This window comes from Lutjanus erythropterus, chromosome 9 (assembly GCF_056507025.1).
Source record: "Lutjanus erythropterus isolate fLutEry1 chromosome 9, fLutEry1.hap2, whole genome shotgun sequence".
NCBI classification, from domain to species: Eukaryota; Metazoa; Chordata; class Actinopteri; order Lutjaniformes; family Lutjanidae; genus Lutjanus; species Lutjanus erythropterus.
Genome location: NC_139325.1, coordinates 42,494,382 through 42,553,757, shown reverse-complemented (window position 1 = coordinate 42,553,757; position 59,376 = coordinate 42,494,382). Strand labels below are relative to the sequence as shown.

Below are 59,376 nucleotides of genomic sequence, written 5' to 3'. Positions count from 1 at the left end.
ATTGATGATGTGGGCGGGGATGTAAAGTTAATACAGGCACCTGCTCTGTGGTCAGTGAGAGAGACAGGGTGAAGCTGGGTCGCTGTATTTTTTGTTGATCGATGTTTCCTTTGATCACTTTGATTATGATATCAGAAGTTGGTCGTTCTATTTTGTTATTAAAAAGTTAAATGTAATTTTTGTGTGTCAGTGACCTCAGCGGCTCTTTTGTTGTCTGAAGTCACTACACATATAGAATAAGTTTTATTTTAAGATATTTACCAGCCTGACTTTGAACCAGTTCTGTAGAACGGCTCCTGTTCTAAATGACACACATATATATATATACATATATATATATACATATATATATATATATATATATATATATATATATATATATATATATATATATATATATATATGTGTGTGTGTGTGTATAATATTCAAAGCATCCGCAGGATCCAGAGGTGTTGGTCAGATTATTGTGATTTTTCAGTTTCAGATCTCTTGGAACTAAAAAATGAGCTGACAGACTCCTTCTTTCTAAACCTCATCAGTATTTTGAGGCCATTTCAGCCTCCTGCTCCACTTTGAGCTCATTGGTTGATTCTCCCTGATTGATGCAAATGAAGCAGCTCAGCTGCGCCTCCCTGCGTCCACCGTGTGCTGCTGCTGCTGCTGCTGCTGTGTGGAGGAAGAGGAGGAAGAGGAGGAGGAGGAGGAGAGACACGACGGGAGAAACCATCGACAGCGACTCAGACGCACACAGACGGAGCAACGACATGAAAGTAGCGCTTTGTTTACGTCCCTCACGTGCCTGCAGATGGTGATGATGATGATGATGAAGAGGGTGCATCCTTTTCATTCGCATATTTAAAAACGTGGCGTGGGAGGGGGGTGGCGCAGGATTTGCGCTGTTGATTTGTCCTGAATTTAAAGAGAGACTCAGCGGTGTCGCGTTTTTCTAAAATATGACGCTCGCCAGAAAGCAGGTCGCAGAAATCTGGATGTTACCATGAGAGGAACCGGCATGGACCTGCTGTGGAGGATCCTCGCAGCTCTCAGCTTCGACTGCTTCAAAGATTCATCGTCGTCAAGGTGAGCACTGATCGATCAACCTCGATTTCGTCTGATATCATCTTTAAATTACCAATATTCTTAAAATTAATCCAATGACACCATAACCTGTTTTCCAGTCTTCAGTGAATCTACCTGCGCATTTTTCTGTCATATTTCCTTCTGTTTATTATTTTTTTTAAATTCACCACTCTGGTTAATCATCACTGCAGAGGACACGAACTCATTTCTTTTTGAAATGTGTTGTCAGATCTTTACATGTGATAAATCGGTCAGAAATAGATTTTCTATGAAATATCCTCCCTCACTTCCCGGTTGTTATGACAACAGGTTTTTCTGAGTCATTATTTGCGCTCATTTTATCCAGCCTTGTCTCAGTAAAGACCAGCTCATGTTACACAATTTAAACACGGCTGATCTGAAATCAGTCTGCCTCGTTTGCTGCGGATTCTGCATTTAAAAGAAAATATGTCAAATTATGACAAAATGTGCAAATGTTCAATTTCTCAGAACCCCACGTTCTTTTTTTAATCCAACCAGCAGCCTGAACCCAAAGACTCGTCATTTACTGTCAGAAATGACAAAGAAAGGCAGCAAATTCTGACAGTAATGAAACTGGAACCAGCAAATGTTTGACAACTAATATACACAACTTCCAGACAGTGGATCTGAAATCAGTTTGTCTTGTAAAGTGAATCTTCTTTAAAGGGACAGTCCAGACAGATAAACAGATCTACAGGTTAAATACAGATTGTTTTGATTTTGGGGTGAACTGTTCCTTTTAAAGAGGTAAAGACTGTGAAACAGTTTAGGGTCCAACCGATACTGGACTGGAGGCTGATGCTGATATTAGGGAGTAAAAACTTAATAATATTGATTATATCTGATATTCTTTATGCAGAATGTAGAATCTATACATAAACACTTTTTTTGCAATGATCTCTTCACAGTAGTTAATTCTTACAACGAGGAGGCGAAACGTTTTACTGCTGAACGATAAACTTTATCAGGTCACAGAAACAGTGAACTCTTACTGGTATTTAAAATAATTCTAACTACAGAAACACAGTTAAATATATACTCTGTGTATTAAATCTGGTTTATTATTTCCTGTTTAATTTCACTGTAAACTGAAGATATTTTGGTTTTGGATTGTTTCTCAAAACACGCAGTTTAAAGACATGAACTCTGGTTATTGATTAATCTGCTGATTATTTTCACGAATAACTGATCAGTTGTTTGTTTATAGAATGTCAAACAAATTGTGTAAAATTGTGAAATGCTGAATTTCCCAGAGCCCAAAGTGACGTCAACAGTCTGAACCCCACGACTCTTCATTCACCGTCATAAATGAAACAGAAAAGCAGCAAATCCTCACATTTAAGAAGCTGCAACCAGTAAATGTTTGACAGTTTTGCTTGAAAAACGACTTAAACAATTAATATATTTTCAAAATAGTTGGCAACTAATTTGTTTTGATCAACTTATCGATTGTTGCAGCTCTATGTGGAACATTGTGTAGCTTTTCAAATGTTTTGTGAAAGTTTAACTGACCGATCATTTTACAGTGAAAGTCACTGTTAATTGCTCTCGAGTGTTAAAGAAAACAAAAGTGGATACAGGTGAGACGTGTCAGCAGGGATAACGTGCGTAACTTTATGCTCAGATTACTAATTTGACCAGATAACCTATAGAAATTTAAGATAACTGCTTTTAATCTTTGTTAGGTTAAATGATCTTACCTGTTGATGCGATCAAATATTTCTTCATATCAAAGTATTTGACCCCTGTGATTCAGTCGGATCATTTCTCACACAAAAACAAGGCACGGAGACGAGACACTGATTAATTGGAAAAATTAGGTTTGTCATCTTGAGTTTTCCTCTTTGGTGCACAGAGGCTGAACCAGTCTTATACACTGAGAAACGGTGAATCTGAAATCTTATCAAGTCCAGGAGTATTAACATAAATGATTGTCCTGCACCTGAAAATGACCCAGAGGAAGACAGAACCATTAATTTATACAACTGAATCTGTGATCAGGCTCCAGACATGATGAGGTTCAGTTGGCAGAGTTACAGACCCACTGCACATATTAATGAGGAAATCACAGCTCCAACGCCCAAATAACAGACTGTACCTGAGTCCAAGTCTGAGACAGAACAGACCGTCTCAATCTAAAGGAAAAGATAAATGTCAGCAGACTCACACCTCCACAGTTTGAAGTATGGAGCAATCGCTCAGCTCCTCCCTACCTGCCATCATTCCAGGTCTAGTTTGACCAGTTATTGATTCCCTGGAACAAAAGGCTGATCTGTTTCAGTTTGTCTAAAGTGCATCGTGTTTTTAAGAAGGCGTGGTTTAAAGTGTCACAAAAATCTCCTCGTCTGTCTTTTTCCATCAAACGTTCTCTTGTTCCAGTCTTTCTAATGTGAAGCTTTTCCGTTTGTGTCCTTGAATAAATTGAGTATATTTGGGTTTTGACACTCAGTTGGACAAAAAAAGACATCTTAAGACGTCAGCTTGTTCCTAACTGGACGTTGTCACTGTTTTCTGGCACTTCACAGACCCACTGATGAATCCATTAATCAAGAAAAGAATTGGCAGATTAATCAATGATGAATCATCATTAGTTTGCAGCCCTGATTTGATTTGTTTGCTGAAAACTTTAAGCAAATCTGTTTTAAAGAGGAGCAGCGTGGAATAAAATGATTCTGTATAATAGAGCTGAAACAATAAGTCACATATTTCCATTTCCCTTCAAATTAATGTGCCCAGTTTAAAATATTACATTTCTTTGTTCCTCGTCGTCTCAAAAGTGAGTTTTTCTCTGTTTTGTTTAATGGTATATTGAATATGTTTTGGGTTGTTTTTCAGACAGAATATTTAAAGAGACATTGAAATGACATTTTCAATATTTTGTGACAGTTTACAGGCTAAACATTAACATCAACACTAATTCTTGAGAACTGGGACAAATCATGTCCTCCAAAAAAAAAAACCTTTAAAAATGATTAATGCAACACTCATTAATTCCATGTTTTTGGGTGAAAATGTTGTCTTTAAGAATTCTAAAATGTTTTGGTTTGCTTTTTTTAATTTCTAAACTTAGAATCTGTGCCAGACTTAACCCCCACAAAAGAATCCACAACTTAAAAATGTGTTAAAAGTCTTCAGAATCTAAAACCAACACCTACAAATGACATAAAGATGATTATAATTGCAGTTTTATACTTGTTTTAAAATCTTTTTTTAAATGAAATGTAAAATGTGTCTCAGATTTCTGTCAGCTTCATCAGATTTTTACATAAATATGATTTAATCTGGTATAAAACGGTTAGCTTCACCCCAACGACCTCTGTGTCAAGTTTTCCTTATTTGACAAATTCATTAAATAATATCTCAACCATAACATGTCGACTCTGTAGTTCTTTTAAATCGAAGCTAAATCATTACGGTTTAAAATGTGTATTTTGATTCACATTAAGAAAAACTGAGCAGCAAACTTCTAAAAGTGAAGCTTAAAAATACTTAAGGCTAAGAAAACACAGCAGCTCCTGTTTTCAGGTGATTATACATTAATGTTCTATCTAATAAAATCTCCAGACATCTGGACCTTTAAGAACAGTGAAGGGAAAAAAAGGTTTTTGACGGGATAATCTTTCTAAGTTCCTTAAGAACAAGACGTGGCAGTAATGTTAGATAACTTGCTAACACAGTGTGTATCTTGTGTTTAGAGCGCATCAACAATCTACTGATTATTGAGTCTCGTTCCAAGTTCATCAGGCAACTTTCTTTTTTTGGGTCGACCACAGATATCCAACCAAAGTGCTGTTAGTTATTTTTCTCCAGAATCACTTGTAGCACCTTAAAACTCACCTGGAAGAAAACAGAAATGTTTTTAATCTCATGTACAACATGAGGTTTGCTGTACTTATGCCTCTTGTGGCTAAAATGAGCATTACAGCAACAAACACAAAATTATCCTGACGAGTTCACCTGTTTCACACATGGTAAAAAGCGTAACTTAGAAAAATTATTGTGGCAAAATCTTTCCTATCTCAAGTCATAACAATAGTTTTAAAAAAAATAATTAAATGGACTTCTGCTGTATCTTACCTCTCAGGGCTTCCATATTGAGTCTATAAAATGTCAAAGTTTAAAAATATCCATCAAAATCTCGCAGAGCCAGTCTTAAAGTGGACTGTTGTTGATTCAAAACTCAAAGATATTAAATTTACAATCGTATAAAACAGAGAAAGAGCAGAAATGCTTGGAATCATATTTGGCATTATTGCTTGAAAAGTTCTTTAATCAACCGTTCCTTAAGTTGACTGTTCTTTTCATCTCTTCTGGCTCTCTGACTCTCTGTGATCCCTCCCTCCCTCAGGTCTCCCACCAAACAGAGCTCCAGCCAGGCCGGCAGCCTGGAGAGCAGCTCCCTGACCGGCTCCCTGTCTCTGGGCCCCGACCTGCCGCACTGCCAGTGTTGCATCTCCTACGAGGCCCGCCTGAAGCGCCTCTCCTGCAGACACCTCTACTGCGACCCCTGCTGCGACCAGATCGTCAACCTGGCCTTCGAGGACATCGAGGGCCTGTCCGACTACCCCTGCCCCATGTGCAAGTCCATCCGGCAGCTCGGAGGCCTCGGCCCGTCCTCCTCCGGGTATTTCTACGGGCCCTACGGCATCCTGCAGCAGCAGCAGTGCACGGGGAAGGAGCACGGGAGTCGGTGGGGGTGAAGTTGTAGACTCTCAAATCTTTTCTGCAGCCGTGAGCTGGTGAGTTTTTAAAGCACTGCCTCTGCCATGATTCCTCTGTGGTGACATGGACTACAACTATGGCCGTCCTACTTTACTCTCTGTCGTCTGTGGTTATCAGGTGAAACGTGAGAATGCATGACACTAACATCCATTGGTTTAGAGTGCCAAACTGCATCTCAGTAGATGGTTGAAAACTTGCATGTCATAATAACAAATGTAGAAGAGAGGAATCTTTATATTTCGGTCCATTTTTTTCCCCCAAAATGTGGTGAAACAACATGAAGATCATTCATATATTTTTTCAACAGCATGCAGGTTTTCTACCTACTTCTGTCTAAAAACACTGATATGTTAAATAAAATGCGAGACCATGAGACCAAACCGGAGCTTTACATGAGTTTAACTGTGCAGTAGATATTTTGTAACATTTCCTGTCAGGCGACTTCTTACTTTGTACATTTCCTGTGAAAGTTTTGAGCATTTTGCACATGATTCTCAAAGTGTTTTATTCTGACTGTACATATCATGCAGGACGGTTGGATTTTAATTCTGTTGTACAGTGCCATGCTACTTTTTAAGTGTTCCAGATCATATGTAAATATTTATTTTGTTAAAAAATAAAGTTTGTGAGCTGTGTACGAGAATGGGTTCCTTTGTTTTTGTTCATGAACACGCAGCTGAGAGTTTACGAACTGATAACACTTTTTTTATTTAACAGGATCAAAACATGCTGATACAAAAAAATATTTACATCTGGCAAAATTTATGATGTTCGTACCAAAAGAAAAAAAAATTAAATTACACAATGATACAGACCAACAGGTGGAGCAGGAGATCTAATGTTCCCTGCAGGAGGACAAAGATGACCTTTAGTTCAGCCATGAATACACAAACTGCAACAGAAACTCTTCCAACTGATCTGGTCTCATAAATATGTCATTTACAACACAGAAGTCTTAAAAATCAGAGACGGGAAAAGTATTGAAAAATACTTAAATCAGTGAAGCTACAACTGTCCGTTGCTGCGCATGTTAAAATACTGATTTATACATGTCTTCTTGTCTGATGTCCACAATCAACCAGAAACTGTTTCACATTTTACTGAATCAAACTTCATGAGTTAGATTCAGTACAGTGAACGTGCAAAAGGAAATACGTGGATCAAAATGACAGAGTGGGTTTGTTTTCTCGAAATATCTTTGTAATAAAAGCAAATTTATTTGAAATTGTACTTAAAAGCTAACATGTTTAAATGTAAGTTCATTATTGTCAACATTTATGTTGATTTGTTACAGTTTGGCAGTCGTGAATATTTAGACAGTAATATAAAATAGCAATTTTATGTGATATTTAAATAATTATTTTTAATTTTATGTTAATCTGTGCTTATATACAACAGTATTACAGTATAAACGGCTTGTAGTGATCACAGTTACAGGGATCAACGGCGTTCGGGACAGAATCATTCCTTTTAAAATACTGTTTAAATAAGTTTTTAAAAGTAATCAAGTAGTCTTTGCATACATGAAAGCATGAAACTGAAAATCCTTTCAAAAATGGTTATTCCATTTTCTCTTTTACTCGAAAAAGAAAAGTCATTTTCTCTCAGTGAATAACTTGGTCTCCAAGAACTTAATAAAAATGACCGAGTCAATAAGGTGCAGCAGCAAAAAACCAGTCAGCTCTATTTTATATACTGTACTATAGTGTATTTAAATTATACACCGTTCAGTAATTTGAAACAGCTGTGGGCCTACAGTCAATGAAACTCAGTAAATAGGGAATCATTACTTTATATTCATGTTTTAAATATACAAATGTTAATTAGTAACGAGTTTAATCCACTTCTGATGATCAGTTTGACCCGAACAGAAGTCGTCACTGTACAAAGTTTGAGAGGAAATATAGTGATGTTAACTGAAATGATTATTTTAGGAACCAAACAAGTAGCAGCACATGAATAAAAACCTGTGAACCACCACTAACATCTCTGAGAACTTTTTATATGTTACAGAGGAGACTTTTATGAGGAATAAACATTTTCTGTTCCTTTTTTCTCACAAGAATTGATTATTTTCAACACTTTCCCTTCGTATGATTCTTTAAGACTTTCTCCCTCCCATTCAGAACATATTAAGGACAGAAAATCAGTAGAGTTTGTTCATGTTGCAGTTTGTGAGAGGTTGACCCACACTTTTTGGTTAAAATGTCTTAACTACTTGTGTTTTTTCTCCATGGAAGAGAAGTAAATGCATTGGCATCACACCTGGAAAAGCTCTGAAATTGTAGCTGATATCAACGTGCTTTGATATTGATGTGATGAATATTTACAACAATTTAATAATTCATAGTGCTATCAAGTGAGGTACCTTTTGACATGAGAGAAGGTCCGCATCAGTCATTCGTCGGACAACTGTTAATCCTGCCTAAAACACGCTTTTCAGATACGTAGCGGTGCGTTTTCATTCGTCCGTGGGAGTGACGCCAGTGCATCTACTTGACACCCACATCATGCGAACGACAGCCTGTTTGGATTTAAAGGCGCAGGACCAGTTATCTCCCTTTGTGCTTTTAAATACAGTCACACACTTCCAAGTCCTTGACCTGAATGCTGGCTGCATACTGATTCACCAGCAGGCAGGAGAGAAAGATCAAATGAAAAGTAAACAGGAAGAAAAAAAACTTCCCTTCAACACTGGTACCTTTTCAAGGTACGACGATCAAAAGGCAGAACAGAACAGGGATGCACGATACACAGCAGGACTGATGAATCATACATTTCTATTATTATTTATTATTCTGATAATAATATCTGATTTGTCAGAGAATTTAATTTGAATTCTTAGTCAAAATGCTCTCAAACACTAAGTATATTTGTAAAGAAAGAGTCAGATCTGTCCTCTGCAGAGCTACAGCCATTAATAAATCATGTAATAGGCAACTATTTTGAAAACTGATTAATCAGTTGAGTAATTTTCTAAGAGAAAATTTCAGCTTCTTAAATGTGAATATTTTCTGGTTTCTTTACTCCATTATGACAGTAAACTGAGTATCTTATGAGCAAAACAAGACATTTGAGGACGTCACCTGAGGCTTTAGGAAATGTTTTTCACCATTTACTGACATTTTATAGACCAAACAACTAATCGATAAATCAAAAAACTAATTGATTAGATTCATCACCACTGAAAATAATCGTTAGCTGAAGCCATAGTTCTTTGTTTTTGTTGGAATAGTGAGCCTTTCTTACCCTCAGGTGTGCAAAAACAACAGGTTATATGAACTTTTTAAAATGTGAAATGATCAGTTATTGGTATTGGCTGAAAAAAATCTATATCGTGCATCCCTAAGAAGTTTGTATTTTTCCATCCCACCAAAAAATAATGAAGAATTCTCAAAGTAATACTACATTTTGGTAAGAAATTGCACTCATCTACGTCTGACATCAAAAAATGGACCGATAATGGTCAACAATACATGAAAAGATGAAAGTTTAGATGCGATTATATCAATAAAGCCCTGAAATTATGTCAGTCATGCAGGAACTGGATTATACTGCCGTAATATGCAGTGACACATACAGGCTAACGTAACACTCTGAACTGAATATAGGCCTCTCGCTGCTCCTGTGCATGCAAGTGGAGAGATATGAGAGCAGATACCAAAATAGCTCTCATGCCCTAAATTCCACATTAAAGTCACTGGTCACAGCACCTGCAGTTAAAAAAATGACAGTTCTCAAAAATGATCATTTTCCAGACGATATTCTACTTTTCTGTTTGAAGCAGAAATACAAAAAAGACTAGGAATCTGATGTCTTTTTGCACATTAGCATGACATAATAAGACTTAAAGGGCTAGTTGTAAAAAAAAACAGTCTTGTTCATGCAGACGTGTAGCCTGACAGTCCCAGGGGTCACAGGTCAAATCCAGCGAGGAGCACTGAAGAACCACCTCATCCCACCACTCCGTCCGTCCCGCCCAGTCACTGTAACCCAGTCTGGATAAAAAGCTAAAAAAAGAAACTGCAAGCTTCCTTATCTTCTTGAAGGGTGACATTATTAAAATGTCCACTGCATGTTAAGATACTGCAAGATGTGCTTCTCACGCTCTGTCGGTCAAGAATCTTCAGCCCTTATTCTTTTTGTCTTTGTATTCATCAGCGGAATATTGAATACTAAGATTTTCTTTACAAATATACAAAACGGTTGTCACATTTTTTGAATACAGTACAGATGATAAGTAGCAGAGTGGAGAGCTCCTGCACTGATTATTTCATTCTACTGCAGTTCACTGTGGTCCAACTAAATCTGGTTTACACCTTGTAGTCAAGCAAATATGGCGTGACAGGACACACACGCCTGGATCTCCTCAGTACAGCGAGGGAGTCATCAGTGACTTGGTAGTACCCGGCTGAGATGAGGAGCAGATCTCAGGAGGCTATCGAGGACCCGTTGCTCTTAGGCAGCTTGGCGTTATTGGGTGGTGGGTAATAGCGCTGGTCAGGACGGGCCTCTGTGTGCCCAAACAGGAAGGTGTGCTTGTTGCTGCCGCTGCCATTGTCTTTGTGGGCGGGCCTGGATGGCGGAGCTGAAGCGGGCGGAGGGCCCCTGGAGGTCTGGTGGTTGGTAGAGGTAGGAGCGGGCGCTGCTCTGGGCACCGCCGTGCCCTGAGGCCTCAGCGCCGGGAAGAGGAAGGTGCCGTTGTTGGTGTTTTGGTTCAGGTTGGCGTCGGTCCGCCGGGGCTCGGCCATCTTGGTGGGTGGGTTCGGATCCGCGCCGGCGGACGCTTGTGCCAGTTTGTCTTTGAGCTGCTGCACCTCCTGGGCTAGCCGCTCCACAGGGTGGGGGTGGTTTGCGGAGACGGGGTGGGAGAACGCCTGAGGATGGAAAGCAAACATGGTCAACTTCTCCCGCAGCAGGTGGTCGATAATTTAACTTCTTCAACCTCAACTAACCCAACAGAAGATTTATCACTCAAATCATCATTAAAGAATAAGTCTTTTATTATATTATTATTATTTATTATATATTGTTCAAATCCCACAAGAAGACGAGAACAAACAGTTAATTTATCCTACTAATTATTGTTTGTGCAGCCTGATGTTTTGAAGCTTCATCCGTAACACGGGTCAACATTCAATGCTGCTCAGCTTTTTCTCTTTTTTTGCATGTTACGTTTCAAACAAAAAATTACTGTACACAGCAGATATATCATTTTATAAAGAACATTTTTTAAAGTCATCATTTTGATTTTGTTTATTTTTTTAAAAATATGGCAAATATTGTATCGTGGACTTTTTATCGCGGTATCATATCGTACCTTTAGTTTTTAGTAACGTTACATCCCTACAATCTAATCCAACCTAATCCAAACTGCCCTGCAACAAATGCTGCGTCCAACCTGAAGATTAGAATATTCAGTGTTTGTAAATGCTTTTGTCATATCAAACTCTTGACATGACACGAAACAACTGTTATGTATAATACATATAAAAAAAAGCAACAAACTGACATTAAATAAGAGGTAGACTGGTTCTTGCCTAAGACCTCCAGATAATGAAACAGGCAGGGATCAGACTGTTGTTTTAGATCTAAGCTCTAATGTTCACTGGTTTCTGAATGAACAGATATCTTGTGTCAGTGCCACTAAGGGATTTTCTTGACCTGGAGTTTAATTGTGTGTGAAATCGAAGGGAAAACAATTACACAAAAGTACAGATTTTATCCTAATCTCCTCTGTAGGCTGTGAACCTGAGCTGAAGTTTTAGCGGTTTGATAGGTTTTACTTGTTTTTCTACAGCTCCCTTTAAATAGACGAGTGCACCCACCCACACAGCCCTCGACTATTCTTAACATCACCATGGGGACTGATAGACGAGGCAGACATCACAGAGGCTGCAACACGTCCATATTGGGAGATCAACAGCTCCGACTAATCTGCACATCAAAGAGACGACGTTAGAGGATTCAGACGACATGATGAGGCTGAACGCAGCAGAGACGTGAAGCCTCCCGGAAGTGTTATTGGCTAAATTTAATAAAACATTTGTGGAGGATGTTGCCCACATGTACAACCCAGCGACACACATCCGCACTTACACACTTAACCCTGTTATATTTAAAATAGATAGCCTATGATTAGCGCTGCCTGTTCTGTACGCTGATGCATCTTTTCCTTTGTCTGCCCTGAGACTGATGAACAGCAGTTTCCTGTCAGAAAAGGCTGACAGCAAGGGAAATAAATGAAGATATTCTAAAAGTAACATACACTTGATACAGATGTTTTTAGGTGGACTTTCTTTTTTTAAGAGGCTAAAATACATTGTGCTGCTGAACCTCTCCACAACACTTCATAGCTCAGCGTCTGTACTGGTACTATCGATCGATAAGCACCTCATACAATCCCCACTTCAAATCATCTGAACTATCCCTTTAAATGTGGACGTGTTTTTGTTTTTATCATCTGGAGACCCTTAGGTTGTGAAAAACAGCTTTAAGCAAAGAGGGCATCTTGAAATCATCCTTATGGAGCCACTAAGAAAAAGTGAACGTGATCCTGATTGTCAGCACAATCCAGTCAGTGGAGATATTGGAGAATATTTTTGTTGAGTGTCTTCAGTAGTGATTCACTATCATTCTTAAGTAAGTGTCCATGGCACATTTCCAACATACCTGTGCATGGAGCGCCCCCCGGAGGTAGCACTCCCTCCACAGACCCATGCAGGGCCCCATGAGGAGGGGCAGTAAAGGCTCGTAGGGGTCAAGTGGTCCTTGAGGTCCGGAGGTGGAAGTGAGGCCATGTGGGAACTCGGTCAGGGCCCAAGCTTTCAGCAGCCTCTCCAGGCCAGGCACGTTCTCGGAGGACGCCGCCCTCCGGTGGCTCTTCTTGTAAACGCCTGAACTGCTGCTGCGCCAGGGAAGCAGGTTAGCGGGGCAGGAGAAGGTGCCTCGAGAGAGGAGGAAGACTGAGCCTGGGATGGTGTCAGCCAGCTGGAGGACAGATGTGGCAGGAAAAAATACCGTCAGTCAAAATTTTAAGTCGCAAACATCTGGAAAAGTGACCTAACAACTGAATTTCACAGTAATAAGCTAATGTCTTGTACCATGAGCCACGAAGTGTAGACAGTATACGCTGTAGGTATTTATTTTAAAATAATTACTAATCTCCACCACTCAATGTTTTGCAATAAATCAGTGAAATTCAGAAGAAGATGGTTTGAACTGGATGCATGTGTTGGAACTACCACAAAAGGGTGCAGTGGCTTGATGCAAACAGTCTGACAGATCAGTCAGGAGATGAGACAGTTTTAATGCCATCATTTAAATTCATTTAAGGCCAAGTTTGCAATAAAATTAAGCAACAATTGTGACAACACATGCAGACTCTTCTGAGTAAGTTAATATTGTAAGGTCAAAATTATAAATAGGGAAAAATTACAGTAACAGGTTGAGTTAAAGAACATTTGTCAAAATATCAAACTGTTTATCAGTGTGGAAAAATATGCAGTTACAAATGAGGCTATAGTAAGGTAGACTTCCCAGTTTCTATGCTGAGGGTTAAAACTAGGTAGAAAATAAATCCACAGAAACTGGAGTGGTAGCAGGTTAGCTAACTAGAGAGCTCCTCCATACAGTCCAGACAGATGCTCAGTCACTCAGGGACAAAGTTTGCAAACACAAATAGAAAAAACGTAAAAGACTAACAGGTTATCAGAAGCGTTCAAATTCAACTCTTGTTGATTTAGCCAAAGATTAAGTGTACAGGGATTTTGTGCTTAGGAGTTAATTTTAGATCATAGATCGTTCCAGCATTCAATAAATAAATATTTCAGAATTTAAGACTACTTCATAGTCTTTAATGCCTTTTATTATTTAATGTGGATTTAAGACATCTTAAGGACATGAAGCCACCCTGAAAATCTGTAACAGTCTCATCTTCTCTGATACTGAAAAGCCCTTACATTTAGGGTCCATTTACATTTTCAAAATTCCATACTTTTCCAGACTCAAATTTCTAGATTTCTCTGTAGATTTTTCAGCCTCATTTGACATCCAGATTTCTTTTGCCTTGTCTTTTCACAGCATCTGTGCAGCCTTGTTTATTCACTGTGTCCATGGAAACAACGATGAATGCAGCCATAAAGGTAGGGATTCTTTACACAGAAAAAAAAAAACGGTTTATTTTTTGATAACTTAATCACTGCATAACTCATAAACAGGCTTTTCCACGGGGATATGGAGGAATGATTCTCCGGTGAAAAAAATTGCCCATAAAAGCCAAAATGTAGTGACCTCTGGCACATTATTGTCCCACTATTCCATCATTTACACTCATCCTACTTATTGCATATTATAATGGGTTTGTCCACCTGATTGTAAACATGCAGTGAATTATTATAAAGTAGAATGAAGCTTCTTGTGTGTTTTAGCTCACACAGCTTTTTAAAACCACACCTATTCTTGACTGATCAGAAGCTCTGTAATTAAGAATCATTAAATCATGACTTGGAGCATCTGACATTAGTTTGCATATTGGGTTAACAGCAAAAAACAAAACAAAAGAGTTTTAGGATATTTTAGAATATAAATTACAGTGTGAGGCAGAGGCCTGTCACTTTGACGCTCTGCTGTAAAAATGCAATGTAAAGATAATTCATTTGTTGGAAAACACAGTGCTCCAAGTGCTTTTTCTACTGCCATGAGAAACTTTTTTTTTTTTTTTTTTACATAAAACATAAAACAAATTCTATTGCTTCTCCATACTGCAAAGGAATCCTGTACAATGTAGTGACTTAAGTTTTTGGTTGTTGTTCTTTAGTAAAGATTGTCTGTGGAAAAGCTGCAAAGACATTAACATCTCAACATGAGATGAGTTGACATGGGTGTCAACCACTGTTAAACCTGCAGCTCCCACCACGGCCACTAGAGGGTGTGTCGCACCATGAAGGAGTTGGCAGCCGTACCCTGTGAGAGTCTGGGTTGGTGTTGAGGTTGCCGTTGAGCAGCGGTTGGAGCGGAGGGACTGGGGGCACGGGTTGGGTGAAGCGGTCTCGTCTGTGCTTGCTGTACTGCAGGGCCCAGTCCCACACCGGGGGCAGAGGAGGGTCGGAGGGGTCTGAGGAAGAATCTGGATGAAGCATATCTCTCCAGCCGTTGACGGGTGTGTAGGACTGCCCGAGGTTCTGGGAACAGCACAATACAGATTTTAATGGTATATGTTGTTATTCATTTTCTGTTAAATTTCTATTTTTCTTTTCTTAGTCAGTTTTTGTTCTTATGATAAACAACAAAAATAGATTATCACATGTTTATTAGTTACTTTCTCAATATCTACAGACCTAACAACACTTCTACAGTGTATGTCTGTAGAAAGTTGTAATGACTAAGATGATTAAAATGTCTGCAGCCCTTCTAGAAAGATGATATACTAGAGTTACATGATAATCATTCTAATCAATATATATGACAGGAGAAGCCTTTTAGACCATTTCAGTCCTGTGAACAGGCAGAAGAGGCCAAAGCCCCTCTCAGGTGTCGGGTACCTGGGAGCGTTTGCATCTCTCTCGCTGGCAGTTGGCCAGGAAGCTGGAGAAGAGTGGCAGGTGGATGCTGTCGTGCAAGGCCAACAGGAAGTCATCTGTCAGCTGGAAGCGAGAGGGGTACTGGGACAGCAGCTGCCAAACACAGTCCAGGAAGAGCAGGAAGACCGGAGCCTGCAGGGACAGAGGGAACCGAAGAGAACTTAGCAGGTGAGTGAACTTTATTTCTATAGCGTCTTTCAAAACGGACACCCCGTTTGACCTCTCACCTCCTCCTTGTCGTTGTCGCGGTGATAGTTGATGCGGCTGTAGAAGCGGTGGCCGGCCATCACCCACTCCTTCTGCACCAGGCTCTGGAAGCCGTGCTGGGTCCGAAAGTGGGGGTCACACATCACCTGCACCAGGCTGGACACCACACAGCTCATGTCCCGGTCGTCCGCTTCTGTAGTGTCAGATCAGGGGGAGCAGACGAGAAAAGGTCATCAGACTTCTGTGATATTACCTGACGTTTACTTTACATCAACCTGCTGGAGGTGTGGCAAATATGATAGTAGTGGCCGAGGTGCAGTGGTGAAATCTAACTACGTATGTTTACTTATGTTCTGTACTTAAATACAAATATGAGGTACTTTACTTGAGTATTTTCTTTTCATGCCACTTTCTACTTCTGCTCCACTACATGTCAGTGAGAAATATTAGTATATAAATATACTTAATAGTTACTTTGCAAATTAGAGAGTCTGGATCTGGAAGGTTTCTGCCTGTTAAAAGGAAGATTTTCCTCATAGTGGCCTCTTGTCTGGAACTATTCAGTTTATGACGACTACGGTCTAAACCGGCTCTATATGAAAAGTTCCCTGAGATTTGCTGCTTTTCCTTTTAAATATTATAATAATTTTAATGTATATTTTAATCCTTTTAAGGCTTTGACTGTTAGACAAATCAAACATCCTGAATGTGTCAATTTTGTCTCTGGGTAATTATGATAGCAATTCTCACTATTTACAGCATTCATGAAAACCCAATAATCAGTTGATTGATGGAGAAAATAATCAACAGATTAATGCATAATGAAAATAATCTTTAGTTTCAGCCTTATACAAAATAGTTCAAAATGAGATCAAGCTCAACCAACTACAACAATAAAATCCTGCCTTTTCCTGTTAGTATAACAGTCAGGGAACGTTTTTCTGCATTGAGTGCTTTTATTTTCACACTTAAAAGTACATTTTCCTAATTATGCACACGTACTTTTACTTAAGTGACATTTTCAGTGCAGAACTTTTACTCCTCCGTTGCTAAAAACACCACAGGCTTCACTGTGTCTTTTTGAGTGTCTGTCTAAAATGTGATGAGTAACTTAATAGACTTGTACTTTATTTGTACACTCAGCTCAAACACTATTTAATTTTAGAGCACCACTCGGGACACATCGCCCTTAAATTTACAACAACCATTTAATTCAGCTCTTATTCCTCTTAAGGGCTTATTGGATTTGACAATAAACAGGCAGAGAGAAAGTAAGAGACAAAGATAATAATAATACGACAGACCTGCAGATAAAAATGATGACAAAGACCCAGCGTCAGACACAACAAGAGAACAGTGAGAGACAAAGTTTTCTCGGGCCAGTAGAGTGAGTCATTTCTGCAGTGGGATATTTACTGCTGATCCAGCCGATGTCAGATCTGCCGCAATACGGAGACTTACAGCGCGACTGATACACAAACCTCTCAGCTAAACAGGCGTTTTAAAGGCCGGCCTCCTGTTAGTCACTTACTGCTACAGAGTGGTAAACATCCTGAAAACAGCCACTGTCTGGGGTATGCAGAGTCGGGTCTGTCTCTCTGGGTGTTTCTGAAGACACCGCAGGCAGACAGACCCCATGATTAGAAATCAACAACAGCCTTCTGTCTGTAAAATGGACTTCAGTAGTCTTTTTAAATAATCATTCTTTTGTATACTTCTGTCCCATTTCCTTCACTGGCTGACACATATAAATGAATTTTGGAAGCAAAAAATTTATGTTACTGTCAGGTATCTGTACTTTTTTTAGTATTTATTTTTCTAACAACTTTTTAGTCTTACACAAATATCTGTATTTTCTAATCCTGGCATTTTAAAAACAGTCTTGTTACTTTAGTTTTAATGCATCTGAGGGAAGTTATTGATTATTCTTATAATCTCTAACATTGAGACCAATGTCAACTGAAATGGACAGGACAATAGAAAAGACAATTCCTTGGTGTATCCAACTTTTTAACTTTTATACTCTGAGTACATTTCAGGTCCTGTCATGTTTTACTTGAGTAAAGAAAGTCATTCAGTACGTGTACTGTGTACTTTGCTGCCTCTGCTGTGTCTTGGTAGCCCAACAAAGACATAAGACAGAACAACAATATCAAACTAATCAGTTGGCAATAAGTTGAGGAGGTGAAAGCTGAGGACCTTGTTGATACGAGCCGCAGCCAGACACTCTGAGGTCACCCTCACTGCGTGTTTGGGTTTACCTTGTCTGTCCTGCAGCATTCCCCGTCACTTGATCCAACTCACTGCCAGGTGGTGATCAGTTGACACCTCTACTCCATAACAAAACAACAGCCAACATCTTCCTGTTTGCACCACGCACAGTCACACAGAGGTGACTCTAACTCTAACAGCTTGTGAGTATCTCCTGCCTGGTTAGTGCCTCTCATCCTATCCACCTCCTGAAATATCCAGTCCTATAAGTTTGGTCCAAGAGCCAGAGCTGTGTGAGGAGATGATCTATAGTTGGTACCACTCTGCCTTCCACAGCAGCGATGTCTCCGTCCCTACTGGAGATGTGACATTTCATGTCTAAAGAGCCAGTTTATGCAGCCAGGTTCATCAAAGCTCCTGCCTTCACCTGATGCTGGAACTGAAATGCACCAGACAGCTAAACCTAGTCTCATAATAGTAACTGACCTGGGGCCAAATTACAGAAAATTCTTAAGTCTCAAACTAACATAGGAAGAGTCTAAGATTGGATTTGTCCAAATTTGGTGTCACAGAAGCAAATCCTGACTAACTTTAGGAATCTCACTTTATCTTACTTCATCCCATCTTATCTCAGGTTAGGAAATCCTAAATACTCAATAAAACATCACTTAACAACTTCTACGTTACCTAGCAACCACAAAGCTAAAAAACTTGTTTTTTCTTACTGAAGCATACAGAAAAAGACAAAAGACAGGCATTTCACTTCAGGCTAGATGAGTTACAGGTGTTGGTCACATCTGAGGAGAAATCCATCGAAATGTACGACAACACTAAGCTGGGAGATAAAAGAAAGACAAAGGGCTAAGATAGTCTCCACCTTATACAGCATCACATGGATGCAGTCACATGGATTAAACAAGTTAGCTAACACTAGAGTTACCTAGTTAGGATGTAAGCTACAAGGTGGAAAAGTGAAAGTTGGGACAACTTAATTGTTATCCTAAAGGTAGGACTGTTTATGTAAAACTTTTGAACATCAGGGTGCTTGTGTGAAATCTTAAGTTAGGATATAACCATTGACTTCTTCATCTTTAATGGCGTTTATTCCTACATCAGGTGCTAACCCTAATTACCATGGTTACCAAACAGTTAAGATAGGATCTGCAAATCAGGAACTGGGTCGGTCTATATGAACCTACATTACATTTTGTCTTAAAGTTTGAAATTTACTTTGCGTTTGAAGGTTTTGAGACCAGAGTATATCTTCAAAAACACGTTTCAACTTCATGTTATCAAGCATTTCCATGAGACAGACGTGTTATCTTGGATGCAAACACAGCAGCAGCCGTCTGGTGTACATGTGTGGAGGCCTATTGACAGTGTGCATGTAGGCTCAGTGGAGTGTGCTTGTTGCTGGTATATAGCTACTTCAAGGCAAGCCCTAATGTGGGATTAATGAGAGGGAGGCGCTGTGAATAATGAATGGATTGAATAATATGAGCCGGGGGCTGGGTCACGTGATTCACCTTGCAGCGCCACAGTCAGGTGACCGCCACGAAGCAGGCAGGCAACCTCTGAAGCTTTCTTTAGACAGGACCTGAAGACAGAGAGACCGGTTGATAATATCAAATCAGAATAATCTCATTATGGTTTCAAACACAATGATCACATTACAAACACCTCTAAAAACTTGTAATTACTTAAAAACATGGTAATAATTTTGCACACTATAATGCTATAACTTTGCTTTCTCAGTGACTGTGTTATAACCTATTACCTTCAGCTGTGCATGAACTACAGGTTATAAACACTTATTTTTGGAATACAAAAATATGAAATGATTGCCTGTCTTATCAGTATTGGCCATAAAAAGCAGGTTATTAAAAATAAAAAAATATCTATCTATCAATATCATGCATCCCCCTAACTGTCAGTTTCCTATCAGTATGATGTGTTTAACAAATATAGACTGCATTGAATCACCACAGAGATAATTCTGTATGCAAATAGAAACCTAGTTTTTATTAGCATCCCTTTAGTTCAACGTTGGCCAATCAGGGCAGTTACCTGATGTAGTCTAGCCAGTGGGTGCTTTCCAGGGTAGATAACCATTTGTCATCAGGCACTGAGACAGATGTGGAGATATCTACAAGTCAAAACAGGAAAACACAGACTGTGTTCAGCCATTATTTCACTACAAACACATCAAAGTCTTAAGAGGATTCAGTGGAAATCTGCACATCAGCTGAAAATTCAAACCAGTACACAACAGCAGACACAACAATGAGATGAAATACAGACGGATCTGGAGCACACGGTTCAAAATAAACCTTTCTTAAAACATGCAGCAACTACGACCAGGTTTTCAGCTTGTAGAAAAACTGGTGTAATGAAAACTTGTCTTATTCTCTATTATTTAGTGAAAATTAGAAAAAGCCTGAATTATATCTGTGTCTTCCAGACCGTAAAGAGTTCCTTTTAAAAAAATGCTGCTTTTGCAAATAATGTCCTCATGTTTAAACTTAAACCTCTAAAGGCCTCTTTTGCAGGTTCACGTGTGTTTTACACAAAAATCCATATTGAAAGACTGTCAATTAAACAATGTTATATTTACTGATAGAACAGTATTCATTATTTACAACATTAGAATGGAGAACTATTTCACACCACAAGAAATCTACCACCTCTAAATAAATCATCCACATCTTTAATGGGCCCTAAGTGCAAAATCCACTTAATCTCAGCAGGATTAGCCTTTAATACAATCCCCAAAGTCTTTTTTGATTTTCTGTGTAGTTGTTGTGAAGACTCAGAGCCCACTGCCAGTAATCCAACCAAACACATGTGAGTGGCTGTTTTTACAGGACAATCCTCTGAGCTGTGAGGCGCTCACCCACAAAAGACAAAACACTGAGCTGACAAACGTGTGAACCGTGATAATCGGTGACCTTTACACATTGTTTGTGTGCAGGAGAGAGAGTGGGAGAGGGTATATATGAGTGTGTTGGAGTGCGTGAGATAGGTCAGCATTTCAGTTCCAGGGCCGGTGGTTGTAGACGTCTCTCTGTTTACCCAACCATGGAATGTGCTGTGTGTGTCTACATGACAAAAACAACAATAAAGACCAACACACTGGGCCTGTTTTCAGCTGATGACCCAAACAACTCCACAGAACAGTGGTGTAATTATACATGTTGAAATATACATTATATGTGATAAAGAAAGCAGGCATTTTGTAGAAAATTCAGAAAGCCTTGGTGGTTTCAATGATTATGTTTACATGCACAAAATATTCAGGTTTTTTTGCCCTTTTTACCGAAAACGGCAATGTTTCTTCTAAGCTGTTTATATGGCTACTGAAAAATAAAATTCCACTAATATTGCAATTAACACACAAACATGTACACTCAATTAATGTAATGACATTTGTCCTACAGCTTATATCACACATTTTATCCAAAACATACAAAAGTATGTCCATAAACCTGCTGATAGTCTTTCATAATGTATATGTTACACAGCTGTTAGCTAGTGGGTTTGTTTACTACACAGAGCTGGTCCAAATAATATCAGCATATCCCACAAGTCTTACTAGGAAAATGCAACATACAGCATAAGGAATATCCAATTAGGATATGTGTTTACATGACCTTTATCAAAGTCACAATATTGTAATATTCAGAATGATTGTGTGCACATGAACAGTCACTGACACATCGAGCCTTTCTACTAGCTGCACTGGGACATTTAAGTATCCAGCAGTCATGACTGTGGCTTAAACTTGGTTTAGTTAGTCAGACTTTAGGGTTCTGGAATAACTAACGGTGCTCACATAAAAGTGGAATGGAACAGAAAACACCATGACTGGTGTGGATTTTGAGATAAAAACAATGGCAGAGGCAAAAAGAATTTGTTAAAAAAAAACAAAAAAAAACTAGTGAGTATGAAGAAACACTACCAAAACAAATCGTGTCAAACAATCCAGTTACTGAAAGTAAAAACCAGACTCATCTGCTGTTGCATGTTGGTATTCATTTAGATTAAGGCTGCCTGAAGTAAGGCCTGTGGACCAAAGTTGGCCCACCAGATGTTTCTAGCTAAAAAAAAAAAAAAAAGAAAGAAAAGTAAACAAACTCTAAAAAATTAGAATATAAATCATTACTTATGCGGTTTTATTTTTGTGAGGTAAAAATTCTTCTTCTGTTCTTTAATGCTCTGGTGGCTCACTTGGTAGAGCGTGCGCTCCAATACAGGTTTATACAACCATTGAAGGACGTGGGTGCTTCATTTCTCTCTATTGTCTATATGCATCAGTAGTCTCTGCTCTGTGTAAATACATATTTGCTCAGGTGTGTTGTGCCGATGTGTGTGTTCATGTCTTATCATCACCTCCCAGACAGAGGGCACGCAGGCGGCTGTGTGCCAGCTGGATATCGGCAGGTGAGGGCAGCTCCTCGCCCAGCTCCACCACCACACACAGAGAGGACTGACAACCAAACAGGATCATCTCCAGGTTCCTGCAGAACAGCACAGAACTGCTGTTAACACACTGATACACCTGCTGCAACAAGCCTGGATTAAATTTATAATCAAGTCGCCTTGTACGTCTCGTGGAAGCGCTTAAGTCATATTTTGATAAATAGTGAATTTCATTTTCAAAGATTTCAAAGTTTGTCGTCAAATGCCTTAAAAATCTATCAGAGCACACTGCAGTGTTTTCACCAGAAGTTAGAGATTACTGGTTACATGCCCCTGATACGTACTGATGCATTCTGGAAGCTTAATCTTGTCAAAAATCCTCCTTTCCTGACCTACTCTTCTCTTCCCTGTCTTTATCTTCTTCTCACTACTCATTTAAAAGCACCGTGCTGTCAGCTTTAAAAATCTGGATTCAGTTTCAACGCCACTTTGAGTTCTCTTCACTACACCGTCCACCCTCGACTCAACATTTACTAAATGGCACAGTACAGGACTCAGGTGTTTTAAAGATCTCTATGAGGATGATGTATTCCATAGTTTTCCTTTCTTTAGCCAAATTCAGTCTACCCTGTAATATTTTTTTCAGATACCCCCAAATCTGTCAGTTTGTAAAGAAAAAACATCTCATTCTTTTCCACGTCTCCCTAATGATCTTGAGTGGGAAAAAGTCTTGGAATGACGTTTTGAACTGAGTTAGCTCATCTTCCTTGTATGTGTGGTTCATTTTAATCCAGTTCAAAGTCTTACACAACATCCGTCTTAGTAGAGCCAGACTGGCAGAAATATACTTGTCTGACCATTGTGTTGATCCCCAAGCAAATCTTACACTAACCCTAACCACGATGGCAACGATTCTAATCCTGTGTTCGACCATACTATCTTTTGTCTTACATATACTGTTACAGCCGTGCCCACTGCTGCACATATCTGGCGTACCATCAGAACCCTGCACTGCACAGCGCTGAAATAGAGATGTAACTGCCTTCACAACACGCTTACCAAGAAGAACGCTATTATTATCCTGGAAATCCCCAAAACCACCTTCCTTTTCAATCTGGTTAAATGATGCATTTAGAAAAAAAATAAAATTCCCTCTTCAAGTCATGGAGACCTTTTGTTGAGTATTTTAACAGCCAGTCAACCATTCCACCTGTCTCACAACCACTTTTCTGGTACCTTAGCAAACTTGCTATTTGTGCAATCTGTCCTGCTAAATTTGTACAAGTTCCTCTATAATCTGCAACCCAGTAAATAACATAGTTTAACTCCCTGTGTTGTTCTTCTTTTAGGATGTTGTTTGGGTTTACAGTATGTTTATTTGTGTTTTTCTCTTTTTTTCCTTTAAAAAATTATCTTACTGAGATATGCAAATGACTGCTGTATCTATTCCGCTTTCTCCAATAAAAATAGTTGTTTTAAAAAAAAAGTAATATTTGTTTAAATGTTACTTGACAGCTGTGAATTGGACAGATTTTACACAGAGTGTATCTAAGTTTCTCATCCCACATTAAAAAGTAGAAAGTCAGTGTGATTTGAGTCTGTTATGATTTCATGCTGTATTTGGCTGCTTTTAAGTTTCAGTCTCACGCTTCTGTAACAAGATGCAGTATTTAAGCTGTGACCAGCTGCTGCTTTAGTGACAGCTATTTCAGAAGTTTGGTTTCCTGTGTTCGGACATCTATCAAACACATTACTGTACTGTCTGCAGTGACAGTAAAGTATACTGATGTGAACTGTAGAAGGTTGTTCAGTTGTAGAGAGAGAGGGGTATGGCTCTCTCTTTCTCACACACACAGTATCAGAAAAATCGCTGTCCTCAAACAGCAGGTGAGCTGAATGAGCTGAACAGTGGTAGCTTCAATTAAAAAGTTGACTGTTTGGAAAACATGAGTTTAAATATCCAGAAATGTAAACTGATTTATTTAACTGTATGCAGACAACTCCACGGGCTTGAGGACACTCTCTGCTAAAGCATACCAAAGAGACAGTAATCATACATTGATGATTCCTGCTTTCCCTCGACAGGCCACTCATGCACTGCTGTTTGACATTTTACATGTAATTAGGAGGGATGTGATCGTCTATTTGTAGCAGCCCTTCATTTTGATTTAGACAGACCTAATGGCTCTATTTTCATATTTTAAAAAAACAGCAGCTTTAAGGCATAAAATCAAACCTATAATTAATTTACTGAAACGCAGAGATGTCATACATACATACAGCCTGTGCACCAGCACGCCAAAAGGTCCGATCTGGAAAATTCAAATTATTTCTACATCTTGACAAGTTGCTGGAATTATAAATAAATAAAATGCTATATTGTTCTTTTCCAGAATACATAAATGTTTTGTGCAGTTGCAGACTCGACTCAGCGGAGTGGGCAGATTCTAAGGTCTGGGTCCAGTCTAGACAGTAGACTGACTGAATGTGGAAGAACTGAGACGTTCTTCGTAAGACGTCCCAGGCTGTTCATCACCAGTTTTGAAAATGGACGGTTCATTAACTGTGGACATTTTCAGACTGTGCTTATACTTCATAACAGTAAAAAGGGAGATATTTGGATATTTGTTATTTATAGGTTATTATTCAGTAGTTTTACTGGTCCAGCCCACTTGACACCCCTGCTGTAACCCAGGCTTTGCCTTGTGATAGTTACTCATGACAGTACAGCTAAATCATCTTAAAACACACTTGGACTCCATTTGTAAAACATCAGAGACACACACACACACACACACACACACAGATACCTGATGTCATCTTTCTCGTGGTAGATGTTGTTCTGGAAGCTGGCCATTCGCAGTAGATCACTGCCTCGGGGGTGTCGCCAACACCAGCGCTGCAACACAAAAACACAATTTCACCTCCTTTAATAACACATTCCACATTGTGCAAATTCTCTGGAGGCTCAAAGTGCGTCTGTGTTCATCTTGTAATTTGTGTCAGAGGAATGTTAATAAGAAGTGAAAACATGTCTAAAAGACGGGACAGGATGGTGCAGGGTCTTCAATCATTCTGAAGGGGTTTATTTCACAATAATGACCTGCTCACTGTACATTTTCCTGCTTGTTACATACGGAGAAAAAATAAAGAATTTGACACAAAATATTAATTTCTAAATTATTTTAGTGATTTAACAATGATTTTATTGTTCTTCAGGACTCTATGATCAGAACTGTGTCCATAGCAATGATCTGTCCTCCATGAAAATAACAGATTGAATGCTGTATTGACCAATCAGAATCAAGAATGTAACAAAGCCATGTGATCATCTATTACGTGGGAAGGAAAAATAGTTATTTGAAGAACTTCTACTTTTCTATTTTCTTCAAGTTCCAATGTTAGTTCTGAAGCACCTCTTTGTTAAAGCATGAAAATGAAGACTTGGATCTTTTGAACCTTTAGTGGGCTTATTCAAGCTTTTATTGCAAATGTGGTTTATTGTATGGCAGCAGCCTCGGGTCTGAACTGGGAAATTTGTTTTTATCTCCAGAAGAATCAACTGAGGCACCTTCCTTTATAGCAAATGACATTAAAGACACAAGTTTGCTTCTGTGTTCTTTGGTTTTGGAGTTACAAATACAGGACTTACAAATATCTGACGCCAAAGTCCTTCAGAATAATACTATACATAAAGTCTGTAGAAAAATGTACACCAATGTAAAATGCCCTGAAAGAAAATCAAAAAATATTTTGTATAATTGAGGCTGTATCATTTTCTTAACACGTGGATTTGTGATCTAACCATTAAAAGATTGGTAGGTGAAATCAAAATGTTTCTCAGTACTCGGTGAACTCACAGGGATGCGTCCTTCATTGAAATGGGCGAAGCTTTTCTTCAGCTCTGTGTCTAAAACCTTCTGTGGAACCACGATGAACCTCGAAAGGCTGAAAGGAAACAAAGAATGACTGTCGGAGTGATCACAGCAATAGAGGATGAGATTTTCTGTTCTCAAAACACACCTTCAACCTTTAAAACACATGAATTGAGTGTACTGAGTGTCCTTCTTTGTGTCTTTTACAGGAGTTTAGCCTTGGCTTTGCCTGACATTCTCACTTTCCTTCATGTTGCCTACAAAATGTTCTCGTCAACAATTTTCATGCTGATTTATTCACACATTCCTTAAAAAACACTGTGTTGATGGTAGATTTAATTTGGCACTGCATTTCATGTTCTTCTGGTTAGGAGATAACACTGAGGAGAGGATACTCAGAAAAACTGATGTACTGTAGTAAACCACATTTAAAAAAACACTGTTAATGATGGATATAATTTGGCACAGGATTTCATGATTTTCTGTACTGTTCATTCATTCATTCAACCTTTATTTTGACTTGGAAATACATCGAGGTAGAGACTTAATTTACAATGTAGCTGAGTAAAACAATAAAATAAAAGCTCCAAGACACAGAAAAACCAAAGTAAAAAGCAATAAAATCCACAATGAATATTTAAATAGAAATAAAAATGTTAATAATAAAAAAACTGTTCAAATATGGGATGCATTAATCAGCTAAAACAGGAACAGCTGGAAGTAAAATGTGATAGAATTAAAGCTTTAAATTGTTCTGTATGTCGGTTAGGAGGATAGCTGGGAAACTGATACAGTAAAATGTTCAGGTGTGAATTTACCTGGTGGACATCTCGAAGCGGTCGTTGACTGAGCTGACTCTCCAGCTCGTGGCCCCACACCTCTCCAGCTCCTGCTCCCAGTCTGAGGCAGACTCATACCAGTTCATGTGGGTGTTTCGGCGACGGTTGCTTAGAAACTGCTTCATTTCTGGAGGAAGAAAGTGATTCAAACACTTCATATTTTAAATATTTTGTGTCAGAGTGCAAATACTGTTTTGATGCAAATGACACGTTACTGTATGATATATGATATTATAGCTTTTTAATTATTATGGTTATGTTACCAGTGATGATATAAAGTTACAGTAGAAGGCGGATCAGGGAGTAACTATTAGTCTTGTGTAACACAGTTAGAGCTGATTAACTGTTAATTGATTTTTGCTTTTCCAGCTTTTCTTTCATTGTTAACTTAATATATTGGGGCTTTGGACAGTTGGCTGGACAAAACAAGCTAAAGATGTGACTTGGGACTTTCAGAGCTGTGTTGTACTGTACATGTACTGAAACAGGATGAAAAACAGTTCATGCTGACTCTCCACTGGACTTTTCAGCAGGCACAGCTGACTATGAGATGCTTCTCAACAAATCCAGTCTGAGCTCTTGCTTTCCTTTTCCACTAAACTAAATTTAGAGGAGCTCAGAAGAGGTCAAATCAAGCAAATCATGCACAGCTGGAATCATTTTCAATAGTGTATACAAAAATGAAAGAAAAATATACCAGGGAAATGCAACTTACTGAGCTTGGTGAATTTTGGATTATTTTCAAATTAGAAATTACAATTACACTAATTATAAATAATGTTATTAAATGATTTGGCCCCTCTTCCACTGTGTCCGTTTATACCGAGGTGTCTACATCTATCAGCAAGGTAAATATGAGACTTTTCAAGACTTTCTAATGTTCCAGTTCAAGAACATCTGAAGGCCAATTTTGCAGTAAAACAAAACAGAAATGTGAAATTACAGGTGTAGTCTTAAAATACAAAATGACAATAACTGGCTGAATTAAAGAACGTTTGTCCAAATATGTTTATTTGCAAAAAATTAAAAGACCGTAACATGATAACAGGGCATAGATTGGAGTGAATTGGAGACCATTACAGCATTCGATAAAAACATTTAAGATGGTCCCAAACAGACTACTTCATACTTTTTAAGGCCTTTCATTAGTAAATGTGAATTTAAGACATTTTAGGACTTCTTCAAAGGGCCTGTAGCCAGCCTGTACACATCATATTACACTGTCAGGCTCATCCTCTGTATGAAACTGTCACAAACCATTTCGCCACACTGCATTTGGGGCAATCGTCTTTTTCTGTAAAAGCCACAAATCAGCGGCTTGATGACGTGAAGAGCTGCAGCTCTTTCAGCACTTTCAAAATCAACTGCTGCTCAGCTCTGTACTCACTGACCTTGAATTCTGGTCTTCATGACTTGCTTTTATCTGATAAGCATGCGTTTGTGTTGAGCTATTGTGTGTACCTTTGTATTGCAATGTGTGTATTACTTTCAATTGAGTGACTGTGCCGTTTCTTTGTTCTGACCTGCCAACGGACTACAGATGTGAATTAGCTCGGGTACAGTGCATCAAATGGTAACATTCATGTTTTAATCCGTACACAGTCCTTTTACATAAAATACATAAATAAATAAATAAAATACACATATACTGTAAAACACACATACAGTATGTCCATAACTGACTAACAGTCACATCTGAGGTTCTTGCTTGTCTCAAGATGTGACTGAATCTTTTAGAAATGATGTCGTCCTACATTCAGCAGACAGAAAGCAAAGCGCTGACCACACACTGGACACACTTGACCCCTGGGGTAAAGTTGAACTGTGGGTCATCTAATGACTTGTTTCAGTGGGGGGGGGGGCTTGCATTATTTATCCAACAGCTGACAAGTCATCCACAGCCTGGTCAGCCTAGCGTAGCTTTAGCATAGCATAATGTATTGTGCATACAGGCTCGTATTACTCTATATGATGGGGTGAATAGCCAGTGGCTTGGTTACAACTGGCTGAGACTTTTTGCTTTGTTAGCACAACATAAAGAGTGTTCCATTTGTTGAAAGTGGGCTGGATTTCTGCTCTCAGAGAGCACAATATTACAGTTAATTACAGTGGCTTAACCTTTCACACACTGAGCTTTTAAATCACTGACAAAATCAGCCCTTAAAAACTTTAGCGAGCCTCGCCTTGAAACCACTCAAGAGGTTTCCTCACATCTGGCCACGGTTTCAAAGACGGCACTTGGACTGCGTCATCATGGAGGAGACCGTTTCAAACGCTGCCAGCCAGAGGGGATGTGAGCTTTACATGTCATTATGGTCTGTACAGAAACCAGGATGTTTCTTCTTCAGAGCTGTAACATCAGGCTCTGATGGTACGGCAGAGAGTAGAAATAGAAATAGATTGAACAGAGTCTCTCAGCGTCGTGGGTAAATGATAAACAGTTTCGGGTACATTCTGTCCCTGGAGCTAGAGTGGGTGAAAACCAAAGTGAGAACAGATTTGATGAAGGCACACCAGGAGAAACCTTTGAAGGCTTTAGAAAGCAAGTGCAGAGCATGACTAAGATATTCATGCTGAGATTCTGATTCATGTGGGCATTTGCCTCTCACTTTCACTGAGCTGTTATTTCTATGAATATTCATCAAAAAACTGAATGATAGAATGATAAATGATTTAGATCATCGAATCAATCAGTTTGAACTCTGCAAGAGAAATGGTTTGTGAGTGTCTACATTGGTATCTTCAAACGTTTATGTCGGCAAAATCTTTACAACCTAAGCTAAATGTTGAAATTAAAATTGTGCAATAATTAAAAAATATATAATTTAAAATCAAATTTTACCAAATAAATGCAAAACACAATGCACAAGATGAGAGTCCAGTGGTGTTTTGATAGTTTTATCTGCAACAGAAATAATTCCCCAGTGCCCACATTGGTATTTTTTTCTTATTGTGATGTCATTTTCTAAATAATTCAAACTGCTTCATATCCCTAAAATATGCACAATCTATACACAAAACTAAAGACTCCTTCCCAATTTTCTCATTCTCTCTCTGACATGAAATATCGACCTGCCTCTCTGCTCCTAAGCTGGCGCCACTTCACAGTGCCACTCTGTGTTATCACCACATTTTGCATCACATGTAACCCTTCTGACTGAGCAGAATATCATTAGTATTGTGCGTACAGTAGAATCATAAAAACTAAAAAACATGCGAGCTATGCTGATGTATTTCTGTTTAGCTGTAGACAGACTTATGAGGTACTGTGCCAAGGAGAGAACGGATGGTTGTATACATGAGGGAGCGTACATTATTCTACTCACCTACACTCCCAAGGGCAGCGTTCTGGAAAGATAAAACTGACCCCGGTTTGGGAGGCTGGTAGGTCTTGGCGATGGTATAAGTTATCTGAGGAGGGAAACCACAGCGAGCCCATCAACATGACAAAGGTCATCAGCTTTCAACATCAATGCCCTGCAGAGTCAGATCATTGGTTGATGGTACAGATCAGCTTCTCTGCACAGAGAAGTCTTTAGGCTCTGAAATGACTGATGAACAGGATGACAGTAACCAGAGCCTTGAATCTAAGCCAATGCACACACACACACACACACACACACACACACACACACACACAAATATGCAGCTGCATTCAAATATTTACCAACCCTAGCACAGATGAATTTGGCATAAAATAGGGCACACTGAAATACACACATTAGACAAAGCAGGAAAAAAGACGTTATTAAAAAGAAGAGAAACAAAAACACTACATCACTAAATTCCTAAAATCAGGAGACAGACACGTACCTCTAATACTTGTGCGTCAGGAGTGAGGCGGTCAAACAGGAAGCAGATGACTCGCAGGTCCCTACAGTACAGCACCAGCTCCTCTGGAGTGAACTTCAATGAGGAGTTTGGGGTCACCAGCTTGGTTCTGTTTGGGCCCACTGCAACATAAGGGAGAGGAGAGGGAGCCTAATTAAACATTAAACAGACAAATGGGTCAGAGCCAAAGAGTCTTGCAGTATAGGTTACGTGCAGTATGTAGATTAGACCTATGGTATGTGGGCTCCACTGAAATTAACCAAAACCCAAAGCCTGCACTAGTGATGTGTGGACCAGTACCAGTACCTGTAGGCTATACTGCCTTTTAAATTACATCAAGCAGCACAAGCTTTCCAGGTGATTTCTTTATTGTGAATTGTATGAGTATTTTCTTGAACAGTTTATTTTGATGATTAGAAAGGCTGCTTTTCATAATATTAACCTGCAGCAAACATTATCGAACATTAAAGCTAAAAACTGGAGTTATAGACTTAAAGGGACAGAGGAAACAGAATTAAATATCAGTGAAGTCATGCTGCTGTGCTTCGTGTGTAAATGTGTGCACAGCGTCTCTCTACATAGTGAGACACTCTATTTCCTCCTGTCAACCCATCCACTATTAATCAGAGTTAATTTTTATTACCCAGCCTCCCTGGTCTGCAGATTACTCACATCACCCTGGATGGATCTGCGGTCTGCACAGCACTGACCTGTTTATTTCTAACATAAAGTATGTCCTATATAAACATTTTATTTTGCATAATTTCAATTTAATAATGATCAAGAGTGCACCTCTATTACTGGAATTACAACACCTTGTTTCAATACTTCTTACAACAGCCAAAATTTACAGTCAGTAAACGCCTCTCAGTGCATTAACTGTATTTGGTCATGGCAGATTCTGCAACTCAGAATGCCTACCTAAAGACAAGCTATTTCCAGGACATGATGCAACGTGTAATCCAGAAAAATTTTTATCTCATCTGTTACAGCCTCACTGTTGACTGCCTACAGTATGAGGAGTGTATAAAGTTTTTGGTACTGCAAACTGAACACTTCTTACTGTTGCTTCACATTAAAAGAATTCAACTTGCAAAACCAAGGGTGGCTTCTATTGTGTAGCATTAACTGGAAAGACAATGTACTGGTCACTGTGGTTAGGTTCAACACTGATCATTCATCAAAAACTCTTCTACAAAACAAGACAACACTAATATTCAACATTCATACGTCAGCAGACATTTCTAATTTTTACAAGGGAGTAACAGAACAAGAAGCCACACTGAGCTACACCCCACATACCTCCAACTTCTCAGTAAGGTTAGCAATTTTACTGTGCAATACTGAAAAGTGGAAAACTACTTGCACCATGTGCAGCATGAAATGAGACTGCAGTTGCAATTAATTTTGACTGACTTCTTCATTACAGTAACGAGAGTGGTGTAGCTGTAGCATTAACAGTTTCACAACAAAAGGCATCATATGAATTATACTAGTCTGTAATTGCACCCGGCCATGGAGTGTCACGGTAAAGTAATATTAGTCAATAAATCTTGAGTTTGAACATTAATTAAAATTCTTTTTATTGGTCATGAGTAAATATGTCAGCCTGAGGTTTTACTTACCAACCACAACCTTCTCTATGGATGCCAAAGCCACATCGTGGTCTCCTAAAAGCACTGGGTCAGCATTGTCCTGCATAATGAATTTTGTTTAAAAGAAAATCATTTTAACAACAAAAAACATTTTGGCTCCCATCATACGTTTTGAATTATGTTTAATGTTATGTACGGCTGCTCAGAAGACTCACATCAGGTTTGGGACTGTCCTGGGGCACAAAAGCCACTCTGAAGTGGGTACAGAAGAGAGTCCCAGACAGCCAACCTCTTCCTTCCCTGGCAGTCAACTTCTTTCTTACCATGACAGCTCTCTGAAGTACACACTCGCCTAGTAGGGACAAAAGGGAGATGAAGCAGAGGCTACGGAACAAAATTTATGGGTAATATACAACAGAGAATGGGATTTATTAGTTTTGTACATGTCTGATAAAGTTACATAAGTGAGTGTGTACAGGGGGGCTGTAGAGAGGATAAATAACAGGAAGTGCACAGAGAAACAGCAGCAAGGAAGTTCACTGAGAGGTGGCTACTGGGGGAGGGTGTAACAAACACCTCTGAACAAAAACAGTTGTCCTCAAGTTGTTGCTTATTGTTGAAAGTCCTCAGGCCACGATGGATGGACAGGGAGGAGCAGGAAGAGCAACAAAACAAAAACGAAAACTCCATCTTACAGAGAGTACAGTTACTCACTGTTCTGAACTGCATTACACGAATTTGTTTTAGCACAAACCCTAACATATTTACAAATGAATAAATTATCAAATTTAAGTATGAGTGAAAGGTGAAATGTAGACTGAATGACATAAGAAATAAAATTCAGTGGATAATTTATGAGAACACTAATAATAATCTGATAAGTGGAGACCAATGAGCGACCCAGTAAATAGTGATATGATGATTTCCACGGTGAAATATCGCCAGTGAATGATGGAATTGTTGTTTTTTTTGGGAGGGTTAACTATCCCTTGACAGAAAAAGCTAACTCGCTCACCAGCTCACCACTGTAGCCCCCGCTGCCTCCCACTGTCGCTCTGACAGCAGCTTCCAGCTGCCTCACTCAGCTGAGAAAACTCTCTCAATGAAGGGAGCAGGCGGATCACCTCTCACATCCCTGCCAGGAGAGCGTCCGTCATATATCCCCACGTCGGGTTAACAAGGGTCTGTCTCTGCACCACGTCCATAACTTAGTTGTTTTAAGCTTGAAACAAAGTTAGCTGGTTAGCTATACTGAGGAAGGTAATCTATGTAAACAAATAGTGGTAGATTTAAAAGAAACAGCACACTAACAGCAGCCTGCAGAAAAGAATCACCACTGCCACCAATGTAACTGAGTGTCCTGGGTTTGCCTGACAGGGCAGGTTTATACAGGACATGGAGACGTAACAGTAGTGCAATAACCAGCAACAACAGCTCCTTTTTATTTTCTCTCCCACATGTCAATACAGAATTTCACCAACAACTCTGAGGGGACGCCCTACCTCAAATACAGAGGGCTTTTAAATCTCAATGTTACAATGGTAGAGGGCTCAGTGGTCGCTGAGTGTGAGTCACCAGTGATGGGCAATGGCCTCATCCATTGGCTCAACCCCAACTTCTTCAATGACAAAAATATTTTCTCAGTTCTATTAATAGCCCTTTTGATGTGTTGAAATATGCACTTTATGTGTGCAGGACTTGGTATTTAGTAATCTGAGGATCCTGTTGAGACTGAGGGATGAATCCTCATCACTGGCTAAATGGAGCAGGAGGTTGAAGGAGCATCTCAAATTCCAGGACGAAGCTTCCAAAAACAAACCTTTTCACCCTGAAAACTCTCTCACACACAAACACAGATGTGCATAAACACTCTCAAAGGGGAAAAATGGAAAACAGTTTCACCAAAACACACACACACAGTGGTGAGACAGCACATTTATAACAGGCTCCCGCAGGAATACAAAGCCTTTGCCAGCTAGACTGTGGGTTTCCATGGCAACAGAGTCCAGGATAGGGTAGACGTGGAGAAAATGGCCTTTTTATCCATGACAAGAGGAGTGCTGGGCCAGACACATGGCATGGCAAATGTTTTCATATTGACTCAAAGACCATGAAAAAGATGGGGAAAGACTGCTGGTTCCTCGAAACTAAAATAACATTCTGAGGAAACACGAAATTCCTTCACTGCACACGTGGAAGGAACGAGTACAGCCCTCAGTGTGACAGTAGAGCTGTGGGCAGAGCCCGGTCTCTGCACAATGCTACTCCTTGCTCTTATCTTAATGAATGTTTTGGGGAATACCAAAGCACAAACAGGAAACAGCCATTTTTACACATGAAACACTTGTTTATGCTGCGAGAGAAAAAGGAAGAGGAGCTTTTGCTTCCAACACCATAATTTGCTGATTGCACAAGAGCAGTTTAAATCTTTGGGCGTGCTCTATGATTATGCTTATGGCCTTCAGCGTCCAAAACCATGCATAAAAACTCTAGGCTGGACTTATCAATTAAGCCCGACCACACGTGATCTAGCTACAGAGATTTCAGCACAGTGAACACAAGTGAACCCTTGTTGAGAGAGGACAATCAGTGGCTTTGCATGCCTCGTTTTAATGTTTCCCCAGGGTGCAACAGAGCCCAAAACATTCCTGTTACTGAAGCCTAAAGATTTGAGAGCTAAAAGGGAGATGGAAGAGGTAAACAGAGAAGCAGAGGCTTCTGGGTCTATTTGTACTGGTTGGTGAGATTTATGAAGTTTGTGCTAGGAGGTGCTTCAGCCCAACATGAGTCAGCTGGACAAGGGAAGGTGTTTACGAGACAGTTGTCCTTTAATCAAATAAAATCTTTTATGTTCTTCTTGAAGGGCTCCAGAGAAAGTGTCACATTGTTGCTGTGCTAACACATTATTAGAGCACTTGTTGCTTCTTTCACATTCATTAAATACAGACCATCTATACTTTTAGATTAAAGTAATGCAAGTCTCCTTTCTGTCTGTGGCCCTGTGTGTATGATACTGATGTTTGGGACATAATTGTTTGGTCCACGCCTTTCTGTGTGGGTGGGGTCCATAGTTAGCTGCATTACAGCCATTAAGCAATTAAACAACAGTAGTAACAATAAAACAAAGAGGAACAGATGAAAAGGTCACACCGCAGACAAAACTCACTGAGGACAAAGACTGATTTCAGATTCCCGGTGTTTGCTGCAGATTCTTCAATGCCGGTGGCAGCTTCACAGATGCCAGTTACATCGACCTCTGATAACATCATAGGGCGGACAGCTGACTAAAATAAAATGTTGGGTTGGACCTTTGACCAAGTGAAGAGCAGAAGGGCGAAACTGACAATGACACATTGTGCCTCAAGGCAAAACGCAGCACTACATTGTTTTATTACAATGAAACCCAGCAGTTACTGGCTTTCATTATCTGTAAAGTCTCACATGGCACCACAGTATGGGATCTGGCTGTCCAATAATACTTGAATCAGTTCAATTCAAATACTGAGAGAGTGTTTGCCCTCAGATTTTCAGGAATTTGTTTAAGAATGTGTGCTCCCAGAAAGACCAAGTCTAGTTGCAAGGCTTTGCGTGTCTTATGTGCTGCTGGGCATAAACATTAGATATTTTTCCCCTCCACATTAAGTTTAAATTTGAGTTTCCCCTTTAACATTTCAGCTGCTTCTGTTGATGTTGCGGTCACTGACTTGGATATGAGGAGAGAGCGACCTAAAGGTTCAGCCTGAGAAAATACAGCTGAGAGAGATCTGAACCACATGCTCTCAGCCTCTGTTTTATTTGTTTTTGTCCACATTTGTTCCTCATTTACAGCTAGGATGCATGCAGTTTCTGCACTCATCAACTCGCTGGGAAGACAAGTAAAAGCAAGGAACAGATTATGCTGCGTTAAAGTTAGGTATACATTTGTACAGACAAACTGATAAGGATATTTTCTGAATGAATGTAAAACAAAAGTCACTGATGCCTTGTAGTCTTTCCCATAAATTGACACAGCACAAAATGTCCAGAAGACTGCTTTGAAGACAACCGTTACACTGACAAACTACACAGAACCCAAAACCACAAATTATCATGTCATGCAACATCTAAGAACGGTGTCAGCAATTTTAAAATGACACATTCCCAGAAAATTACTGCTATGACCTTTGAGGCAGCTAGTGATTTTGCACTACTCACACATGCAGCTACATTCAGGAACATTTCCGTTTTGCACTTTTCTACGCATGCCATGGCATCCATTCAAAGTCAAGAGAATTTAATACCTTTTCACTATCAACATCGAAACCCAAGTACACAAATATTGATGCTCTGGTCTCTTGTCCATCAATCAACGAGGTATAAAGCTGATTGACGGCCTTTTAATCCCACAGTAACATAAGACTGTGGGGAAAAGGGATTGTGAAGTTGCTCTGGAGGGGGTCCTGGCCTCTTGGCATTGTGTGTGAATGGACAGTATACCCCCTCCCCCACTCGCAGCATTGAAAAGGTACATGATCTACCTATGGCTGTCGGAGCTGTCCTGACCCGTTTGCCCTCCCGCAGGCCGGCTCGGTTTCTGCGGTCCTGTGTCCCGGTGTCACATGAGAACGCCATGGACACTGGGCACTGCCCGTTAACTAATGGGAGAACGGGACAACTTCTACAAACACACTTCTGATTTTGTGATTCATATGCTTGGTTTCAATTTGTGGGTGGATCTAGTTTGAGACAGAACGCAACTTAAGTTAGCCTACAGCTTCTCTGTGTATTTATACGACAGTTAACAGTTCCGTTTTTACAAAATGTTGACAAATGATCCATGCTTGTGCAGAGAGTAGGTTCATGTGTGTGTTTGAGAGAGAGAGAAAGGGAGAAAGAGAGAAGCCACAGGTGCAACGTGAGCCCTTTCACACTGACTCGCGACTCCTTTGTGTCTGAAAGTGAACTTGTTCTCACAAATTGTCTCAACACTTACTCTGCAGAGCGTGCACAGAGCCAAAGGATAGATTTCCCTGCCGGAACTCTGAATTTGTTTAAAAATGTCCAAAAAAACATTAATACTACATTTATAGCACAGTAATAAGTAGTTTTAGCTCATAGAGGAGCTAAAAAGGGTCTCAATGGAAAAAAAAGAGGACGATGATTCTGAAAACGTAACAGTGCTGCCAATACATATCTTTCTTCTTCTCTCTCTTAATATGAGACAGGTTGTCATGGACAGCTGTGTTTCTAATCTGCCTGGAATGGAGGAGGAGAAAGAGAAGAAAGAGAGAAGTAAGGGAAGCATAAGATGGTTTTGGAGAAGGAAGTGAAGTCGAAAGCCAGCAGGGGAAAAAATCTGAAGAGTAAAGACAGTCGACATTTCACAGCGAAATGTTAAAAGCTAAGAATAGGATCTCTGTGCGTGTTGTCAAGGCCCAGCAGAGTCTGGAAAGTATTTGATGAAAACACACTGCTGGAAAACAAATTAGGCTGACTAACTGAATGAAAATAAGGAAGGAAGTGTGTGTGTTTCTAAAGAGTATGTGTGCTAGCATGAATATGTGTGTGCACTGCATGTCTGCGACTGTGTAAGCCCACGAGATCCTATGTCAAAACAAAAACAACTGAGGCTTGTTACAAAAAAGTAAAATGACTGAGACTGGAATGGGCCTGTGAAGTATCTCTCCACCTAATAAACATCCATCTAACACACACACACACACATACACACACACTCATTTACACTTAATCTGCTCTGGTGAGGAGTGCTGTGAGTAACTACTGATGTGCAGCGTTAAAGATAAGCCTGTATCAGATCTGGTGTCATTCTTATGAAAAGCTTCTGCAGGGTGTTGCTAACACAAGAATAAGAGCTGCAGGGTTGGGTTAGGGAAATAACTCTGACTGCAGCAGGAGAGATTTTCTGTGGCCCTGCACCATCGAGCAGATTATCACTTGGGTCAAGAGGGTTGACCTCTGGTAAAGTCAGCTGGCTAAGCTCTCTCTACAGCAGAGGTTTGTAATAGTTGGGCGAAAAGCAAAATGATTTCAGGGCGACCAGGATCGGGGGACCATATCTTATCAAGGCAGCTGAATCTCTAAACAAGGAGGAATCTAGTGACAGTTGATGAGGCACCACAATTAAATGTCCAGTGTGTAAGATTTAGGGGGATCTATTGGCAGAATATGGCAGAAATGGAATATAATAAGTACATGCATAAGTATGTTTTTATTAGTCTATAGTTACCCACAAATACAAATTGTTGTGTTTTTGTTACCTTAGAATGAGCCGTTTATACCTACAGGGGGCGCAGGTCCTCTTCCATGGACGCTGCAAGGTTGAACCTCTTTTTACAAACCAAACTAGAGCTGTAACAATTAATCGATTACTCAATTTCTAGTCGACAATCAATTGACAAACAATCAACATTTGTCACTATTTTCTGACATTTTATGGACCAAATAGGCCAAGGCAATATAGTTGAAGCCTATCACAGTTGTGAAGTTGTGACTGACTACATGTTGTATACTATGATCATAATATTTATGACCAAATATCTTGATATGGAAACAGTACTGACTATTGGCGCTTTCACAAAATATTAACCCGGTGAGATTTTTGGACTGGCTATTATGACTAATTGGGTAATGGCAAATAATAGAACAGCTAGAAAAGTCTGGTAAGTTGAGAAAATTACATCACTTCATTGTAATACTGTCTTTAAAAATAGGAAAAGACTACACTTACACCATATCACAATATAACTACATCCAAAATCTATCACAATATCTAGTCTCATATCAATATAATATTGATATATTGCCTCTGGGTCAAAATAACTAATAGAGTAATTAAGAAAATAGTCTACAGATTAATCAATAACGGAAATAAATGTTAGTTGCAGCCCTAAACCAAACACAACAGTTTCATGCTCACTGTATTAGTTTCTGTTACACCATTTGAGGGCGAGCAGTATTCAGTTGGTTGCAGTCTACAGCCTCACCGGCTGCATGCCACTAAATCCTACACACTGGTCCTTTAATAGTATATAGTTCACTCCGGAGGTGCAGGATGGTGTACAAGAACAGAGGCCAAGCAGTAATTGATCACAACTGTCACAACACAAAATGAATAAGATAAAGAAGGCACAACTACTTGAGGTATAGAGTAAATATACATCACTGCCTGAAAATGCACATTATGCACATTTGTGTAGTTTGGTGATGCTGCTGCTACAAGCAAATGGTTAAATTCTGCAGCAGCATTAAATCAGTCCACCGGCGTCTACTATAGTAAGCTCTACAGTACCTCACCTTTAATCACATGCTATACAACAAAAGACATCTGCTGCTGATTTCAATTTCATTTTGTTAACATCTGAGCACATTTGATTATCCGATAAAGCTGCAAGGTCTTATCTACACAACTGTTCATCTTTTCTGTGCTCAGATTAGCTTTTCAACAGCAGATGTTTTCCCATCTCAAAGGCAAAACACCTGCCGTGACATTCCAGGTCCAGGTGTGGCTGCAAGTGCAATATGGAAATTTCAAACTGCAGAGTAGAACGAATGCAGCCGCGGTTTTCTGCCTCGATGTTATTGGGTCTAGATATTTCATCTGACTCTGGAGCAGCATGGCAGTTGCCAACTGAAGGTCATGCTGTGAGGTCTTATATTATTTAGTGTCTTTACTCATTCCTTTTGTCTGACTGGCTGCAATGTACAGCTGCAACCTATTTATTCTTGCAATAGCTTGAAATATTATTTATTTAGTCAATGCAAGATGTGTGGATATCTCAAAAGCAGAAATTTAGGAAGGAAGTATAATAGAAAATTGTTATAATGCTTTCATTTTTCACACATTTTACTGCAGCTTCTGTGATTTGGATACTGCAGCCCTAATCTTAATACATTTACAAACATTAGCTCATAAAAGCCCAGCCTTACCTGGTAGGCAGCGTAGCCCAAACACATCTCTACTCCTTGCATTTACTCCACTCTGACTCAGCATCCTCTCCTGTAAGAGAAACAGACAGATGTTCTGTGCTTAGAGGAATAGTTTGACATTTTGGGAACTTGCACTTTCTCATTCTCGGATAAGGAGCCTGTTGTGCACCAAAACCTGTGACTGGACGTATCAGAATTGTAAGTGTAGTTAGTATCTTTTGCAGTGACACTCAACTTAGGGCCCTGGGGCCAAATTTGGCCAGCGATGGGGTGCTGCGTGGCCCACTGACCAGTTTTTAATTCACAATGGAAATAAACTGATTCACACTGGGAATTTTTTGTTTGCTAGTTTATACTAAAAGGCCTTAAATATGCTCTAATTCTGGTCAGAGCAGTTTATATGTATGGATGATGTTACCTCCTACCTGCATTCTGAGATCTGGAGTAAAATGACAACACATACACTTTTTCTCTCAGCCAGTCACTGCAAACGCTCTTCATAAAGAAGAACCTTCAAAAAAAGTTAGCTTAATTGGTATCTGTATTTTTTACATGATACCAAGTCCTATTTTGGTCATATGGGCTAAATGTCAATCCTTGTACTAACTTAATTTAGTTAATAAGTAATTTATTTTGAAAATAAATAATTTCAAAGAAAGATGAGTTATGGGCCTTTTAAAGTTGGCAGAGTAACACCTGCTCTTTGCACACACAGGTCAGTATAGCAAAGGTCAGACATTTTTGTGGGCATGAACATAAGGAAAGACAAATTTTTGAGTGGACGGGGTCTTTAAAGATAAAAGACAGACATAAGAGTTGTACCAATCTTCTCATTTAACTGATATACAGCCCAACTGAGTCATTTTATATTAACAGAAAGCTAAATTTAGTTCACTACACACAGCCCTGATTGATTATGAAAGCAGTATCCAGTTCAAAGGAATAATGTTCTATTTTTACTGATGCCCACAGACTTCAAATTGTTTAGTCAAGAAATAGACTAAACAGGACACACTGAACACATGGACGGACCCTCATGTCACCTTTCTTCTTGTTGATTATATTAAATTATAGCTCTGCCTGCTTCTCTCATCTGGCTCGTCTCAGCGGACTCATTTTCATAGACAAAGAAACAAAGCCAAACCACACAATGCTCCATGATTCTTAGTTTCCATGTTGCTGTTTGTTCCTGCGTTCTCTATAGTAGTAATGAAGTCTCAAGTGCTTGAGTTGGTTCTATGAGCAGAATCCAACCCTCCAGAGCCACAGAGGTTTCTATAATCACACTGCAAGCTCACTAGCACATATGCTTCCACTTAACTTTGCTACTAACCCCCCTTTGTGAAGGCCATTTACGTTTATCGGCTTGAAATCCCATAATATGCCGAGGCCTGCAATGTGAGAGGACTATATGATTATACAGGTGGCAAACGAGCTTTATAGTAGTACAGGAATAGAGTTAAAGAGCTGAGTGGACATCCAAGAAAACTATACATCGCAAAGCCTCAAACGTCTCTCTCAGCAATTCTGCTGGAGTTTGGGCCGCAATGAAAACTATTAAATCACGGTTTCATTCAAGGCAGCAGCTCTATCACTAAACAGCGGTATTTCTTCAAGTCAGCAAGGATGTGTGAACAATAACAATGAATCTACTCAGTCGACAGTGTTATGCTAACAATTTTGCAATGTGGTAAATCCTGTGTTAGCAGCCTGCTCATGAAAACCTGACACTCTAGGCTTGTGGCCCTCCATAAAAAGCCCAGGGAACTTTTAACAAAGAGGACCTTTGCTCCTGGAAAAGGTAGTAAAATCACACTTATTCATAGCTGGTTGTTTTCTTTGCATGTGAGAGTGTCTGGCTGTTTCTTAAAACAAGACCCCATAGATTCTGCTGTTTGCTACTGATGTTATCTTGCTGGAGCACAGACATGAGATCAGCTTTTAGTTCATGGTTTTTTATATAAAGGCATACAGTGGGGTCCAAAGGCCTGAGCCCACATAGAAAAACCTCAAATGTTTTATGTAAACCTGGAAATAATCATAAAAGTTTCAGGATTCAAAAATATTTAAAAATGCAAGAAGTTTTGACATGTTAAATTAAATAGAAATATCAAAATTTCTGCACCATTTCCAGGTCAGAAAGCAAATTTAGACAAATCTCTGGCATTGACCAAGTTAATCTGACTGCAAAAGGACAGATTTCCTCGAGTTGTATTCCTTCCAGTGAAGTTAATTTGTTATTCTAAGCAGAGGGGCTTTCTCAACATCAAACGATGGCTAGACTCATGGTTTCCCGAGGAGCCAGTGCATCGATCTCTAGAGCACTTTGCAGAAACTGGATCAGTTATATCGAAGAATCAACATCAAGCTTAATTTTCTGAAAGCTAGGAAAGCACCTTCATCACAGATACAGAATTTGTTAGATGAAGAACACAAGATTCCAATCAGCTCAAGTACTGTTGAAAGAGGGCTGTCTTGCATTGGTGTGAGAGGACGAGTAGCCTTTTCTAAACCACTACTCAGGAAGGAAAAACAAGGCGAACCACTTGTGGTGGGCTAATAAATACCAGCATTTCATAGTGGATGACTGGGAAAAAAATCCTGTTTACTAATGAATCAAAGTTTGAGATTTATGGCAGTAACAGATCAGATGTACGCCAGAAGATGGAACAGGAGACAGAATGATACTGCAGTGTATCAAACTGAGAGTGAAACCTGTCTGGGAGTGTTTTGCCTAGTCTTGAGTTGGACACCTGCACCAAAGCAACTAGACCCTGACCAGGGACAAGTACCATTCCATTCTTCAGAGACATAGAGACATACTATACCCTCTGGACTGCATCTGGCAAAAAAGACAAAAAGATAATTGTTTGATATATTAGACACATTATGTTTTACATGACTGCTCGCTCAGTCAGTCGGTGATCAGTCAGATGAGCCTGTGAACCTTAATATAATAGCTGTGAATCAGTAATGCATGTTAAGAGATACAACTCACTTAACCTAGGCATCTATAAACATAATCTTCACTGTGTGAAACAAATACTCTTCTAAAGGAAGAAAAACACAGCCCACAACATAACTCATACTGCTGCGTTATTTCATTTACACATTTTCCAGAGGGAGAATTTTTGATTGGTCAGCGCCACTCAAATAATTTTCATCAGTTTAACTTGTGACACTCTCTCAATACCGATTGCCTCATTCCTAATATGTTGTAGAATTTCAGCATCATTCACACTTTAATACTGCATGATTATGTATCAACATTTATACACACTGTTTGTGAACTTCCATACAGTGCATGTGCTGTTTTTAGCCTAGAGAAAGAGTTCAGCAAGCTAGAACGTGCAGCATTATTTTCTCTCACTTCATCCACAAGCTGCCAGAGAAAAAAAGACTCTGTGACCTACCAGGATTAAAATATCACATTCAAAATAAATGCAAAATATAAGTATCTTAACAAATGCTCTTAGACTTCTGGACTGCATATATTGTAAACTGTTAACTAACCATGTCCCATAATAAAAATTGAACAGTGGAAGTCTTTGTGAACTACTAAAAAAGAAGGACAAGAATACTTTACTAATTTGCTAATTAATTAAACTTGGGTTAAGTGAGCCATGAACACAAAAGAATGGCTTTAATCAGTCCAAATTATATTAATTAATGTCATATGGGCAGCTTGGCTTTGCTGTAATATCTAGCTATGAAACAGTTCTATACTGCCAACATCTGGAATAGCACTACAGAAATTAGCCAATAGCATGCAGAGAGTCCTGTGACCCCTACATGTATTTTCTATGTGTTCACTCCAAGACTTTCAAAATATGGTTATAGTTTTAACAATTTTACTGACCAAATTAAAAGGCTAAGAGCTCTGTGTTGACAAAAACCGCTGCAGAATAACAAGGCTTTTTTGACAATAAGGCAGGACACTAAAATTTTACGAGACTCAGTTTCTGTTTGCCAGAGCATTGTTCATTTTTTTTTCCGTCTGGCTTTAAAATGTCTTATGCTTTCCCTCAGTCTCTCCATCAACACCCACAGAGAACCCGCAGCTGAATTCCTTTTCCCCTTTTAAGAACATCAGAGGATTCAGATCGTGTTTTGTTATTCCTTTCATAAGTCTTGTGTCTCAGATCTGCCCTCTGAAGGTTGTCAAAACTGACAAGCTTGCGCCTCAGGGTCCTGTGAGGCAAGTAAACCCAATAGATAACACTGAAATGCACAAGGTGAAGTACTACTAGCTCTCAGCTGCAGACTGTGCTATGTACATAATGTGATAAGAGCTCCCTTGGTTAAAGTCCCAAAACCTGATTTGTGCACACATTAAATGTGACAGAAGGACCTACATTAAATACATTTACTTATATGTGAAATCCAGACATTTGTCCTTCACTTGCAGGTTTTGCACTACAGCAGTAAAACAGGCAACAGAGATAAGGAAAATGGGAATGAGATAATGTCTAGGCATAAACTTACAGATGCCGTGGCTAAAGTAAGGCTGCCCTCTTCTCTGTGTCATGTATTATCCAAAAACCGCATTTCCAGGGTCGTGTTTAAGCTGACATTTCACTTTTGCTTTCATTATGTGGCTTCAGCGTCCCCACTCTATCACTTTCATTGCCTCTTTCTCCCCTGTGCTGCCTCTCTGCCCCACTTTTGCCCTCCTCTGCTCCCTCCCATCATCCTCAGGGAGAGTGGCCAGGGCTTATTGCAGTTTCCATTGCTCATGGCTTCCCCTTGCTACTGCGGCCAGACTTCTGCAGTAAGCGTGCTTGTTCCTGGGTCTGGAACATACTTTTCTTTCCTTAAACAACAGGCCAAAGTCACGAGGAAAGGGAACAAATGGGAAATTTGGAGGGACGCTGGAGAACAGCACACTATGTTACTCTCAGTTATTGAATTAAGGATACTTTTTCTCGTCCCAAAACACACTGTGGACCTTTGGCATCCTTTGCTGACATGAACAATTTTGAGTTTCTTATGAAAGCTACTCCTACCAACACATTCTGTGCTCGGGGCTTGTAAAATGCACATTAGCTTTTAGCCACTGCCCACTGTACTTAAAAGGGTCGCAGACCATTCATCTGTATTGTGCTTTCCATTTCCTCACATGAATGGGGACAGTCATATGGCATTGTGAACCGGCTTGGAATCAAAATAAGGACGTGAGGTAATTTTGCTAAATGGGGCTTACTTTGAAGTGTTTCCTCTTATTCCAAGAGATTTATTTGTCTACATAAATAAAACAGACTGTGAACTCTCATCATTTTTGAATCACCGCTTCTTTCCTTTAATTCCTTGTCTTTCCTTTAGAAGCAGACCTGTAATGATATACTGTATTTGCTCTCATAGAAAGAGAAGACCTGACCTCAAATATATCCATGCATTGAAAGTGTAAGACAAGACAGAAAGAACCGCCTTGAATATAAACAGCCTTTCGCAGTGGAATGAGGTCCTTAGTGCAAACGCTGCTTTTTGGTCTCAAAATGAGAAAACACAGAAATAACAGAAAAGATAGAAACAGATTCTGACATCAAGGGTGAAATAACACATCAATATTTCATAAATCGGGAATTCAGATGGTTAATTTTTAATGCTAGAATTCTGCATCACACTACAGCGAATATCCAGCTTTTAACCCATTTCTCTGCAAAAGCCTGTAGCGATTAGTACAGCTTTCACTGTTGTAATGTTTCATTCTAAACCTTCCATGAATGTCTGGCAACAAGGGAATAACCATCAGTCTAGACTTGTAGACACACAACAAACAGATAATTACTGGCTCTTTTAATGGTAGCCCTCCACAATGATTTGCATAACATTGTCTCATAACATATTTGAGTCTGCAATCATCCCATCCTCTTATTGCTTAATTGTTTAGTGCCGACACAGAGGCAAACACATGTTTGTGCAGTTGATGATGCATTGAAAAGTCAGTACAGGAAGGTTCAAAGATCATCTGAAGCCCACAAAAACAGTGTTTGTTTACTATGAGAGGACAGTAGTTTAACAGAAGTCTACAGCCATGCTAGCAGCTCTGTGTGTTGAGCTAAATGTTAACATCAGCATGTTAACATGCTCACAATGACAATGATAACATACCGATGTTTGGCAGGCATTATGTTTACCATGTTCACCATCACACTGAGCATGTTAGCACTCTTAATGTTTGCTGATAAACAGTGAACAGAAAGTACATCTGAGGATAATAGAAATGCCATTCATTTTGCAGGAATTTGGTCATAAACCAACACGACCACAGAACACTGTTAGCTGTGGGAATCTCTTGGAAACGTATTTGATTCTGATTCAGAGAGCTGCGGTGCGAATATAAAACAAATACTGATGCATCTTGGTGCATCAAAATTGTAAGCTTTCAATCCAGGAGGCGCCGGTCAGATTGTGTCCATCTGCAGTTGTCACGCTCAACCGTCCTCATCAAAACTTTAGAACGTAAACACGATGCACAAGTTTAAGTCTGTTTCAACTGGACAGCCGCAAGGAACGTCCAGCAAGGGCTACAAAATTGTTACAGGCAATCCTAATGTTGAGAATCGTGTTTTAAGTATCCAGGTTTGTGTATTGATTTACAATCTTTCAAGAGAGAATCACAACACATTGATTTTTCCTCTACCTTTCTTTATGCCGTTACATCTAGATCATGAGTAGTAATTAGTTTATTATCTTGAGATAACAAAGCTTATTTTCTTGTGATAACAGGTCAATTTATCTTGATCTCTCCAGAAAACATAAGGCCTATTTCACAAGATTAGGGATGAAACGATAATAGATTTCACGATAAACCTTGCTAAAATTTCCAATGACTGTATTACAGCTTCAAATTTTAATTATTATGAGAACTGTGTCTGATTATGCTTTGAAAACTCAAGGTAAATACTGTCCAGCATCAACCAACATTAACAATAGTCTCCCAGATGCAGTCGCAGTATCTTGGGTTTGTTTTGTGTCACTGACATCACAAAAGAACATGATGCCCTTTTTGAGAAGTTTTTAATACAACACCTGATATAACACTGGATTTCAGCCTTCAACATCACTGTCATGACTAGTCATCTTCTTTAATGATGAGGACTAATCTGAATTTTATCTCTAACAGAAAGACACAATTCGATTTCTGCCTGTTAGACCTTGACTGAAGTACATTCTGATGTGTTATCAATAATGGCTACTCCTCAATCTGATATGGATCTCTGATAAACAAAATAATAATAGGAAACAACCTTTTGTTTTTCGTAATAACAGGTTGGTTATCTCGTTATCTTAAGATAACAAAGCTTGTTTTCTCAAAATAACATCATGAAACTAATAACAAGTACAAACATGTACCAGTGAAGCTTACTCATCTGTTCCCGTTACCCTACATTCACAAATCACACACCATCTGATTTGACAGCAAGTTTTCCACAGTCTCTGCGCTGCCTGTCAGAGGAGCCGTGACATATCAGTTTTCAGGATTCTTCTTTTAAAGGGCAGGAAGGGTTGACAGATCATTCTGTGACTAAAACATCACGTCTGACACCCACAACAGGCAGCGTTTCCACCAACAGCAGCATTTCCTCCTCTTAAGTTGGTCTCTAGAGCACACTTTCGTCTCTAAACCCGTCATATCCTCACTAACAATACATCATCGCAGATGAGAGTGTCAGCTAAACGACTTGAGTGAAATCTAATGCCGAATATTGGACATTCTCAGTGCCTGATAATCGACTCTCGTATGAAACATTCATTTGACGCTCATCTGTACTCTGACAGCTCAGGCCCCAGGAGTGAGATTATCAGAGCCTTTCCATACACTCAAAACAGACAAGTGACCCAGCCTCTTAAGGCCGAGCCCTTTTAGACATGAATAGTGCAGCTGGTTAATTATCACCCAATGCCAGATCGATGCAGCTTCTAACGGGACCATAAATCTGCTCTGGCATGAAGAGGAGCCCATTGTTGTGCTCTGTTTAAGCAGTGGAAGTCGTGGCTGCTCAGAGGCTGGTAGTGAATGTGATGTCTGGGTCCTACGGGAGCGGGTGGGGGTGACTATACTGCTTTGGCCCACTCCTATCAGGCTTGGATCTTTAGCCTCTGTGAATAGAGCTCAGATGATCCCTCCTCTGGCATTTTTGCTTCTGTGGAGCTTTGTGCTGTGCGCCTTTCATGCTGACTGCTTCAAAGCTGGCTGCGAGATGCAGATAGAGTGAACTCAAGGGGAAAGGCACAGCCAAAATAAGCCTGAATAAGCCTGCTGTGCTGTCAAGATGCAAGCCTGAGCATCCTTCTGTAGGGTACTGTTGATTTTCTTAATAACCCTTGGGTTTGTTACTTATTAAGCAAAAATGTCAAACATTTCCTGGTTCAAGCCTCTTAATTGTGCAGATTTGCTGCTTACCTTTACATGAAGCAGGAAACTAGATCTCACTAGATTGTGGAGTGTTTTAAGAATTCTGATTATTCACTATTTTCTCACTGTTTTTAAAACAAATGGGGGTGGAAAAAATAATTATATCACAATCACCTAAACCACAATTTTCTTCTCATTCTCATTTCTTTTTTGGGGGTTTTGGAGATATCGGCCATAGAGATGTCTGCTTTCTTTCAGGTATAATGGGATTTGACTGGACAAAAAAATACATTTAAAAAACTCAACAGCAGTGTCTCTTTCCAAAACTCATGACCTGGTGACTCAAGATGATCCACAGACCTTGTTGTGGGCAGTTTCATGCAGAAACCACTTTCTTGTCCTGATCTAAGTACCTTCATAAAACTGTTCACACTCAGGTCTATGAATTATCTTGAGTAACGTGTTCATGATTTCTGCACCACAAGGCGAGCACCATCTAGTTCTATTATCTTCAAGAAAAGGCAGAGATCTCTACAGCTGATATCTCCAAAACTCTGCAACTAACCACAACAATGTAGATGGATAAATGACACTATTTTTGATTTTGGGCTGAACTGTGCCTTTAAGTACTGCAATCTGTATGATTCACCTGTGGAAGCCTTAGATCACATTCTCAATCTAAAACCAGATTTCCCCTAAAACAAATAATCTATTAATCAAAAAATCAATCTGCAAATTACATGATAATAAAAATAACCATTAGTTGCAGCCCTATCACAGTTAATGTCATCCAAAATGGCTTAGATATTGCACCTTGATTAAAGAAGAGAAGATTCACCAGCACATGCTCACTGCAAAGCCATCTGGTCCAAATGCAGCCCAGGATTGGATTCAGTTTTTTAAAGCAGTCTTAACACATGCTCATGGAAGAGAAAACCCACAAGAGTGTGTGGGTGGCCTGTGCATATAATCTACACAGCCTACTACTCTACATTAACATATCTTAGGCTCAGCCACATTCTCGTACTTGGACACATGGGATTCCATTGGTAGGAGGGGGCTGTGTGATGATTTCTGCACGTCTCATTCGAAGCTAATCAAATTCAAAACTCCTCTACCTCCCAACTGCTATCTCCATAGCGACAGCCAGATGTTGTGCAATGCACATCACCCCCACTCCACATGCAAGCCTCGCCCGAAGGCATGGTAAAGAGGCATCTGTTACCGTTTCCCCCTGCGGCTGCTGAAAATAACCAGGGGAAGACAAAAAGCCAGGCAACACAAAGACGGTGCCAAGAGACTGTTCCCCAAGGAATGAGCAACACTGAATACATTCATACTATGTGTACACGTCGCTTTGTGCCGTCTATCAAACTAATGAGTCCTTCTGTCCTCTATCCTCTCAGGTACCGCTAAACGGGGACAGCATCTTAGTTATCATTTTAAATGCAATGGCACGAGGATTTTATCTTCAGCATCAAAGCAATTCATTGTAGCATCCAGGGTGGAAAATTTACTTATTAAAATGTGAACATCTACCAGCCACTGACATGTGTTGAAATTCTCAAGCCATCCTCTTTTTTTAAATCTGAAATCTATCAGCCACTTGCATATTTTACCAGCAGTTGACTGGTGGCTTGTGCAAATCTTCCTCCCCGCATCATGTGTAGAGCTGCGACGATTGGCCGATGAATTGATTACTTGTCAACTATAAAAATTAATCACCAAATATTTTGATTATAGAGTAACCTGCTTTATTTCAGCTTCTCAGATGTGAATATTTCTGGTTTCTTTAGCCCTCTTCCTCTGTGACAGTAAACTGAATATCTTTGGGTTGTGGACACAACAAGACATTTGAGGACGTCATTGTGGGCTTTGGGAAACAGCGATCAACATTTTTCACCATTTTCTGACATTTTATGGACCAAACAACCAATCTATAATGAAAATAATCAGTCATTGTAGCCCTAATCATGCAACCCTTTAATAGTTTGTCAATAAATGCGGCAGAAACTGGATACAACTGTTCAGTACAGGGATCTCTGGAGATGATGATCGTCAGCACCATTTGTCTTAGTGTGCAACAACTTAATCCCATATGAGACAAACCCCCTGCCGTAAGAAGTGATTAAGATTCACCACCACATCGCTGGCCTTTAATAAGGCATGCAGCCAAAGACAGTGACATTATGCATCTCCCTGACGTCCAGACAGGAGGAAACAGCAGCCCTATGCAGCAGTGTACAGTAGTTTCTCCCCCTGTGCAGCTGCCATCCTGAGTTGAGAACAAAAATAACATGAGACAGACCACATTCACACACTGAACGGGCTCTCAGAGGGATCTGTGAGGAGGGACTAGGGCTGCACAATATGGAAAATCCATAGTCAGTGCATTAGCTTCAGTAGATGGCAGTCAACATGGCCCCCGTTTGGAGAAGCAGAGAGGAGCACCAATTAGGGAGCTAAGCAATGTACAGCTGTGGACTGTATTTCAGTCCTCTAGAAAAAATGAGTTTCAGTGTACATTATATTCGAAATATTTTCATGGCTTCACCTTGCAGTTAGACAGCCTTTGCCAATAAAAATCACTCCCTCCAAATACACTATATCCAAACTCCACTGGCAAAATCAGTAATTTTATCTTGCAGTTTACGGGAGCTGCTTGTCTGCCGCTGCCTCAATCAGTTATCAGTTTTATACGGGCTTTTTTTAAGTGGCTAAAATGTGTTTTGCTGCCGACCCTGTCCACAGCAGTACACTGCTATTCCTCTCTGCTTCTGTACCTCATACAACCACACTTTAAATAACCCAAACTGTCCCTATAAAATTATGATCATGTGACATTTGTTGGGGTCTGTACCAAGCAAACTTGTTTTTAACATCTGGAGAAGAAGATTTGTGGACCAGGGCATTTCTGCAGCACTACTTTATTATAATGCTGCTTTGTCACACATCTTTCAAAGAACTGCAGCTTCTCCAATTTGGATATTGCTCTTGCCATATTGTGGTTCTGGTAATATTTCCATTTAACGTGCAGCCCTACTCTACAGTTATTCTGCATCTTCCTGACGTCCAGACAGGAGGAAACAGCAGCCCTATGCAGCAGTGTGCAGTAGTTTCCCCCCCTCTTCTACAGCTGCCATCCTGAGTTGTGAACAAAAATAACCTTAGACACTCCACATCCACACACTGAACAGGCTCGCAGAGGGATTTCTGAAGAGGGACTGCAGATTTATAATCCAGTCAGGCTGCAAACTACCTGAATGTACATTTGTGGGTCTGCATAGTGAACGATGGCCGGTGTTTCCTGCATCATGACATTGCCTGCTTCCTGCCCTGGGGTTTAATCACATGAGGAGTGTCAATGAGTTTCCAACCGTTAGAAAGCAAAAGTGGCTGAAATCAAACCATTTGATCGACTAGCAAATGATTATTAAATCTTAACTCTTCATATTGAAGCTTGTGCTGTAAGAGGCAAGTCCCAGAACAAAGAAGATGATGAAATAAGAGGTCAGCTGACGATTAAAATAGACAAATAGGTGCATTTTCATAAATAAAAGCTTGGAAATTGGAAACTGCTGTGTAGTTAGAAGGAAAGAAAATACCGTTTCAAGCTTAATTAACATGATACTCAAACTGGGTTTTCAAAAACCAAATTATATCTCAGTCTACAGTCAAACGACAGTGTAAGAAAAGATTAATACAAGTTAACGCTCGTGATCTTACAAGGCTTTCATTGAACAAAGCTAACTGTAACTAGGTTAGGTTAGTTAGCGTCAGTTAGCTTAACTTAACGTCCTTACCTTGATATCTGGGAGCATTTGTCTCACTTTGAACGTGGTTTTAGATCCTGTCAACATCTTTGACTCGACTTCAATACAAAAAATACGAGCGAAAAAAAGCAGATTGAGTGGAAAAAGAAATAAAACGTGTGTTATTACAGTTCGCGCTCGCTGGTTTCCATCATGTAGCCGATGAGAACCCGAGAGAAAAGAGAGGAAAGGTCCGTTAACGGTTCGTCTGTATCACCGGCTGCTGCCGAGGCGTTCAGCGCGGACAGGCAGCAAACTGTGTCCGCTCCTCTCATCGCTATTCAACACTGACAGCGTCCGTGTCCCGACAGTCACTGCTGGACCGTGGAGTCAACTGGACTGGTGTTAGTCACCGACGGACAGACGTGTTCACCGTTACTGCTGCTTTCCATCGCGCTCTGTTTGTTTATTCCTTCGCCATAGTGAAAGACACGTTAGTGAAGAAAAGACACAGCAGCTTCTTAAAGGGACAGTACACCTGGACCGAGGACACAGTCCCACACCGGTACGGTGTCCCACACGGACTGTCCCAAGTCTCAGCGAGTCCACACCAAGTTTTATTTTATCCACCAGACGCCGAGCACAATATGGAAGCCCGTTTCTGCCAATATAAGAAAATAATATGTCCATGGTAAGTCATTATTATGAGATAAAAAAAAAATGTAATAAGACGAGTCGAAATTATTACAGAAAATATAAAATCATGAGTTAAAAAGTCAGATTTATAAGTTAACAGTCATAAGTATGAGATGAAGTCTGAATTATGAAATAAAACAATATGATTTATGAGTAAAAGTCACAAGTTTCACATATTGTCTAAATTATGAGGTAAAAAGTGTGAGATTAATGAGTGAAAAGTCATAATTAGAGGTAAAAAAGTCATAATTTTGTCTTAATTGTTTAGAATTGTCCTCATATTTAATCTCATAATGATAACTTTTGATCACATAATTTCAATTTTTATCTTGTAATTTCAATTTAACTCATAATTTTGACTTATTATGTCATAATTACATGAGGGAAGAAAGGCTAAGATGTAATGAGCAAAGAAACTCTGACGCAACCAAACCTGACTAACATCACTATTACAACAAAAACAAAAAACAGTAACTTTTTTTTTTTTTTTTTTTACTTTTGTTTACTTTTATTAGGCACAGGTGATTTTATCTGCTTAATACAAACTTGGGTTTGTAAATTTAATCTAACAGTATGTAATATGCAAAGTAGCTGTGAAATAAAGTGGAATATTATAATATTTCTCTCTTAAAAGTCAAGTACATTAGAAATGAATGGAAAGTACCTCTAACTGTATTATACTGTATATATACCAAGACATCTTGCAGCATTTATATAAATCTGAAAAGTACTTTTAATTTGTATAATTCTGCATCATGATGCTCAGTCTCGTCTACCTCGTCCTTTGTTTTGTTTTTCATAATGTGCATCTGTGTCTTTTGTCTTTACACACATGAAGAAATCTGTTTAAAGTGGTTCCCATACAAATGTTACTTTTGCTCCAGTGATAGTTGGCTGCACAGCCCTGCATTCAATCCAAGGACACGACTAACACAGAAATGAAATGAAATGAAAGAGTCAGCTTTGCTTTTCACAGTGAGTGTTCTGGCTTTGTATTCAGGGAACTTGTTGTTGAGGGTTTAAATTGAAGCAGAAGCTAAGCCAGTAAGCCAGCATCCATAAAACCATTCAACTCTTGACCTTCTAGTGTTTCAAGCCTGCAAAAACTCCTCCCTAAAAAACAAAATAATATTGTTAATGTATCATCTACAGCCTCCTTTTGGCAAGCAGTACCTTTTTTCTGATCCTTCAGCAGGTCTGTGCAGGGACCGGCTCCTCTTCTCTCTCATCCAAACTTGTGGGGAAAAAAAACACACCAAAAGTTCAATTCAGAAGAAATTCCTTTCCTGCAAGAACAGGGAAAGTTTGAATAATCCTGAGCGACAGTCGGTCCTGCTGAACAGGTGGGGAGACGGAGTCCTTGTGAACTATAATAGAGAGAGGTCTGGATTTTTTACCACATGGGAAACTGATCAATATTACATAAGGGTCTCCGATTTCTCTAATACATAAAACAGTCGCAGACACAGGACCTTGCATCATCTGAGCTGGAGTTATTCAACGATGTATAATGCAACAAGGTTAGGCTAATACAGAATGGCACAGGTAACAAACATGCACAAAAAATATGTCTGAACTCTGTGCTTATTTGTTTAATTTGTCTCTATTCTACTGAAATGTGTCTCTGCAGCTCCACTTTAATAATAATAATTATGATAATAATATGATACTTATTTGATAGTTGAGGAAATTCTGTTTTCTCTTGTCCTGCTGAGAGTTAGTTAGTGTTAGAGTTAGATTTAGTGACACAGACTTTATGGTGATTAGAGCAGTGGATCTCAAACAGGAGTCTGTGTTACCAATAATACTAATTAAGGTCCAGTTCCATTTAGTGTAGCTGAGCCTCTCCAGTGTGGCAGCATGCACAATAGCAGCACTCAGACTCTGTTTGACCTGAATGGAACTGGACCTTAATTAAAATCCTTGGTAACATCTGTTATCATGATGATTAGAATTATAATTCTACAATATTTTTTTTTTTTTTTTACAAAAGGCTTCATCGTTCAACCAGTCAGACACCAGTCAGATATTACTTTTAATTATTATTACCATGTGCTTTTCATTATCTCCGACAGTGTTGCTTTCAATCTCATTGCCAATACTACTTTTCTATTTTAGTTTATATTTGTAATCTAATCTTATTTCTGTTTACTGTTGTTGTTGTTGTTGTTGTTTGGGATCTTTTTAGACAGGAAATAGGGACAGAGAGTGGGGGAATGACATGCAGCAAAGAGCCAGAGGCGGGAGTCAAACCTGCGGCTGCTGCAGGCGACTCACAGCTTCAGTACTTGGGGCAAATATTCTATCAACTGCACTACTGAGCCTCCTTTCAGCACTGGTTTTATATTTAACACTTGATTGGAGCAATCTCTGGTGCAAGAATCTCCTTCAGGATTAATAAAGATGTCAATAAAATTTTAAATAAGATTTAAAGTTTTTAAATCTAACACAGTTCATAGATTATGATCTAATCTAATAATCTATAACTCTTTAAAACGTGAATCTTCCTACCACCAGTCGAGTGTCTCCCACACGTCATGTATTCATTAATGGTGGAACCCTGCTCTCTCTGTGCAGGTATTCTGTGTTGACATGGTGAAAATATTTTTAACACGTCTTATATTTTTTCATACATTTCTGTTATGTTCTTTCATGTAACTATGTACAAGAAGTAACCAGGTCAATTATTCCAGGTGACATACATGAGGGGGTTTCTTTGCAGAGAAAAAACTGAGAACCTCAGTCCAATCAACAGATCATGATCAACAGTCCAAAACCCAAATATATTCAGTCTACAAGCACGAGACGATGAAATGCAACAAATATTCGCAAATGAGAGCCTGGAACCTGGTTGTGTTTGTCATATTTGCCTGAAAAATCATTAAATTATCAATATAACTGCAGATAACTGTCAGTGAATTTTCTGTTACCTGACAAACTCTCAGCCAGAGTGGCAACATTTAGTCAGTTAATCAATTAGTCAGCCCAAAGAAAATTAATTGCCAGCTATTTCAATCAATCAATCGTTTCATTTCTTTGTCATTTATGACAGTAAATGAAGTCTTTAGATTTTGGACTACTGGTGAGACAAAAGACAAAGACAAAAGAAGTCGTTTGAAGACCTTGTCTTGGCCGCTGGGAAATTGTGTTGAGCAATCTTTGGCCATTTTATAGATTTGGTGATTAATTGTGAAAATAATCTGCAGATTGATCAATAATGAAAATAAGTTAGTAGCAGTCTAATTCCAAGCTTTCCAAGACATGTACTTAGATTTGTGCTTTTTGGTGCTTAAATTTATCTCATACATTCATAGACCATCAATTCAATTTTTATGGAATTAATGACACTTAATCAGCGATCGTGTGTTTGTATCTTTTATGATCCATAAACCTGTAAATAAAAGATTTTTCTCATATGAAACAGAAAAGAGTAGAGGCATAGGATTCTTGAAATACAATGAGAATTTATTCAAACGGTGCAAAAAAAAATAATTATAATAATAATAATAATAATAACCTAACATAAAATCTGATGTTCTTTCTATCCAGATTGCACTGTCACACAGCCTTAGGGCTCTCCTCTCAAAATAAACAAAAAAAAAAAGAAAAAAAAAAAGAAAAACATTAAAACAATAAAAAATAAAACATCAAAATACCAGGACAAATGAAATCAAGTTAAAATAATGCACAAATTTGGTAAAATGGATTGCCATTTACATGCAACAGTTCCAGTCCCATGCAACTCGAAATATTCCATGTTTATGTCACTGATGATGAAGATTCTGTCCACACAGAACTTACAGTGTCGTACAATATATAAAAATATATCGGGTCGGCTGTGTCGCAAAAAACTAATTCTGAGCCATTTCTCTTCTGGTTTGGAGGAAACGAGCTGGGTCGACAAGAACATGTTACTGTCATGTTTTAGCATAGCACGGATTGGTGGTTGTAGAAAAAAGTAAACAAAATTTACAAATTAAAAAAAAAAAGAAGAAGAAGCAGCAACAAACAAATAAAAGCCGGACCGCTAGACATTTAGCCATATGAGAAAGAACATCCTAAAATGTCGCAACTAAACATTCCACAAGGAAACCTATTAAAAAAATCTCACTATAAATATATACTCTCAAATGGTATCTCGTTAGGTCAGCATTGAGGAAATTAGTTTGCAATGAGAGTCTGGGAGTCGCCTTCGACAGCCAAAATGTCACTTTCTGGTAAACACCAATTCTACCTCAGATCCTCGTCATCCATACCGGTTTCACTTTCCCACAATATACATTCTTACCCTTTTAAAAACACTGTAAAACTTTGGGCTTACAAAAATAACTTGAACATATTTATACAACCTCTCATTGTTTTTTTTTCTTATTTAAATACAAAAACGCATTTGTAGCCTGTAAAGTCTGATGTTTTACATGTTTCTGAGGCATCCATTTCATTGCAAAAAAAATAAAATAAAAAACTGGTTTTGTAAGCTAATTATTACTTTGGAGGGCGAGAAAGAGAGTATGCACACATACACGTTTAAAAACAGGCATCACCTTCCCACAGTTACAGAACACTTCATGGATCTCATCTGAATTAAAATGCTTGTGCATGGACACATGTCAACACACATAAACACAGCAAATGCAAATGTTTTTTGGGGGAAATAGCACTGGGAAATAGTGTTTTATTGTAATTAAAACTCTAGTGTTACTTTAAATGCACAGCAAACAGACTCCCTTCTTTCTTGTCCAGCTTCTGCAATGTAGAAATATTATAATATAGTGTTACATAGTGTTAAATTAGCACTACAGGAAATAATTGTCCAATATTTTGGTTATTTTCGTTTGTAGTTTTGAGTGTAGGTCTCGAGAATAAGCTCCAAACACCGAGTTTAAAAGAAAAACGAAACAAGAGTGCCCTCATCTGGGCAAGGCAGTGAATTGCATACTAAATTGTGCTTTTCTAGACTTAATGCCAAAGAACAGATTCAATCAATAAGACTAGAGCAACTATAATCACACTAGCTCAAAAGAAATTCCTCACAATGGCTTTTCATAGGGGAAATAATACAAAACAAAATCAGTAATTAAGTAGTCATTTTTACATCAGTACAACTAAAACAGCCTTTCATTTTGAAATAATAAGGAAGACTCAAACAGAACATTATCAGTGTCTATCAACTAGTTGATATGCCTAACTGAAAATAATAATGGCATTATTTTAATAGCTTCAACACCTTTTTCAAAACATAATAGTAATTTGTGACATTTTGGGGCAGTAGTAATAGAGACTGCAGGCGATGAAGCAAGCAGTGGGTACTAGATGTTCGTCTTGCACAAACAGGATAGTGATGCCACGAGGACAAATGCTGAAAAAGGCAACTAGGAAACTGAGTTAGATGATGACGCCGGCACCAAAATGCTGCAGCTCTACAGTAACTGAATCCTTTTAGAGAAACCCTCCTGACCTGTGCCCCTGATTTCCCATGAACAGAGGTGGCAGTGTCTGCACAAATGAACAAAGGACAACAGTCAGGCCACTTCAAAAACAGTAAAAAGTTTGGTAACTTCAGGACATCAGGAAAGTGCTTGAATTTGTGCAAAAAGAGATAACGCAACTGGATTTGGTGGGACGAATGCCAGAAACTGAGAAAACCGCCTTCAGTGGAATTTCAGAATTTGCAGAGGGCGACCAAACCAATAAACATTAAAGGGACTGTTTGGGTTATTTGATGTGGGGTTGTATGTGGTACTCATCCATGATCATTTAAATCACTTTACTTTGTTGTCCAACTGCCTTTTCTGACAGGAAAGTGCCATCATATGAGCCAAATATCAGTCTCTCCAAACCAACCAAACTTGCCCTGATCTTATTGAGTGACTTCAGTATATCCAAATTATCCTTGTAAAATACTGATGTCACTCAATCATAAAAAACAACTACATCAAGGCAGCCATAGAGCAGTTTGGTTTCTGCAGTTTCCTGTCAGAAAAGGCTGTCTGACAGCAAAGTAAATTGGTTAATATATCATGGATACGTACCACAACATGCCGTTGCCATCTACAGCAGTTCACTGCTTATTTTCCATGTTTTTACTCTTCTCTGTTCCTCCAGACTGGGGATGTGCTTCCCACCATCTACTGTAGGTAATATACTGACTATCGATAAGTTACTCGTAAAACCCCGCTCCAAATAATCCGAAATATCCCTTTAGGATGTCCTCTAAGCAAGGACACCATACATGTATGTGTTTGAAGTTAACCTTTTGGTG

General features: G+C 39.2%; 2 protein-coding genes across 2 annotated transcripts; one reads left to right on the top strand and one right to left on the bottom strand.

The window, feature by feature from the left end:
* The first annotated feature begins 470 nt into the window (after positions 1 to 470).
* Positions 471 to 7,469, top strand: LOC146322243 (uncharacterized). Its single transcript, XM_084725799.1, has 2 exons — positions 471 to 1,080; positions 5,450 to 7,469. Exons 1-2 carry the CDS (start codon positions 998 to 1,000, stop codon positions 5,799 to 5,801), a joined length of 435 nt encoding a protein of 144 aa, XP_084581925.1. The 5' UTR covers positions 471 to 997; the 3' UTR covers positions 5,802 to 7,469.
* Positions 7,470 to 10,009: 2,540 nt separating this feature from the next.
* mtmr11 (myotubularin related protein 11) lies at positions 10,010 to 52,783 on the bottom strand. The gene is made up of 17 exons (XM_084727671.1): positions 52,470 to 52,783; positions 40,308 to 40,377; positions 32,597 to 32,733; positions 32,412 to 32,481; positions 30,769 to 30,908; positions 30,282 to 30,366; positions 26,935 to 27,082; positions 26,102 to 26,189; positions 25,052 to 25,140; positions 22,212 to 22,339; positions 19,890 to 19,968; positions 19,349 to 19,419; positions 15,632 to 15,804; positions 15,366 to 15,536; positions 14,787 to 15,005; positions 12,496 to 12,813; positions 10,010 to 10,700 (listed from the first exon to the last, which is right to left on the bottom strand). The coding sequence occupies exons 1-17, from the start codon at positions 52,524 to 52,526 to the stop codon at positions 10,254 to 10,256; spliced, it is 2,490 nt and encodes an 829-aa protein (XP_084583797.1). The 5' UTR covers positions 52,527 to 52,783; the 3' UTR covers positions 10,010 to 10,253.
* Between the last annotated feature and the right edge of the window lie 6,593 nt (positions 52,784 to 59,376).

Bases quoted from the DNA above. Each gene is read 5' to 3' on its own strand.
- LOC146322243 (XM_084725799.1), top strand. From the start codon at position 998: ATGAGAGGAACCGGCATGGACCTGCTGTGGAGGATCCTCGCAGCTCTC. The intron at 1,081-5,449 runs GTGAGCACTGAT...TCCCTCCCTCAG, and splicing joins AAAGATTCATCGTCGTCAAG to GTCTCCCACCAAACAGAGCT.
- mtmr11 (XM_084727671.1), bottom strand. From the start codon at position 52,526: ATGTTGACAGGATCTAAAACCACGTTCAAAGTGAGACAAATGCTCCCA. The intron at 32,482-32,596 runs GTGAGTCTTCTG...TTCATTATGCAG, and splicing joins AGGACAGTCCCAAACCTGAT to GACAATGCTGACCCAGTGCT. The intron at 26,190-26,934 runs GTAAATTCACAC...GTTTCCTTTCAG, and splicing joins CGCTTCGAGATGTCCACCAG to CCTTTCGAGGTTCATCGTGG.